The sequence below is a fragment of the Stenella coeruleoalba genome, assembly GCF_951394435.1.
Source record: "Stenella coeruleoalba genome assembly, chromosome: 17".
NCBI classification, from domain to species: Eukaryota; Metazoa; Chordata; class Mammalia; order Artiodactyla; family Delphinidae; genus Stenella; species Stenella coeruleoalba.
Genome location: NC_137163.1, coordinates 43,327,568 through 43,399,656, shown reverse-complemented (window position 1 = coordinate 43,399,656; position 72,089 = coordinate 43,327,568). Strand labels below are relative to the sequence as shown.

The window sequence follows — 72,089 nt, the reverse complement described above, 5'->3', positions numbered from 1 at the left end:
AGCCCTTAGGCAAAGATTTTGCTCACTCACTGTGTTCTGGTACTATGGAGATGAATAAGACACAAGCCCCTCTCTGGAGCTGCTACCAGCATCATGGAAAAGAAAGATGATTTCCCTCCTCTCTTCCTTTCCTGGGCTGAGAATTGTTTCAATAGTCATTAAATAATAGCAATTATAGTAAGACAATAAGATCTTATTATTTCAAGAGTTCCCATTGTCATACCCTTACTACTTATCTCTTTTTTTCCCTTTAAATGATAGTATAAGGTGCTAGAATTGGCAAAATCAGAAGCTTAGTAAGATGCAAATAACTGCTAAATCAAACCTGTGAATAAATAATGGTTTTTGAGAGCATTTATCAGCTTCATTTCATCTGAAAAAAAATCAGTTTTTATTAACATTCTCTGAAGGATAAGACAAGAATAAGACAAATAAAACTTTTACAGTGGTTTCACAGGAAGAATTTCTTTGAGTTTATAGACAGTCTATGTATTCAAAGTGAAGATTTTTAAATGTCTAAATCTTCACCTCCAAAACACTTTTCGTCTGAAATGAATAGGTATTCAGTATGACTTATACCCAGATAACTGTCTAAATTACTGAAGGGAAAAAAAGTTACCCATGTCTTAACTATCTCACATAAAATAGTAAATATTTTAAAATCTTTTCCTGCACATGTTCTTTGTTTTCCATCAAGAGGATCAAGGCACATACAAAATTTTTTCCTCCTTTGTTTACCTAACATACTCTCAAAAGGGTGTTTTAGAAAAAACACGAACAGATCCAGTTCAAATCCAGCCTCTACTACCTACAAGCTGTGTCATCTTGGGCATGTTATATAAATAAGCAGTGTCATCTTCAGTTTATAAACCCATTAATAGAGATACTAGGACTTATCACATAGGGATATTGTGAGAATTAACTACTTAATTTAATTAATTGTGTATCATAACATTTATTTAATTGTATAATTAATTTAATTGCATATCATGTGAAAACATTTGAAGCAATACAGATGTTCCATAAATATAGATGTTCCCTTCAAGAATATTTTTCTTCCATTCTTACCCACAAAACAAACTTTGCAATGTCAGATGATCTTCCCACATTAATGTCCCTTCCTGAGAGCAGTGTTCTTGGAAGTGAAGGGATCCAAAATATACCACTATAGAGTTTTTTGTTTTGTTTTTGTTTTTTCTGAGCTCCCCTTATCTGCCTAAAATCAAAGCCATGAAAATAATTCATCTGGGGACTTCCCTGGTGGCTCAGTGGTTAAGAATCCACCTGTCAATGCAGGGGACACAGGTTCGAGCCCTGGTCCAGGAAGATCCCATGTGCCGCGGAACAACTAAGCCCGTGGCCACAACTACTGAGCCTGCGCTCTGGAGCCCGCAAGCCACAACTACTGAGCCTGCATGCCACAACTACTGAAACCCACGTGCCTAGAGCCTGTGCTCCACGATGAGAGAAGCCACCGCAATGAGAAGCTCACCCACCACAAAGAAGAGTAACCCCCGCTCGCCGCAACTACAGAAAGCCCATGAATAACAACAAAGACCCAACGCAGCCAAATTAATTAAAACTAATTCATCTGTCATAAATCTCCTCCCTGGGAACTCCAAAACCAGGGAAGATTGACTCCTAGCACTGGGGACAAGAAATTGGCACCAGGATAAGAAACTGCCTAACAAACCTTATTACAAAACTCTCCTACCTCCCTTCTATTCCTCGAAGGGGCCATTTATCATTCCTAAAAGTTATTGGTTTTCCCGTAAGGGCTCTTCTCTCCTCCCTTTCTGTTAAGATGATATATGAGCCCCAAATTCTAACTGGCTCCTTGAGTCACATTTTTCTGTGAACACCCATAGACACATATGAATAAAAAGTCTCTTTTCTCTTGCTAAAAAAAAAAAAAAAATAGAACAACCTCCTTAAGCACACTTCTTACTATGTCAACCACTGATTAAGAAAAAATAAAAATAAAAAATAACATGGCTTGCTAACCCATTACCTACATAATGAATTCCACACTGGTTAGTAGGTAGACCTTCCCACATCTGGTCCCAAATCACAAGCTTTCTCAGCCATAACTGCAACAGCCTTCTCCTCCTCAGATACCTGCCCTCTGCACCAGGAGTACTGGATATCTGCACCATTCCCCAAACACAGCCCCACTTTCCCCCATCTGTGTTTATGCTCACTCTTTTCCCCTCACCTTCCACAACAATTTTTTTTACTTCTTATATAAAGCTAAAATGATTCTACCTAATACCAAAAATTTTCTGTATAAATATCTATCTTCCTAAGAGTAGTATAGGTTTACTGAAGGCAAAGATGGTGTCTTACTTCTCTTTGTATTCTTCCTAGGTCTTAGCAGATGACCTCACTCATAATGAATGCATTCTAGGAGCTTGCAGAATTGAAATTACTTACTTGACATTAAGTAGACACAGCATAAGTGAAATACGGGTTTCCATTTTTCAACTGGTTATGATGAGAGATATTAACATGGGCTCCCAAGTGATTACACTCAAAGTTAACAGAACTCAAATGGTTTGCCCATTTGCAAAGCAGCTAAGGTAATAGAGCCAGATGTCAAAAGAAAGATAAAGAGTGTCCTGAAAGAATTTGCACAAACTGAGCTCTTTGAGCTGCCTTGTTTTCTAAGGAGGCATGAAGACATCAGGGATGGGAGGCTACGTAGACTAGTAGTTGGCTGCAAGAATTCTGGAACCACACTGCATGTGTCTGATTATGATTCTACTAATTACTGCCTCAGGGCCCTTGGGAAAGTAACTGGACCTCTTTATACATCATGTGCAAGTTAAGGATGGGCTTTGTGTGAAGACTAAATGAGTTGATATATGTAAAGCCCATAGGATAGTGCCAGGCACAATGTAAATGCTATATATAAGTGATTATAAACAAATAAGGAACATGTGTCTTACAGAAAATCCTTAGGAAAAGGAAAAGTCAAAATACAGACAAAAGAGATGATAAGTGATAAAGCAACGATCTAGAACAGTGTCTTTTTATAGTGTGATTTCCAAACAATCTGTAACAGAATCCCTACAGGCTTAGTAAATTTCTCAGCCCTGTACCAAAACCATTGATTAGACTTTAAAAGAGGGACTGAGGAATCCAGAGTTGCATTTTAAACATTCCCAGCTGGTTCTGATGTAGTTTAAGAACTACTTGTCTAGAACCCTGATGCTCAAAGTGCAGCCCAAGGTGTGGCACCAGAGTCCCCTGGAAGCCTGTTAGAAATGCAGAATCTCAGACACCACCCCAGACCCACCGAATTTGAATCTGCATTTTCACAAACCCCAAGTGATTCATAGGCATGTTAAAGTTTGAGAAGCCTTGGTTTTAGAAGATAGATACTTGAGGAATATAATCTGTCCATTAAGGGGGGATTTATTTTATACAGGAGAAGGGGACCTCTTCCTTTAATACTAGAGAGAAATAAGTGAGAGAAATTGTACATATATATTCATTTATTGATGCAACAAGTGTGTGTTTGGTGTCTCCCACATGCAGACACTGCTCTGGTACTGAAGAACAAGATACACATGGTCTCTACCCTATGGAGTGTGTCATCTAAGGCTATGATGTGACATAAACTCTGAAGTCCCACAGGCTTAATCCCATTGAAGTTTATTTCTCAATAAAAATCAACAAGGATATCCTTATTTAGCAAGTGGAGCTCCATAGGATCATTCAGGAACCCAGGCTCCATCTGTGACTCTGTCCTCCTGGGGTGCAAGAGTCCTCTCTTTATCCTCTGCATATGGCTGATTGTGGAAGAACAGAGTTCAGAGGATCTCATAGGAGGTGTCCACAGGCCCTGCCTGGAAGCAGGATGCATCCCTTCTGTCCACATATTGTTGGCTGCAGCTTAGAAACCGCCCACCCTAGCAATAAGTCTAAAATGAGCTAGATATGTGGCCAGCAGGAAGACGACAATGGGGTTTTGGTGAACACATGGCAGCCTCTAGCATGATCATCTAAAAGCTGAGGGTGCAGACTACAAGGGAGAGAAATAAAGAGCTAGAAAGTATAAAGATAGTATTGAGAGTCAAGCAAGAAACCTCAGTTAGAAGAGATGTTTGGTGTACAATTCATGATCAGGCAGACTCCTTCTAGAATAAGAGTAAGATTTTACTAAATTTTTAAAAAGTAAGTTATATGTTAATTCATCTAATCTTGACAATGAACTTCCTCCACTTTACAGATGGGAAAAATGAGGCATAGAGATATTAAGTAACTTGCCCAAGTTTGTAAGTAGCAGAGTCAGGATTCAAATTTAGGAGCCCATGTGCTTAACCATTAGGCAGCATTGCCTTGTCCTGTCTGACCTCACAGGCACTGGGTTCTAAGAGTCTGAGAAGCCATGTGGAATCTGACAAGAGCATTATTTTTACACAGAACTTACAATGAAGTATGGTGTTTAAATCAATAATCAGAGAATTACAAATTATTACCTTGGAAAAATATATATTTGCTTTGGTTAGTCCTGTCCAGGAGATTTCTTTAGTTTGTAAGCAACAAAAAGTAATTCCAATTAATTGAGACAGATAATAGATTTTTAAAATTATGTCAGCTCATGGAATAACAGGAAGGCTAGAGATAATAGAAACTTCTTCTTAGTACTATTGTGAATCTTGTTTTATGTCATTCCTGTGTCTTAGCCTAGATTCTCTGGAAGACAGAGCCTGAACAAAGACGAATGAACAAGTAGAATATTCTGGAAGTGATCTCAGGGAAACAGGGAAATAGGGAGAGCCAACACTAGAATGAGTTATTGAGTTGGCCACCACCATGGACAAATCTGAAGAATCTTATAAAGTGCTCTCAAAGGTATCTTACCAATAGATACAAAGGTAACACATCATCTTTCACCTTCTGTTGGTCAAGAGTGGCCCCACAGGTATTAACTTCTCTTTCACCTTGTAGTGAAAATCCCACATCAGAGAAACCCCAGGTCAGGCCCTGCAGGCCTGAGGGGAGGTGATATCTTGTTGCATCTGGTAAGGAAGGTCGATGCCACAAAACTGTCACTGAGGTAGTGACAGGAGAAAGAAATGAGGCTGAGAGGATCCAAAGTGGCTTATACTGTACACAGCATGCTCAACATCTTATTGCTTGACCTGTAGTGAGTACTGAGTAAGCAACATCACACCATAAGACTGGATCTGGCTATGCAGAGGGAAGAAAAGAAGACACCCAGGTTATTCTTCCATGGCTGGGGGCAGGGAGCATTTTCAGTGGCACTGAAGAGCAAGCTAAGTGGTCTGGTCCTTGGAGTTGAACCATGATTCCTCATTACTAAATGTCCTCTCTTTCCAATTTCAACTTGTGTGAATGTTATTTACTAAAAATTTAGTCTTAAAATTATGTAATCAAATAGGCAGTCCCCTGTTCTGAGTAGATAAAATGAATTGCCCTTCTTTCAAAATCACTTATATCCAATCTCTACATTTTTCCCTTGATTGGAAGACTCACACGGACAAGTGCAAATCATAACACAAAGCCATACACGTGCATAATGCATCTACCGTAGTCTCTTTAAATGAAGGGTGCTTGATTAAAGGAGGATATTGAGAAAGATGAAAATGGGGCAAGATAATATCTGGAGCATCTTTTTAATGTCTGCTGGTCAGAGATAATCACCCTGCAACTTTGCATTTCAGAGTAGCAAGACCTTACAAACTGAAATCATGTTGAAAATATATGCTCTTCTTGTTAAACCAACATTGAGTACATCTGGAAATCAAAACTTAGGAGGGAGACCAGGCATTCTCTCTTCATAGGGACCATTAAAAAGATTCTTCAAACAAACTAGAGAGGAAAAGCAGGGAGTAAAAGATTTTGATCAGTTTTTGTTGTCTTTCCTCTGGATAGTTTGAAACAGGTCACATTACAGAGCTTTCTTGCTCTCCTCATCTTTCCCAACTTGGTATGTATGACTATAAGAAACACTGTTTCTGGACCTGGGAGTCCACATTTCAAAAGATTTGTTTTTCAGTCTGAGATAAAACTGAGAAATAACCATTTCAATGTTTGATATGGATTTATTTTTGCCATGAAAAATCTTGGTAAGGAAAAACAGTTATGAAATGCAAATGGTTTCAACAAATTTGAATTAGGATGCCTTACTTTTGAAAACTAGACACTACCTGTTTTCTGTAAAGAGTCAATTGGGTGGGAAACAGATGTGTGCTTCAACTCTCACTGGGCTGCCAAAGAAAGAACTGTTTCAATAGATGCTTGCTTTATTAACTACAGAAACATAAAGCCTATAACAATTTCAAACTATTTTACTCAGGGATTAAAATAGCTTAAAGATGTAATTATATTAGATTTTTGAATGGAAAGGCAACCTCCTCACAAAGAATATATGTTCCCTGCCATTGGGAAGAGTATAAGGAGGTACAAAGGATAAAACTGTCTACTGCTCTGTAAGTCTTCTTCAACTGGATAATTTAGACACTGGCTGTTCCTAATTTTAGGATTTTACCCCAGCATTTGGTCTAGCATGAAATACGAATAAAGTAATAGATCTAAAAAATGACTAAATTGATAGAAACCACTATATAGATATAGGCAATGGTCACTTACCATATTTTTGTGCCCCAACCCCAAATAGAAATGATAAATCTTAGCCTTAGAAAGATTAACAGTCAACTAGAAATAGTTGTTCCTATTTCCCTGAACTAATGTGGGTGGGATCCCCTGGTGATATACCACAAACAGCCTGCTTGGTCTTTTGCAGCAGCCTTGGAATATGAGATGAGGTCAGAGAGGCAGAGAGAAGCCAGATGTAGGAAAAGAAAAGCATCCCGGAGCCAGACCTGTAGGCCTTGTAGGGCTTCCGTGATTTTTTTTCTAATTGCTATAGAAAAACCACTCAAATTTTAAGTAGAGGAGTAACTTAACCTAGCTAATATTCTTTAAAACATTGTTCTGTTTACTGTGTGGAGAATGGATTTTATGGAGCAAATATTGGAAGCTGAGAGTAGCTAGACTGATCATGACGGTGGACTACATTGAAACCTGTCTGTTACTTTGCTTAACATTTTGCTTAAAGGAATTTCATTTGTCTGGAATTAGTGAATCAAGTTACAAATGCACTTATATCTGTTGCTTTTGAGAGATATGTATACAGTATATATATAATACAATTGTTGAGTAGCTTAAAGAAAAGGAAGTTTATTTGCCTTATATTGCAAAAAGTCCATGTGTACTTCATGATTGCTCGATGTATGCTGTACTTCCAGTTCTCTCGATCACATTCCAGTCAGGAGTAAGGACAGAGAGGAAAGAGGAGAAGGACTTTCTCCTAACAAGGGTTTTACCTTTAATGAAGAAAGGTCAGGAAAGCATTTCTCAAAATAATCATTTGCCAGAACTGTCACATGACCAACCCTAACTATAAGGAAGGCTGCGAGATCAAATATTTTTATTCAGACACTTTGCCATCCTGAGCAAAAGCAGAAATCTCTTAGTGCAAAAAGAAGGAGCAGTGGGGAGATTGGTTCAAGATAGTGGACTAGAAGGTGGTGCTCTCACTCTCTCTTGCGAGAGCACCGAATCACATCTAACTGCTGAAAAATCATTTACAGGAAGACACTGGAACTTACCAAAAAATATACCCCACATCCAAATACAAAGGAGAAGTCACAATGAGATGGTAGGAGGGGCACAATCATAAGAAAATCAAATCCCATAACTGCTGGGTGAGTGACTCACAAACTGGAGAACACTTATACCACAGAAGTCCACACACTGGACTGAAGGTTCTAAGCCCCACGTCAGGCTTCCCAACCTGGGGGTCCGGCAAAAGAAGGAGGAAATCCTACAGAATCAGACTTTGAAGGCTAGTGGGATTTGATTACACGACTTTGACAGGACTTGGGGAAAGAGAGACTCCACTCTTGGAGGACACACAGAAAGTAGTGTGCGCATTGGGACCCAGGTGAAGGAGCAGTGACCCCATAGGAAACTAAAGCAGACCTACCTGCTAGTGTTGGAGGGTCTCCTGCAGGGGTGGGGTGTGGCTGTGTCTCACTGTGAGGACAAGGACAGTGGCAGCAGAAGTTCTGGGAAGTACTCCTTGGCATGAGCTCTCCCAGAGTCCACCATTAGCCCCACCAAAGAGCCCACGAGGCTCCAGTGTTGGGTCACCTCAGGCCAAACAACCAACAGGGAGGGAACACAGCTCCACCCATCAGCGGACCAGGGATTAAAGTTTTAATGAGCTCTGTGCACCAGAGCAACAGTCACCTCTACCCACCACCAGTCCCTCCCATCAGGAAACTTACACAAGCCTCTCAGATAGCCTCATCCACAAGAGGGCAGACAGCAAAAGCAAGAAGAACTACAATCCTGCAGCCTGCAGGGAAAAACATCACATTCACAGAAAGATAGATAAGATGAAAAGGCAGAGGGCTATGTACTAGATGAAAGAATAAGGTAAAACCCCAGAAAAACAACTAAATGAAGTGGAGATAGGTGACCTCCAGAAAAGAAATTCAGAATAATGATAGTGAAGATGATCTAGGACCTCAGAAAAAGAATGGAGGCAAAGATCAAGAAGATGCAAAAAAATGTTTAACAAAGACCTAGAAGGATTAAAGAACAAACAAACAAACACAGATGAACAGTACAATAACTGAAATGAAAAATACACTAGAAGGAATCAATACTAGAATAACCGAGGCAGAAGAACGGATAAGTGACCTGTAAGACAGAATGGTGGAATTCATGGCTGGGGACCAGAATAAAGAAAAAAAGAAAAAAAGAAAAAAAATGAAGACAGCCTCTGGGACAACATTAAAAGCAACAACGTTCACATTATAGGGGTCCCAGAAGGAGAAGAGAGAGAGAAAGAACCCAAGAAAAAATTTGAACAGATTATAGTCAAAAACTTCCCTAACAGGGGTAAAGAAATAACTACCCAAGTCCAGGAAGCGCAAAGAGTCCCATACAGGATAAACCCAAGGAGAAACACGATGACACACATAGTAATCAGATTGGCAAAAATTAAAGACAAAGAAAAATTATTGAAAGCAGCAAGAGAAAAACGACAAATAACATAAAAGGGAACTCCAATAAGGTTAACAGCTGATTTCTCAGCAGAAACTCTACAAGCCAGAAGGGAGTGGCATGACATATTTAAAGTGATGAAAGGGAAGAAATTACAACCAAGATTACTCTACCTGGCAAGAATCTCATTCAGATTCGAAGGAGAAATCGAAAACTAAGAAAATTCACTACCACTAAACCAGCTCTACAACAAATGTTTAAGGAATTTCTCTAAGTGGGAAACACAAGAGAAGAAAAGGACCTACAAAAACAAACCCTCAAAAATTAAGAAAACGGTAATAGGAACATACATAGCAATAATGACCTTAAATGTGAATAGATTAAAATCTCCAACCAAAAGACACAGGCTCACTGAATGGATACAAAAACAAGACCCATATTTATGCTGTCTACTAGAGACTCACATCAGACCTAGGGACACATACAGACTGAAGGTGAGGGGATGGAAAAAGATATTCCATGCAAATGGAAATCAAAAGAAAGCTGGAGTAGTAATACTCATATCAGGTAAAATAGACTTTAAAATAAAGAATTTTACAAGAGATAAGGAAGGACACTGCATAATGATCAAGGGATCAATCCAAGAAGACATATAACAATTATAAATATATATGCACTCAATATAGGAGCACCTCAATACATGAGGCAACTGCTAACAGCTCTAAAAGAGGAAATCGACAGTAACACAATAATAGTGGGGGACTTTAACACCTCACTTACACCAATGGACAGATCATCCAAAATGAAAATAAATAAGGAAACAGAAGCTTTAAATGACACAATAGACTACATAGATTTAATTGATATTTATAGGACATTCCATCCAAAAACAGCAGATTACAATTTCTTCTCAAGTGCACATGGAACATTCTCCAGGACAGATCACATCTTGGGTCACAAATCAAGCCTCAGTAAATTGAAGAAAATTGTAATCATACCAAGCATCTTTTCTGACCACAATGCTATGAGAGTAGAAATCAATTACAGGGAAAGAAACGTAAAAAACACAAACACATGGAGGCTAAACAATACATTACTAAATAACCAAGAGATCACTAAAGAAATCAAAGAGGAAATCAAAAAATACCTAGAGACAAATGACAATGAAAACATGACGATCCAAAACCTATGGGATGCAGCAAAAGCAGTTCTAAGAGGGAAGTTTATAGCAATACTATCCTATCTCAAGAAACAAGAAAAATCTCAAATAAACAATCTAACAATACATCTAAAAGAACTAAAGAAAGAAGAACAAACAAAACACAAATTTAGCAGAAGAAAAGAAATCCTAATGATCAGAGCAGAAATAAATGAAATAGAAACAAAGAAACCATAGCAAATATCAACAAAACTAAAGCTGGTTCTTTAAGAAGAAAAACAAAATTGATAAACCATTAGCTGGACTCATGAAGGAAAAGAGGGAGAGGACTCAAATCAAAATTAGAAATGAAAAAGGAGAAGTTATAAAAGACACTGCAGATATGCAAAGAATCCTAAAAGATGACTAAAAGCAACTCTATGCCAATAAAATGGACAACCTGGAAGAAATGGACAAATTCTTAGAAAGGTATAACCTTCCAAGACTGAACTAGGAAGGAATAGAAAATGTGAACAGACCAATCACAAGTAATGAAATTGAAACTGTGATTAAAAATCTTCCAACAAACAAAAGTCCAGGACCAGATGGCTTCACAGGTGAATTCTATCAAACATTTAGAGAAGAGCTAACACCCATACTTCTCAAACTCTTCCAAAAAATTGCAGAGGAAGGAACACTCACAAACTCATTTTATGAGGCCACCATCAACCTGATACAAAAAGCAGACGAAGATGTTAAAAAAAAAAAAAGAAAATTAGAGACCAATATCACTGATGAATATAGATGCAAAATCCTCAACAAAATACTAGCAAACAGATACAACAACACATTAAAAGGATCATACACCATGATCAAGTGGGATTTATCCCAGGGGTGCAAGGATTCTTCAATATACGCAAAGCAATGTGATACACCATATTAACAAACTGAAGAATAAAAACCATATGATCATCTCAATAGATGCAGAAAAAGCTTTCGACCAACTTCAACACACATTTATGATAAAAACTCTCCAGAAAATGGGCATAGGGGGAACCTACCTCAACATAATAAAGGCCATATATGAGAAACTCACAGCAAACATCATTCTCAATGGTGAAAAACTGAAAGTATTTCCCCTATGATCAGGAACAAGGCAAGGATATCCACTCTCATCACTATCATTCAACCCAGTTTTGGAAGTCCTAGCCACAGCAATTGGAGAAGAAAAAGAAATAAAAGGGATAAAAATTGGAAAAGGAGAAGTGAAAATGTCACTGTGCAAATAACATGATACTATACATGGAGAATCCTAAAGATGCAACCAGAAAACTCTAGAGCTAATCAATGAATTTGGTAAAGTTGCAGGACACAAAATTAATGCACAGAAATTTCTTACATTCCTATACACTAATGATGAAAAATCTGAAAGAGAAATTCAGAAAACACTCCCATTTACCATTGCAACAAGAAGGATAAAATATTTAGGAATATACCTATCTAGGGAGAAAAAAGACCTGTATACTGAAAACTATAAGACACTGATGAAAGAAATCAAAGATGATACAAACAGATGGAGAGATATACCATGTTCTTAGATTGGAAGAATCAATATTGTGAAATGATTATACTACCTAAATCAATCTACAGATTCAGTGTAATCCCTATGAAATTACCAGTGGAATCTTTTACAGAACTAGAACAAAAAATCTTAAAATTTGTAGAGAGACAAAAAAAGATCCCAAATGGCCAAAGAGGTCTTGAGGGACAAAAATGGAGCTGGAGGAATCAGACTCTCTGACTTCAGACTATACTACAAAGCTACAGTAATCAAGACAATATGGTACTGGCACAAAAACAGAAATATAGGTCAGTGGAATAGCAGAGGAAGCCCAGAGATAAACCCATGCACCTATGGTCAACTAATCTATGATAAAGGAGGCAAGGATAAACAAAAGAGAAATGTCAGTCTCTTCAATAAGTGGTGCTGAGAAAACTGGACAGCTACATGTAAAAGAATGAAATTAGAACACTCCCTAATACCATATACAAAAATAAACTCAAAACAGATTAGAGACCTAAATGTAAGACCAGGCACTATAAAACTCTTAGAAGAAAACATAGGAAGAACACTCTTTGACATATATCACAGCAAGATCTTTTTTGATCCACTTCCTAGAGTAATGGAAATAAAAACAAAAATAAACAAATGGGACCTAATGCAACTTAAAAGCTTTTGCAAAGCAAAGGAAACTACAAACAAGATGAAAAGACAACCCTCAGAATGGGAGAAAATATTTGCAAATGAATCAATGGACAAAGGATTAACCTCCAAAATATATAAATAGCTCATGAAGCTCAATATTAAAAAAACAAACAACCCAATCCAAAAGTGGGCAGAAGACCTAAATAGACATTTCTCCAAAGAAGACATACAGATGGCCAAGAATCACATGAAAACTGCTCAACATCACTAATTATTAGAGAACTGCAAATCAAAACTACAATGAGGTATCACCTCACACCAGTTAGAATGGGTTTCATCAGAAAATCTACAAACAACCAATGCTGGAAAATGTGTGGAGAAAAGGGAATACTCTTGCATTGTTGGTGGGAATGTAAGTTCTCCCTCTGGAGAACAGTATGGAGGTTCTTTAAAAAACTAAAAACAAAATTACTATATTACCCAGCCATCTCACTACTGGGCATATACCTAGAAAAAACCATAATTCAAAAAGACACATGCACACCAATGTTCATTGCAGCACTATTTACAATAGCCAGGACATGGAAGCAACCTAAATGCCCATCGACAGATGAATCAAAAAAGAAGATGTGGTATATATATACAATGGAATATTACTCAGCCATAAAAAGGAACGAAATTGGATCTTTTGTAGGGACGTGGATGGATCTAGAGACTGTCATACAGAGTGAAGTAAGTCAGAAAGAGAAAAACAAATATCGTATATTAACGCATATATGTGGAACCTTGAAAAATGGTACAGATGAACTGGTTTGCAGGGCAGAAATTGAGACACAGATGTAGAGAACAAACATATGGACACCAAGGGGAAAAAGTGGTGGGGGATGGAGGTGGTGTGATGAATTGGAAGATTGGGACTGACATGTATATACTAATATGTATAAAATGGATAACTAGTAAGAACCTGCTGTATGAAAAAATAAAATTCAAAAGAAAAAAAAGGAGTAGTCACTAAAGATAGGGACAAGCAGGGTCTGTTGATCTACTAGTGGTACTCTCTACCCTATATGCTTACCTAAAACATAGCAATCAGCTACAAGATGAAAACCATTAACACCTTGGCCGATAGCACTTTAAAATCCTGACAGTGAAGACATGTCATCATCTGTAAAATGATGTACTTAGTGAAACATTACAGTAATAATTTGTAATATATATATTTAATTTGAGAAAAGAATCTTCAAAATAATAAACTACTGATTTTGTATTTGAGGTGTACTTTACTCTTCCCACGCAGTGTAGTATCTCAGCATCCATTATGTTGTGCTCTTTAGTCAACTGGCAAATGGGATCACCATCACTAACCCAGATGTAGACATTTTGGATCCTCACTTTTGGTAGTAATATTTCTTTCTATCCTAGAATTCTATTATTAATAACAAGGTTATACTAAGTAAAGCCATCCAGAAAGATACTAGTAGGCTCAAATTATAAGAAAGTTTTACAAAAGTTAAAATGACAAACTAAAATGTAAAGTTAGGTTTAAGTTTGTTTAGAATTGTTGAAAAACAGTCACTTTTCTAAGTCTAAAAGATTGCTACAATAAGCAAAATGAGTGAGGTTTATTTGGAGGTCTAGATTAGTTCTTAAGTGTTACAATTTGATGTTATTGTTAAGTGTTCTGTAAGAAGTTATTATATATATATATATATAATATGATATGTATATATATGTATATGTGTTTTATGATTCCATATTCTCTATTATGATTTCTTCACTTTTATGGCAAGTATTTTCCAATTAAATGACTCTCCAGTTTTACAATAAAGTCAGTAGGAAAAAGCACTCAATTTACTGCAATGTCATTATTCCATAAAAGGTTTCTTCTTTTTTTTTTTAGTCTTTGTTAGAGTGTAGTTGATTTACAATGTTGTGTTACTTTCAGGTGTACAGCAAAGTGAATCAGTTACACATATACATATATACACTCTTTTTTAGATTCTTTTCCCATATAGGTCATTGCAGAGTATTGAGTTGAATGCCCTGTGCTATACAGCAGGTGCTTATTAGTTATCCATTTCATATATAGTAGTGTGTATGTGTCAATCCCAATCTCCCAATTTATCCTTCCTCTCTTCTCCCCTTTGTAGCCATGTTTGTTTTCTACATCTGTGACTCTATTTCTGTTTTGTAAATAAGTTCATTTGTACGATTTTTTTTTTAGATTACATATATAAGCAATATGGTATTTGTCTTTCTCTATCTGACTTACTTCACTCAGTATGACAATCTCTAGGTCCATCCATGTTGCTGAAAATGACATTATTTTATTCTTTTTGATACTTGAGAAATATTCCATTGTACATATGTACCACATCTTCTTTATCCATTTATCTGTTGATAGACATTTAGGTTGCTTCTGTGTCCTAGCTATTGTAAATAGTGCTGCAATGACTATTGAGGTGCATTTGTCTGTTCAAATTATGGTTTTCTCTGGATATGTGTCCAGGAGTGGGATTGCTGGATCATATGGTAGCTCTATGTTTAGCTTTATAAGGAACCTCCATACTGTTATCCACAGTAGCAGTACCAATTTACATTCCCACCAACTGTGTAGGAGGGTTCCCTTATCTCCACACCTTCCATGAAAGGTTTCTTCTAAATAGCCTAAAAGGTATAGGATTGATCTATGTGAGTTCTAGGATTCTAGTTCTATAGGCTTTTAAGATTCTAGCTCTAGGATTCCACATTTTCATTATCTAGAGGTATTCCTAGATTTATGAAAGCACAAGAACTTAATCATATCTAATCTGAAATATGTATGTATTTTACTTGGATAAAACTGAGGAGGAAACAAGAGAAGTTGACTGTTTCAGTAACTCTTAGTGAGAATACCACTGTGATAGCTAGTCTCTGATGATGGTCACACTGATGAACCACACCTCCTGGTATGCAGATCTATGCATGATCCCCTCCCCTTGAATCTAGGCTGATCCTATGACCCATCAGGCTCACCCTATGACTGACCAATAGAACACAGTAAAAGTGACGCTGCATGACATCGGAGGCCAGTACCTAAAAAGTCTTGCAGCTTCTACTAGGGTCTCTTTGGAACATTTGTTTTAATGGAAGACACTTGCCTTGTGAGAAGAGTGACTACCCTAAGACTTCCATGTTCTGAGGAAGCTAAGATGGCCATGTGAGAGGCCACATGGTGGGAGAGAGGCTGAACAGCCTGAGCTGTTCCAGCCATCCCAGACCAAATGCCAAATGTGCAAGTGAAGAAGCCATCTGGGATATCCAGCCCAGTCGAGCTTTCATATGACTCCAGCCCAGCCACCATCTGACTGCAAATAGATGGTGAAATTCCAAATGAGCACTGATCATCAGAACAAAAAAAGAAATTAAAACCACAGAAATTTATTGCCCCACAGTTCTGGAAGCTAGAAGTCCAAAATCAATGTGTCAGCAGGGTCAGGCTCTCTCTGAAAGCTCTAAGAGAGGATCCTTCCATACCTCTTCCTAGTTTCTGGTGGTTGCTGGCAATCCTTGGCATTCCTTGACTTGTTGATACATTGCTCCAATCTCTGCTCCTATCTTCACATGTTGTTTCCCTCTCTATGTATTTGTGTCCAAATTCCCCTCTTCTTACAAGGACATCAGTCATTGAATTAGGGCACACCTTAATCCAGTGTGACCTCATTTTAGCTTGATTACATCTGCAAGGACCCTATTTTCAAATAAGATCATATTCACATTCCTACTGGTGGATAGGACTTCAACTTATCTTTTGGGGGACACAATTCAACCCATAGCACCGTCCAATGCCTTCCTTGCTCAAAGTCACTATAATGGCCTCACACACTTTTCTTCCACACTCTATGTGAATTCATCTCACACTGCTCACTATGCTTCCCTGTCTTACAGGGCATGCTCTCTCCTCAGGGCCCTTTAATCTTCTATGATCCTTTTGCCTGGTACCCTCTTTCCTGAGACACCTCCTCTCCACCCTCCATCCCCTTTCAGATCTTAATCACTTCCTCGGTAAGGCCTTCCTTGACCACATTATTTAAAATTCTCTTACTACCCCTCACCATCTGACACTCTCATCCCTCTTCTTGGCACCATTCTTCTTCTCTGATAAGACTATAGCTCTTACCATCCCCATTTCACAGTAAGATGAAATATCTTGCTCAACATCATGGAACTAACTAAGAGAAGGAAATAGAGAAGCTGACTCCTTACAAACTTACTCCAGAACTTGTTCTCTTAGTGTTCTATGAAGTCTCTTAATGACTATTTTCTATATTTAATTCATTACCCACCTGGCTAGGATGTAAAAGGCCCAGGCTTAGTGGCAATCAATATATTTCCAATGAAGGATAAATTGTACCTTGCCTCATTTAAACAAATTTTTTTCAACATTCATAAAAGTCTGGTTTTCCATTTAAGACACAGGGTGGAAATTCTGAGCATGAAGGTATAAACTAATATTTTTATTTTCTTGACTAGTGATCCAGAGGCTGACTGAGCAATAAATCAAGGAGAGTTTATATTTTATTGAGTTCCCATCATGTCTATAATACTGGGGGTCCTGGTGCCTAAAGAATAGCATGGACCCATAGTTAAATGATTTATTTCAGTGAACAATTTTGTTTATACAAATCAATCAAGAATAATTGTCAATGGTGCCATTTCTAAACAAAGGCTTATTTATTGGTATGATGTCACATAGACACAATTGTTTATTTGCATTATGTCACATGAACACATATACATTTGTTTATGTGCCTGATGTCAGACCAAGAAAAGGGTCACCCATGGCTGAAGACATTTCTGGGAATTACCCAAATGCCAGTCACTGCAGAAAGTGCTTTTGATGTATTGCTAATTAACTTTCCATAACTACACTGAGGAAGGTATTTTATCTCTGCTTTCCAGATGAAGAAACTGAGTATCTGGGAGATTCAATAATCCGGTCCAAAGTTACCCAGAAAGTCAGGATATGAAAATAGATCTATAAAACCTCAAAGCAATACTATACAAAGACTGCAGTATATTTTTAAATTTGCAGTGAAAAATATGCACAGGAGCAAGCAAGAATATATTCACATTAGCTAGCTGTACACTCTACTTCCCATTTAATAATGCCTACAATAGTAACCATGTTACTATCACACACAATGTTTATTAGCCTCAGGATGCTTCTATCTTGGGCAGTTCTCAAAAGGCACACAAAATCTTCTGTTTATTATTTTCTGTATTTCATGAAAACTATATTTCAGTTATTTTGCAATTTGCCTCAGATTGTGAAGACAATCTTTCTATCAGTTGCAATACAGTAATATTTTTCAGGAAGACACTAGCCATCTTGCTTGATTTGAGAGCACCAGGTCTTTTGCTAAGCCACTTGTGAAATGTCCTTCCCTGACTCAGGTTTACAAGTTGATGTGGCCACAACTGACTGGTGCAGGTGGTTAACTCATCAGATTTGTATTGATTCTGATTAGCAGCAATGAAGATCATTTAATTTATAATACCTGTGTCCCAAATACCTGAGGGTGCATTTCTTTAGAAACTAGAGGTTTTATGTACTCATCATATGTCTCAAAAAAGTCATAACTTTGATATATGAATAAACTAATCAAGATACATTAACAGGTTTGAATTTTGCTGGGCACTTTTTCATATAAATATTTTAAAATAGCTTTTCTTTTGCTGAAGGAAGAGAAAATAAACCTCTTCAAAGACCAGAGAGAGCGAGGATTTGAACCTTGGCTCCAAAATCCATATTCTTGAATGTTACATTACAGTGTTTTTGCATTCCTAGTAGTTAGCTACTACTCTTAACTAGATCTTCATATTCTGTTCTTATTTGCAATCTTTGCCTTTTCCCCAGAGAAAGACATACATGAGTGCTTTGAGAGCATTTATCTCATCATGTTCTCAGACTCTTAATAAGTTCTTCATTTATTTGTTCAATAAACACTTCTGAGAATGTGGCATACTCCTGGGTAGATTCTGAGGATATAAAACGGATTGGACATTGACCTTTGCCTAAAAAAAATCACATAATCCACAGGCAGATAAGACAGACAAATACTGTTGACACAGGGTGAAATTGTGCTTTGGTGCTAAGGAAGCACACAGGAGATTTATGAACTGCAGAGTAAGTGAAGAAGAAGTCAGGATTCAGGATAAGGGATCATCTGAGCTGAGTATGAAATACCATAGTTTTATGGATGAAAATACTTTATAAAGGCTACCCAAGCACAGGAGAAATTTATGAAAAAGCAGCTCCAGAATTTAAAAATTTGGCATATGTATGGACTGATCCATAATTGAGAGTTTGCAGGGCATCTGAGGTAAAAATGTAAGAGATCTAGTGTGCTGGTCATGAAATGAGAAAAGTGGTAGAATGACTGAACCATCAAGGCCACTAGAGAATGAAGTGGGCAGAAAGGGAGAAAGGAGAGGGCCTGAGGGACCGGATGTCTCTAGAAACAGAACAAAACAAAAAAAAAAACATGTGTACTTGTACTTGTGAGTAAAGCACTGAGAAGTCTTGAAAAGACTGTAGATTGGTACTTTGTGATTTTAGATTTCTAGAACTGTAGAAGTGATGGCAACTTTTCTAGTGGAGAAAGATTATGACATTACCAAATATACTTCTCTTGGTTCATTCTGTTAGTTGGCAAAAGGCTGAGTGCTTTTCAGAGAAAGGTACATGAAATCCATGTTTCCTACAAGGATATCCTAAAAAGTGGCATCTGTGATCAATTGACAAGTGCAATTTCTGCTGATTCCAGCTTTTTGATACAGAACTGTATATTAGTAACCTTCTCTAGAAGTACTGAACAGATAAAAATCCATCTATGAAATATGTTAATCAATAATGTAATTTGTTCTTTCACTCACCAGATGGAAAGTACAGTAGAGTATATCATTTTCAGATGTATTAGATATTTTTATTTGTTTTATTTTTCTTTTCTTGAAGGGTATTCTGACACATACTTTAAAGACATCATCTCTCAGGTTTTGGCCTGTTGAGTCAGGCCCTAACATCCGTAAGGACAAAGCTTGTGCAAGACATAGTCCCCTCTTGAGACTGCTCTGAGGAGAATCAGAATGTGAGAGCTTTGTCAAACAGTTGCTGAAAGGCAAACAGTTGATCTACAACAACATTTTTCTTTTGTTGTTGTTGTTAATTTTCCTTCTTTCTTTCTTTCTTTCTTTCTTTCTTTCTTTCTTTCTTTCTTTCTTTCTCTCCCTCCAGCTGCATTGAGTCTTCGTTGCTGCACGCAGGCTTTCTCTAGTTGCAGTGAGTGGGGACTACTCTCTGTTGTAGTGCACAGACCTCTCATTGTGGTGGCTTCTCTTGTTGCAGAGCACAGGCTCTAGGCACGTGGGCTTCAGTAGTTGTGGCTTGTGGGCTCTAGAGCGTAGGCTCACTAGTTGTGGCACACAGGCTTAGTTGCTCCATGGCATGTTGGATCTTCCTGGCCCAGGGCTCGAACCTGTGTCCCCTGCATTGGCAGGCAGACTCTTAATCACTGTGTCACCAGGTAAGTCCTACACCAACATTTTTAATACAAAGCAATTTTCTCTGAGACACCAGATTTGGGTGAAAATCAACTCATTGGAAACTCATGTAATAATTGCATTGGGAGTAAGTTCAAGTAAAATACTGATTATGAAATAAGAGACCAAGCTGTATCATAGGAAATATGAAACCAGTTCTTAGTTGCAACAAAAAGAATAAAATACCTAGGAATAAAACCTACCTAAGGAGGCAAAAGACCTGTGTGTAGAAAACTATAAGATACTGATGAAAGAAATCAAAGACAACACAGACAGATGGAGAGATATACTGCATTCTTGGATTGGAAGAATCAATATTTTGAAATGACTATACTACGTAAAGCAATCTACAATCTACTACTTAATGCAATCCCTATCAAATTACCAATGGCATTTTTTACAGAACTAGAACAAAAAAATCTTAAAATTTGTATGGAGACAAAAAAGACACCGAATAGCCAAAGAGGTCTTGAGGGAAAAAACGGAGCTGGAGGAATCAGACTCCCTGACTTCAGACTGTACTACAAAGCTACAGTAATCAAGACAATATGGTACTGGCACAAAAACAGAAATATAGATCAATGGAACAGGATAGGAAGCCCAGAGATAAACCCATGCACCTGTGGTCAACTAATCTATGACAAAGGAGGCAAGGATATACAATGGAGAAAAGACAGGCTCTTCAATAAGTGGTGCTGGGAAAACTGGACAGCTACATGTAAAAGAATGAAATTAGAATACTCCCTAATACCATACACAAAAATAAATTCAAAATGATTAAAGACCTAAATGTAAGGTCAGACACTATAAAATTCTTAGAGGAAAACATAGGCAGAACACCCTTTGACATATATCACAGCAACATCTTTTTTGACCCACCTTCTAGAGTAATGGAAATAAAAATAAAAATAAATAAAGAAATGGGACCTAATGAAACTTCAAAGCTTTTGCACAACAAAGGAAACCATAAACAAGACGAAAAGCAATCCTCAGAATGGGAGAAAATATTTGCAAATGAAGCAACTGACAAAGGCTTAATCTCCAAAATATACAAACAGCTCATGCAACTCAATATCAAAAAAACAAACAACACAGTCAAAAACTGGGCAGAAGACCTAAACAGACATTTCTCCAAAGAAGACATACAGATTGCCAACAAACACATTAAAAGATTCTCAACATCACTAATTACTAGAGAAATGCTAATCAAAACTACAATGAGGTATCACCACACACTGGTCAGAATGGCCATCATCAAAAAAAAAAAATCTACAAATAATAAATGATGGAGAGGGTGTGGAGAAAAGGGACCCCTCTTGCACTGTTGGTGGGAATGTAAATTGATACAGCCACTATGGAAAACTGTATGGAATTTCCTTAAAAAACTAAAAATACAACTACCATATGACCCAACAATCCTGCTACTGGGCATATACCCAGAGAAAAACATAATTCAAAAAAACAGTTGCATTTGGAAGTATATAGCAGCACTATTTACAATAGCCAGGACATGGAAGCAACCTTAATGTCCATTGACAGATGAATGGATAAAGAAGATATGATACATATATACAGTGGAATATACTCAGCCATAAAAAGGAACAAAATTGGGTCATGTGGATGGACCTAGAGAGTGTCGTACAGGGTGAAGTAAGTCAGAAAGAGAAAACAAATATCGTATATTAACGCATATATGTGGAATCTAGAAAAATTGTATAGATGACCTTTTTGCAAAGCAGAAGTAGAGACACAGATGTAGAGATCACACATATGGATACCAAGGCGGAAAAGGGGGTGAGTGGGATGAATTAGGAAATTGCGATTGACATATATACACTACAGATACCATGTATGAAATAGATAACAAATGAGAACATATGTATAGCTCAGGGAAATCTACTGAATGCTCTGTGGTGATGTAAATGGGAAGGAAATCCAAAAACAGGGGATATATGTGTACATATAGCTGATTCACTTTGCTGTACAGTAGAAAGTAACACAACATTGTAAAGGAACTATATTCCAATAAAAGTTAATTAACAAAAAGAAACTAGTTCTTGGTACATTGTAAGAGTAACCCCAAAGCCTGTGTTACACAGGCCCTTTTCCAGGGATGGTTTTTCCACCACTTTATCCTGGAGGTAGAGAAATATTGCTTGGAGGAGGAAGTCCCATTCAACATTCTTTTGCTGCTCAACAGTGCTCTGGGTCACCCTCCATTCATGGACAACTTTCATTCCAATATCAAAATAGTGCATCTGCCACCAAATACTATGTTGCTCATCCAACCTATGGGCCAGGGAGTTATTATAGCTACTTTCAAGAAGTATTATTTATGTCACACTTTTTGTCAAGCAGTAAAGGTGAGTGACAAATGAGGAGCAACACTGCAAACATTTTGTAAGGACTGTAACATCTATGAGGCCATAGAAAACATTGACTTTGCTTGGTATGAGGTTACGGCTGTCACCATGAATTCGGCTTGGAAGAACCTTTGCCTGCAGTTTGTTCATGATTTTTGTGGATTTGAGAAGGTGGATGAGGAGTCCAAAGAGGTCTTCTGCAACGTAGTGATCCTCAGCGAGAAGATGGAGCAAGATCTGCAAGAGGACGACTTCATTGAACTCCCTGCCGCGTAACACGAGGAGCTTACTAATGAAGACCTGATGGAATTGGAGGCCCAGAGAAAGGACAAAGAGAGACAAGAGGAAGAAGTAACAGAAGAACTGAAGAGATTCATGATGCAGGAAATGGCAAGGGGATTTTCTTTATTTGAGGAGGCACTGTTAGTTTTTGAGGCACAGGACCCAAATGTAGAACAGTATACGAAGCTTACAGAGCTACTACCCAGATATCACTGGATCATTTTTTCAAGAGGGTAGATAGAATCGAATCCAGTAAGGAACTAGAATCTGTGCCTTCAATGTCAGGCATGGTGAAATTGCACCTTGCCCTCCATCTCCTATTGTTAATAATCCTTCAGCTCTACCATTTCCCACCTCCTCTCTCTCCTCCAGTCAGTAGCTCTTCTTTCTTGTTCACTTGATGCCAGCCCCTGTATGTCAGCTGTTGTACTGTACTACCGTACTTCTCAAGATATTGTACTGTAAGATTAAAAATGTTTTCTTTATTTTTTGGTATTTGTTTTTTATGTATTATTTATGAGAAAAGTATTATAAACCTATTACAGTACAGTACTATACAGCCGATTGTGTTGGTTGGGTACCTACACTAACTTTGTTGGACTTACGAACAAATTGGACTTACGAACATGCTCTCGGAACTCATTCATATGTAGGGGACTTACTGTATGTATATATATGTATAAGTATATATATGGATATGGATATATGGATAATATAAGAAAAGAAGGAAATCCTGCCATTTGCAGGAATTCCTAAGAAAAGAAGGAAATCCTGTCATTTGCAACAACATGGATGGATCTTGAGCACCCTATGCTAAATGAAATAAGCCAGACAGATAGACAAATACTGTTTCACCTCACTTATACATAAAATCTAAAAAAAAAAAACAAAAAAACTCATAGAAAAAGAGATATATTTGTTCTTACCAAAGGCTGGGGTAATTGAATGAAGGTAGTTGAGAGGTACAAACTTCCAGTTGTAAGATAAATTAAAATTAGGGATGTAAAGTACAACATGATGACTATAGTTAACGCTGCTGTATGGTATATTTGAAAGTTGCTAAGAGTAAACCCTAAAAGTTCTTAACACAAGGGGAAAAAATTTGTAACTATATAAGGAGATGGATGTTTACTAAACGTACTGTGGTAATCATTTTGCAATATTTGTAATTCAGGTCATTATGTTGTACACCTTAAACTTTTACTGTGCTATATGTAATAATATCTCAATAAAACTAAAGAAAAAGAAAAGAAAACCCTATAGCCTCAGCAAATTATGAACACATTGGTTAGTTAAACACTTTTTTCTAACTTCATGCCAGTTTTTTTTTTTTTCACAAATTGTTAAGTTTTGGCCAATATTCCACACAAGGAGCAGGTGGGCTCTTCCAACAATTGGTGATTGTGACACACTCCATCATATTTTGAGAAATTCAGAGGTGTAGCAGAAGATTGACAATTCTTCAGCTGGTATCTACTTAGCCTTTGACTGTGGACAGAAACTGATCATGTATGAATTTACCTAGATTCATTGTTATTAATGTACAGACAGAATATCAAAATTTTTAAATTTAATTTTTATTTTATATTGAATTATAGTTTATTTACAATGTCATTTAGTTTGTAAAGTGATTCAGTTATACATATACATATAACCATTCTTTTTTAGATTCTTTTCCCATATAGGTTATTACAAAATATTGAGTAGATTTCCCAGTGCTATACAGTAGGTCCTTGTTGATTATTTTATATATAGTAGTGTGTATATGTTAACCCCAAACTCCTAATTTATCCCTCCCCCAACCTTTCCCCTTTGGTAACCATAAGTTTGTTTTCAAAGTCTGTGAGTCTATTTCTGTTTTGTAAATAAGTTCATTTGTATCATTTTTTTAGATTGAGATATGTAAAATGGTGATGGGTTTTGGCCTCCTTCTCTTTGCCTTGTACTTTAATGATTTGAAGGCAATACTTAAGAAGTAGGAACTACGGCCATGTAGTATCAAATATAAAGAGCTAAACATTCTTCTCTATTTCACTGTTTTCAGATGGATAATCAAGTGATCTTGTACCACAATCTGTCATTTCAATTCTCATCAGGTTTGTTCTGATCAACTAGACAAATGTCTCCTTCATTGTACCTGTAGTTATATGCTGGCTCAAAGACAATGACCATCCTAGGTAGCTAAGAATAGTGATAAAAAGAGTAGTTGTTGGAGGAGGTCATCGACAGGACATGATCATCAGGTTGACCAGCAAACTGGATCCAGGCAATGAGTCTCCTCCCTCCCTTTCCGCCCTTGGGATGTGTGTTCCACTTGCCTTCCCCACACTAGAAGCTGCCCCAAGGACACAGTTCAGAGAGTAAAGTGTTGTTGAGGCTATCTGAACAGTATAGGTGACTGAACCTAGCTAAGGCTTCTATACAAACTTTAAGATTCTGGTGCACATGTGCGGGAATCTACTCAGCCGCCCAAGACACCCTCCTAAGTAAGTTCCCTTGGTTGTTAAACCTGCTACCTACCAACCTGGAGTGGACTGCATCTTTCTTTAAAGTCTCCTTGCCCTCTGTGTACAAGTACAAAGGCCAATTTACAAACAGTAGTTGGGTTTCCACGTGATTTTCATAAAAAAAGAGTGAGACAAAATCAATTATTCTAAGACCAAAATAATCATTTTTGACAGGTGGACTCTAATATTTAATTAGCAAGTATCTGTCAATTCTCCACATGGAATCAAATCATTCCATATTCCTGGGTTACGTTTTTCTCACTAATCTTTATCTGATTTTTATAAGAAGCTAAATTGTTTTAAATTAGCTAACCTGTATTTCACTGAAACTTTTTAGCTACCACAGACAGTTGGCAATGGTTCATTTGAAAATAGTTCAAAATAAAAGGGTATAGTTGTGCTCTATAGAATTGGACTTTGGGAACTCAGTCACCCATGGGCATAAAAGTTCAAGTGGACCAAGAACTTTTTCTGCATAAAACCTGTAGCCAGTACTTCAGACCACCTTAATATCAATATTAGGGGCATGGCACTAATCTTTATTTTAACTATTCTACCCTTCCTTTGACCCATTTATCTACTTATTGTATGTAGTTGCAAGTTGTCAGTTTTTTCAAGCCATGACCTCAAACACTTTTTGTACAAAGTGGGTAATAATAAAAATGATAATAATAATAAGAGCTACTAACAACAACAATAAATTTATAGCTTAGACTTTTGGAAGAGGCCCCCAGAGCTTACCCAGTTTAATAGCTGAGATCCAGGATAGGCAACTTAACTTTGTGGCAGGCTCAGGTGAAAATCTATGATTTTGATTCTCTGATTCTCTGTTTAATATTCTCTCCACTAACCCAGGTGTCTCTGATTTTTCAGGGCAATGGTTCCTGCTATCATCTCAAAAGCTAGAACCCTTCTATCCTCTGCCAGAATATCACTGGAAACCATGAAAGTAGGGATTCCCTTTCTCTCTCCCTGAAACTTTCACAAACCTGAAAATTTTCTAAACAAAAATTCCTGTTTGACATTATTCAGATAAACGCCAAAGTCCACATTTGGATTTTCAAGACAATATTGGTAAAAATATTTTATAATGCAGTGAAATGTTCACACCTTATTCAGTGTTTGCAGCTGCACTTACATAGACATTAGGAATCTCGGAGTTGTTTTAAGTATTCGTAGCTGGCAAGAGACAACAGGGGGAATCCAAAATTGAAGGATTAACTCTATCTAAGAGGCCATTATCAAAAGGAAACTCCTCTTATTCTTTGATAAAGACTTCCAAAGTGTACAACAGCCAAGAAAGCTTTTTTTTCCCCCCACCTCCTATCAAAGATTGCATCCCTCATTTTAAAAGTCTAATGACGCTGGCCTTTTTCTGGATCCATCTGTGCTATATCTGGACTCTCTGCCAAAGAGACTCAGGGTCTGGTTTTGTTCAATTGTACTTTGCTCTGTGCTCTCTTTTTATATATCCTTTAAATGGTTATTTTGACCATAGTTCTCATCGAACAAAAGATGTCTATCTTTTATCATTTGGAGATATTGAAAGGAATGTTTCTTCTCTCCCTGCCTCTCAAAGCATTTACAGTCATTATACAACGAGAAGAGAAATTCCACAGAGACCAACTACCATAAACATGTGCAGGTTAAGGATATGTGAACATATTTTATATTTGATATATTTAGTTTCAATATCTGAAAGGGCTCAAGTAAATTTATGATGTTCTATTGCAAGCTATGTGATTTTTATAGACTCCAGGGGAAATATATTCTAACTCTTGCTTCTTCATATCAAATGTATATTGAACAAAAGATAGTTTGCCTTCTAAAGGCACCTAGTCAGACTGAAAGTCTAAGTATTTAAGCTCTTTTTGAAGTATATTTTGATGTTTGAAAATGCATTCTTTTTGCATAGGTCATTTCTGTCACAAGGGCAAACATAGATAGAAATACCATCCACAGTTTTAATATCAGTCCTAAAGTATAATTATTATGCGATTTGAAAATGCAGCCTGTCATGACCTGGAGCTTAGGAATGGTGAAATGAGTGACCCTGGAGCTGGTGTAGTCAATTGTGCTCACATGACCTCATCCTAGGACAGGGGTGGAGATGGCAATGCTGAAGGCAAGGGGAGGAGGTAAGCAGAAGACCACACAGATGCAGTCCCTGCTGACGGTGGTTGATCAGAAGCATTGAGCATATTGCAAGGATGTTAAGAGAGCTGTCTCTGGTCAACCTGTGTGGGTTTGGACCCCAGCTCCAGAAGTGTACAGATGTGTTTTCTTAAGCAAGTTCTTTAACCTCTCCAGGCGTCAGTAGCTTAATCTGTAAAGTAGGAAAACAACAGTTGTCACTTCATAGCATTGTTGAGATTTAATAAGATGATGTACATAAAGTGCTTATTCAAAGACATCCCTATAAAATAATGGTTAATAATGCAGACTCTAACCTCAGTGTAAGGTTTAAACATAAACACATCACATACTTTCTGTTTCTCTTTTAGTCTCAGTTTCCTCTTTGGGAATATGGAGGTAATAAATACTAGGAGCATTGTTGTGAGGATTACATTAGTTAATTCATATGCTTATAGAAGTGCCTAATGCATGATAAATGCTCAAATATATTAGCTGTTATTATTAGAGTTCCTAAAAATGTTACTTGGAAAGCATCCAGGGCCAAATAAACAGTGTTTACTTTCAATTGTTTGCTTATCTAGTTCCCACAGCAAAAGGAGAGAGAAATATTCCCCCCTTATTTCTCTTCTATTCTAAACCCATTTGTTTTTCTCCCAGAAGAAAGGAGGTGTACTTGTTTGGCTGTGGAAAATGGGGAGGGGTGCACATTAGGTTTGCATCCTGACTCATCCTGCCCCATATGTCTATCAATACCTCCAGGATGGGGTGTGCATTGCCCTGCAAGCTGTGAAATCAGATGGCTTCAGGCACATGCTTTTTCCTGAGTGGAATCATGAAGGACTCTCCTTTGCCTGGTCTGAATTTAAGAGGTCTTAAGAGTTTCATCTTTATTCATGGACTCAACAGGTGTGGCCTCCACTGCTAGTGAGCAGTCATCTGTGGTTCGGCACTTGACAAAGGTGATTTTACTGTATGATGAATCTTATTGAATGTTACAGCTAAGAACTCTATTGTCTGTCAGTGGATAGGGTTTGAGGTACAGCCATGTGTACCAGTCCTGAGATGAAACAATGCTGGATTGTATGTTATCAGTTTCATAAAGCATACGCTTGCTGTCAATAATGTTTATTCTTGGGCTTCCCTGGTGGCGCAGTGGTTGAGAGTCCGCCTGCCGATGCAGGGGACATGGGTTTCTGCCCCGGTCCAGGAAGATCCGACATGCCGCGGAGAGGCTGGGCCCGTGAGCCATGGCCGCTCAGCCTGCGCATCCGGAGCCTGTGCTCCGCAGCGGGAGAGGCCACAACAGTGAGAGGCCCACGTACCGCAAAAAAAAAAAAAAAAAAAAAAGTTCATTCTTTAAAAAATACATATGTTTGACAATACGGTTCTTTGAGTTGTGGCATATTAAGCCCTTGAACTCACAGATTCAGTTTTATCAACATGATGATCATCTTACACGAATGTTAGCCTTTCTCACTCATCACCCAAGGACATCCTGAAACAGCAAGTCTGAATATGTGTAAGGAGGGACTGAGGTGGATCAAATCAGGAGAGAGGGAGGGGTGCAGAAAGTGGCGTGGAGCTAGATTTAGGTAGAAAATAATTTCCTAAAAAACTTTTACTCTTATTGAGGTTCGTAATCCATAAAATTTGACCTTATTTCCAGAGAAAAAGGATCCGTGATCTTGTGAATTTGAGTGTCTGTAAATTTTTTCCCAAGCTTCTCAGCAGCAAAACTTGTTCTTTGGCCAATTGTAACTGCTATTTTGCCACGGTAAGAGAACTTTCCATGTATCTACTTTACTGCATGTCTTTCCAGGGTAGGAATGCAGCACAAGACTCTACATTAACTGAGAAATCAGATGGTAAAAGAATCACTTTGGCCATTCTCTGTGTGAACATTTTTTGATGATAAAATAAGTAATTCCATATGTAAATGAATTGTTAGTATTCAATTCCTATTTCTCTTGTAATGTCCTTGGTCTTTTGTCTTTTGAATCAATTAGGTCAGTTGCAAGAGAATAAAAAAAGAAAAAGAAAGAAAGAGAAACAGACCACAGTTTAAGTCAAAACACGATAATACTGTCCGCTCAACATATGGTGTTTACAGATCTTAAAAACAGAATCAGGAGGAATGTTTCAGATTAGAAGGGATTTTTCCACATCAGGAGTGGTTTTAATTTGTAAGCTTTTTAAATTTTTGGTCTTGGAGTAGTTCTTACTACAGCCAATAAACTGGTTAGTGAAATGAAGGTAAAATATTATAATTATTTCATTAAATAAGATTTGTATGTCCCCATTAGAGACAAATAATTGTTTACATGTAATAATTGCATAAAACAATTGTTTGGCTATGGAAAATAATTAAAATAATTGCATATAATTGTTTTTTATTTCATAAGTACATAAATATCCTCCATATATATATTCTCCATATATATATTCCACACCTCTTTTAAGACACAGTGTGATGTGAGAAGTTGTGAAATAGAGCCAGCTAGAAAATATTTGCTCTGAGCCACAGCAACATGGCTTTTTTTTTTTTAACATCTTTATTGGAGTATAATTGCTTTACACTGGTGTGTTAGTTTCTGCTTTTTAAAAAGAGAAACAGTTATACATATATATATGTCCCCATATCTCTTCCCTCTTGCACCTCCCTCCCTCCACCATCCCTATCCCATCCTTCTAGGTGGTCACAAAGAACCAAGCTGATCTCCCTGTGCTATGTGGCTGCTTCCCACTAGTTATCTATTTTGCATTGGGTAGTGTATATATGTCCATGCCACTCTCTCACTTTGTCCCAGTTTACTCTTCCCCCTCCCCATATCCTCAAGTCCATTCTCTAGTAGGTTTGTGTCTTTATTCCTGTCTTGCACCTAGGTTCTTCATGAACTTTTTTTTTTTAGATTCCATATATATGTGTTAGCATATGGAATTCGTTTCTCTCTTTCTGACTTACTTCACTCTGTATGACAGACTCTAGGTCTATCCACCTCACTACAAATAACTCAATTTTGTTTCTTTTTATGGCTGAGTAATATTCCATTGTATATATGTGCCACATCTTCTTTATCCATTCATCTGTTGATGGACCCTTAGGTGGCTTCCATGTTATGGCTACTGTAAATAGAGCTGCAATGAACATATTGGTACATGGCATTTTTGAATTATGATTTTCTCAGAGTATATGCCCAGTAGTGGGATCACTGGATTGTATTGTAGTTCTATTTTTCATTTTTTGGAACGACCATACTGTTCTCCATAGTGGCTTTATCAATTTACATTCCCACCAGCAGTGCAAGAGAGTTTCCTTTTCTCCACACCCTCTCCAGCATTTATTGTTTGTAGATTTTTTGATGATGGCCATTCTGACTGGTGTGAGATGATATCTCATTGTAGTTTGGATTTGCATTTCTCTAATGATTAATGATGTTGAGCATGCTTTCATGTTTTTGTTGGCGATCTGTATATCTTCTTTGGAGAAATGTCTATTTAGGTCCTCTGCCCATTTTTGGATTGGGTTGTTGTTTTTTTGATATTGAACTGCATGAGCTGCTTATAAATTTTGGAGATTATTCCTTTGTCAGTTGCTTCATTTGCAAATATTTTCTCCCATTCTGAGGGTTCTCTTTTTGTCTTATTTATGGTTTCCTTTGCTGTGCAAAAGCTTTTAAGTTTCATTAGGTCCCACTTGGTTATTTTTGTTTTTATTTCCATTACTCTAGGAGGCGGGTCAAAAAGGATCTTGCTGTGATTTATGTCATAGAGTGTTCTGCCTATGTTTTCCTCTAAGAGTTTGATAGTGTCTGGCCTTACATTTAGGTCTTTAATCCATTTTGAGTTTATTTTTGTGTATGGTGTTAGGGAGTGTTCTAACTTCATTCTTTTACATGTAGCTGTCCAGTTTCCCCAGCATCACTTATTGAAGAGGCTGTCTTTTCTCCACTGTATGTTCTTGACTCCTTTATCAAAGATAAGGTGACCATATGTGCATGGGTTTATCTCTGGGCTTTCTAACCTCTTCCATTGATCTATATTTCTGTTTTTGTGCCAGTACTATACTGTCTTGATTACTGTAGCTTTGTAATATAGTCTGAAGTCACAGAGTCTGATTCCTCCAGCTCCATTTTTCATTCTTAACATGGCTTTGGCTATTCGGGGTCTTTTTTGTTTCCATACAAATTGTGAAATTTTTTGTTCTAGTTCTGTGAAAAATGCCAGTGGTAGTTTGATACGGATTGCATTGAATCTGTAGATTGCTTTGGGTAGTAGAGTCATTTTCACAATGTTGATTCTTCCAATCAAAGAACATGGTATATCTCTCCATCTATTTGTAGCATCATTAGTTTCTTTCAACAGTGTCTTATACATTTCTGCATACAGGTCTTTTGTCTCTTTAGGTAGGTATATTCCTAGATATTTTACTCTTTTTGTGGCAGTGGTAAATGGGACTGTTTCCTTAATTTCTCTTTCAGATTTTTCATCATTAGTGAATAAGAATGCCAGAGATTTCTGTGCATTAATTTTGTATCCTGCTACTTTACCAAATTCATTGATTAGCTCTAGTATTTTTCTGGTAGCATCTTTAGGATTCTCTATGTACAGTGTCACATCATCTGCAAAAAGTGACAGCTTTACTTCTTCTTTTCCTATTTGGATTCCTTTTATTTACTTTTCTTCTGTGATTGCTGTGGCTCAAACATCCAAAACTATGTTTAATAATAGTGGTGAGAGTGGGCAACCTTGCCTTCTTCCTGATCATAGTGGAAATGGTTTCAGTTTTTCACCATTGAGTATGATGTTGGCTGTGGGTTTGTCATATATGGCCTTTATTATGTTGAGAAAAGTTCCCTCTATGCCTACTTTCTGCAGGGTTTTTATCATAAATTGGTGTTGAATTTTGTTGAAAGCTTTCTCTGCATCTATTGAGATGATCATTTTTTTTTTTTTTTAGATCTGTGTTTGAATTCTTTTTTTTTTTAACATCTTTATTGGAGTATAATTGCTTTACAATGGTATGTTAGTTTCAGCTTCACAACAAAATGAATCAGTTATATATATACATATGTTCCCATATCTCTTCCCGCTTGCGTCTCCCTCCCTCCCACCCTCCCTATCACACCCCTCCAGGCGGTCACAAAGCACCGAGCTGATCTCCCTGTGCTATGCGGCTGCTTCCCATAGCTATCTACCTTACGTTTGGTAGTGTATATATGTCCATGCCTCTTTATCGCTTTGTCACCATTTACACTTCCCCCTCCCCATAGCCTCAAGTCCATTCTCTAGTAAGTCTGTGTCTTTATTCCTGTTTCACCCCTAGGTTTTTCATGACATTTTTTTTTCTTAAATTCCATATATATGTGTTAGCATACGGTATTTGTCTCTCTCTTTCTGACTTACTTCACTCTGTATGACAGACTCTAGGTCTATCCACCTCATTACAAATAGCTCAATTTCGTCTCTTTTTATGGCTGAGTAATATTCCATTGTATATATGTGCCACATCTTCTTTATCCATTCATCTGATCATATGTTTTTTCTCCTTCAGTTTGTTAATATGATGTATCACGTTGATTGATAGTTTTCTTTCTTTGTGACATCTCTGTGTGGTTTTGGTTTCAGAGTGACGGTAGCCTCGTACGATGAGTTTGGCAGTGTTCTTCCCTCTGCTATATTTTGGAAGAGTTTGAGAAGGATAGGTGTTAGCTCTTCTCTAAATGTTTGATCGAACACACCTTTGAAGCCATCAGGTCCCAGACTTTTGTTTGTTGGAAGATTTTTAATCACAGTTTCAATTTCAGTGCTTGTGTTTGGTCTGTTCATATTTTCTATTTCTTCCTGGTTCAGTCTCGGAATGTTGTGCATTTCTAAGAATTTGTCCATTTCTTCCAGGTTGTCCATTTTATTGGCATATAGTTGCTTGTAGTAATCTCTCATGATCCTTTGTATTTCTGCAGTGTCAGTTGGTACTTCTCCTTTTCCATTTCTAAATCTATTGATTTGAGTCTTCTCCCTTTTTTTCATGATTAATCTGGCTAATGTTTTATCAATTTTGTTTATCTTCTCGAAGAACAGCTTTTAGTTTTATTGATATTTGCTATCATTTCCTTCATTTCTTTTTCATTCATTTCTGCTCTGATCATTATGATTTCTTCCCTTCTGCTAACTTTGGGGTTTTTTGGTTCTTCTTTCTCTAATTGTTTTAGGTGTAATGTTAGGTTGTTTATTTGAGATGTTTCTTGTTTCTTAAGGTAGGATTGTATTGCTATAAACTTCCCTCTCAGAACTGCGTTTTCTGCATCCCATAGGTTTTGGGTCATTGTGTTTTCAATGTCATTTGTTTCTAGGTATTCTTTGATTTCCTCTTTGATTTCTTCAGTGATATCTTAGTTATTAAATAGTATATTGTTTAGCCTCCATGTGTTTGTATTTTTTACAGATTTTTTCCTGTAATTGATATTAAGTCTCATATCACTGTGGTTGGAAAAGATACTTGATATGTTTTCAATTTTCTTAAATTTACCAAAGCTTGATTTGTGACCCAAAGTATGATCTATCCTAGAGAATGATCCATGAGCACCTGAGAAGAATGTGTATTCTGTTGTTTTTTGATGCAATGTCCTATAAATATCAATTAAGTCCATCTTGTTTAATGTATCATTTAAAGCTGTGTTTCCTTATTTATTTTCATTTTGGATGATCTGTCCATTGGTGAAAGTGGGCTGTTAAAATCCAGTACTATGATTTTGTACTGTTGATTTCCCCTTTTATGGCTGTTAGTATTTGCCTTATGTATTCAGGTGCTTCTATGTTGGATGCATAAATATTTACAGTTTTTATGTCTTCCTCTTGGATTGATCCCTTGATCATTATGTAGTGTCCTTCTTTTCTCTTGTAATGGTCTTTGTTTTAAAGTCAATTTTTTCTGATATGAGAATTGCTACTCCAGCTTTCTTTTGATTTCACTTTGCATGGAATATCTTTTTCCATGTCCTCACTTTCAGTCTATATGTGTCCCTAGGTGTGCAGTGGGTCTCTTTAGACAGCATATATAGGCATCTTGCTTTTGTATCCATTCAGGCAGGCTATGTCTTTTGGTTGGAGCATTTAATGCATTTACATTTAAGGTAATTATCGATATGTATGTTCCTATTACCATTTTCTTTAATTGTTTTGGCTTTGTTATTGTAGGCCTTTTCCTTCACTTCTGTTTCCTAACTAGAGAAGTTCCTTTATCATTTGTTATAAAGCTCGTTTGATGGTGTTGAATTCTCTTAGGTTTTGCTTGTCTGTAAAGGTTATAATTTCTCTGTCAAATCTGAATGAAATCCTTGCTGGGTAGAGTAATCTTGGTTGCAGGTTTTTCTCCTTCATCACTTTAAATAAGTCCTGCCACTCCCTTTTGGCTTGCAGGGTTTCTGCTGAAAGATCAGCTGTTTACCTTATTGGGATTCCATTGTGTGTTATTTGTTGTTTTTCCCTTGCTGCTTTTAATATTTTTTCTTTGTATTTAATTTTTGATAGTTTGATTAATATGTGTCTTGACGTTTTTCTCCTCTGATTTATCCTGTATGGGACTCTCTGTGCTTCCTGGACTTGATTAACTATTTCTTTTCCCATATTAGGGAAGTTTTCGACTCTAATCTCTTCAAATATTTTCTCAGTCCCTTTCTTTTTCTCTTCTTCTTCTGGGATCTCTATAATTCGAATGTTGGTGAATTTAGTGTTGTCCCAGAGGTCGCTGAGACTGTCCTCAATTCTTTTCATTCTTTTTTCTTTATTCTGCTCTGCAGTCGTTATTTCCACCATTTTATCTTCCAGGTCACTTATCCGTTCTTCTGCCTCAGTTATTCTGCTATTGATCCTTTCTAGAGAATTTTTAATTGCATTTATTGTGTTGTTCACCACTGTTTGCTTGCTCTTTAGTTCTTCTAGGTCCTTGTTAAATGTTTCTTGTATTTTCTCCATTGTATTTCTAAGATTTTGGATCATCTTTACTATCATTATTCTGAATTCTTTTTCAGGTAGACTGCCTATTTCCTCTTCATTTGTTAGGTCTTGTGGGGTTTTGCCTTGCTCCTTCATCTGCTGTGAGTTTCTCTGTCTTCTCGTTTTGCTTAACTTACTGTGTCTGGGATCTCCTTTTCGTAGGCTGCAGGTTCATAGTTCCCATTGTTTTTGGTGTCTTTCCCCAGTGTCTAAGATTGGTTCAGTGGATTTTGTAGGTTTCCTGGTGGAGGGGACTAGTGTACATGGCTGACTTTTGTCTCCCAGGAAAGTCTGCCCTCTGTTCACACCCTCTTGGTGCAGACAGCCCAGGACAGATGTCATGAGCGGTTCTGCCAAGCCAGCCAGTGAGAACAGGCAGGCAGACATCTGCAGGTGGCGGCCAGAAGGGAATCAATGTTGGATGGTCACTGAAAGTCGATTGCACAGAGAGGCTGTTTCTCCAGCAGCAGAAGTTACCCTCTAAGAGCTCTTCATATCTACATAGGCAGTAGGCCAAGGGTGATATACACCGAACACTTAAGCTGTCCAAACAAGAGCCTGGTGTATATTAAAATCCCAAACACCTGAATCACATCTGATTCTAAGATTATAACAAGTTTCCACCTAAAGCTTCTGAGCACTTAGGAAGGACAATATTACCACAATAAAATCACATGTGGAGTTGTTAAAAGTCCCAATGGCTAGACTATACCCCAGACCAATTAAGTCAGAATCTTTGGTGGTGACTCCAAGCATCAATACCTATCTCTAAACTGCCCTTGCAGAAGGCAGGATGCAGACAGAAAGAACCACTTCTCAAAGTGCAAAGCTGCAGTGTTTTTATATGTGGTGAGTTGAGGGTGTGGAGACTGAGCTCTGGACACCCAAAATTAAAATTTAAATCAATGGCTATGGAGACGTCATCATTTCTTAAGAAATTGTCTTTCAAGGGAAAGAACATGTGGCTAAGAGTCTCAAGATCTAATTATTATACTAAAATTTGCCAGTCACTTCAACTGAGAACCTCAGTATCACAGTCTGTATAATAAGAGAGTTGGATAGAGTGATCTCCAATATCCTCCCATTCCTCCTATTTCTGTTGTCAAATGCTGGTTTAAAACTTTGTACAATCTATTCTTTTCTCTTTAAAACTGTTAATTGATTTTTTTTCTGATGAGTACAAAATAAGATTATCATAATTTTATATCTTAAAGCCTTTCTCCCACATTTCCACATAACATGTAATGGTAGATAAAACATTTTGAAATGCTTTATGCTCTGATCACTCCTATTTAATATTATATGGGAAATCATAACCAGTGCAACAAGGGAAGAAAAATAATTTTAAAAATTGGAAAAGAGAAATAAAACTTTTAAAAAAAATTTTAAGATGAATGATTGTCTATGTAGAAAATACTGAAGATTTAGAAAAAAAAAAGAAAGAAAGAAAGACTACTGGATCTAGTAAGTAAGTTTAGCAAGCTCTCAAGATATAAGATCAATGTTCAAATATCAGTTGTATTTTTATATTCAAGCACTGAAAAATTGCATGTTAAAATGTTTAAAGTACTATTTAAAAAAGCATCCAAAAATAAACTAGAAATAAATCTAACAAATTTGTATGTTAAATCTAACAAGATTTGTATGTTAAGACTACAAAACATTGGTGAGAGTAATTAAAAAAATATATGGTGTCCATGGTTTAGAAGGATCAATGTTTATAAAGATGCCAATTCTCCCCAAACTGATTGATAGAGTCAATAAAATTCCAATTAAAAACCCAGAAGGCTTTTGTAGAAACGAAAAAGTGATCCTACTATTTATATGAAAAAAGCAGAGGGCATAGAATAACCAAAATAATTTTTAAAACCCCAAAGTTTAATGATTCACACTACCGGATTCCAAGACTTAACTATAAAGCTTCAGTAATCAGTGCAGTGTGACAAGACACATTTAACTTTCAGGGTTAGGTGGGAGCAGGAAGAGATGGATTAAAGAAGGCCACACCACATGTGCTCATTAATATGGGCAGGGACTCCACCCATGCACTGTACATATTTTTGTAAACAAAGTTTTATTGGAATACGACAATGTATGTCCATTTGCTTACATACTGTCTATGGCTGTTTTCACACCATAGTGTCAAAGTTGAGTAGTTGCAACAGAGTCAGAGACCAAATGGATAAGGTTGCCAGATTTGTATTTTAGTAAATAAAAATACAAGAAGCTCAACCAAATTTGAATTTCAGATAAACCACAGAAAAATTTTATTATAAGTATGATCTGTGCAGTAATGTGGATATATTTATACTAAAAATTTATTTGTGGTTCATTTGAAATTCAAATTTAACTGGGTGCCATGTATTTTATCTCTATGTATAAATTTAAAGACTAAAATATTTACTATTTGGACCTTTATAGAAAATGTTTACCAACCCCTGATTTCAGGTAAGAAGGAAAACGTTTCTCAAAAATTAATTAAATTGTCAACAAAATTATTTGAAATAGTTTTTCATTAAAAGAAGTTACAAAATTAACAAGGTGTAAATACATTTGGCTTTTTTTCAGTTACCAAGATTAAAATATGATACCTAAAGCTATAACAAGTTCACTATTTTTTTTCACCAGCTTCAGAACTTCCAGGAAACCCCTCTAAATATGAGGGTATACCATTATTTGAAGCAGTGGATCACAAACATGCACATCAGATTTACTTAGGGTGCATTTTAAAAATACAGATTCTTAGGCCCCAGCCCCCAAAATTATGATTCATTATATCTGAAATGGAAACAAGGAATTTTTTTTAAGTTTTACAGATGATTTTTATGTACAGACTAGAGAACGGGTGACTTGTGCAGTGGTTTGCAAACTTTAATATGCATCAGGGCCTGCTGAAACACAGATTGCTGGGCCCTAACTCCAGAGATTTTGATTCAGTAAGTCTGAATGGGACTCAAGAGTGTCTAACAATTTTCCAAGTGATGCTAGTACATTCTGCTGGTCTGGAGACTTCATTTTGACAAAGAATGATTTAAAATTTTTCATGCAGCTAACTTATGATTTTCTTAAGTTCAGATCTAGATTTTAAACCTAGTATACAAAATAATGGAAGTCTAATGCCACAAAATGAATTGTATTGCTTGCTATTCCACCATAGTATTAATTTACCTAAAAAAGAAATGATAAAGTTTTTGTGTTTCAGACCATGCTTTGCTGTAACTCAGAAAGTCTCTAATCTTGTCAAAAAGTATTGAGAATGTGATCCAACCTTAAGTCTTAAATATGCCATTGAAAGCTTATTGTAAAAATAGAACTAACTACTAATAAACCAATTCAGCAAACTAATGAAATACTTAGGAATAAATTCAACCAAAGAAGTGAAGAAGTTATACACTGAAAACTACAAATATGGAAAGAAATTAAAGATTTAAATCAATAGAAAGACATACCATGTTCATGGATTAGAAAGCTTAATATTGTTAAGATGGCAATACTCCACAAATTGATAAACTAGCAAATTTATCCTAAAATTTATGTGTAAATGCAAAGGAACCAGAATAGACAAAAAATCTTGAAAAGGAAGAACTGTGTTAGAGGGTTTACGTTTCCCAATTTCAAAACTTACTAGAAAGCTATGGTAAGCAAAAAAAAAAAACAAAAAAATGTACTAGCTTAAGAATAGACATATAGAACAATGGAATATAATTGAGAGTCCAGAAGTACACCTTCACATTTACAGCCAATTGCTTTCTGACAAATATGACAATAGTTTTTTCAACAAATGGTGCTAGGACTGCTAGATATTCACATGAAGAACAATGAAGTTGAACGCTTACCTTATACCATATATAAAAAATAACTCAATCTGGATTGAAGAACTAAGCCTAAGAGGTAAAAGTTATAAAAATATTAGAATGAAACTTAGGTATAAATCTTTGTAAACTTGGATTAAGCAATGGTTTCTTAGATGTCACGCCAAGAGCACAAACAACAAGAAAAAAATAAACTGGAAATCATCATAATTAAAAACTTCTGTGCTTCAAAGGACACTATTAAGAAAGTGAAAAAAAGAGGCAGAGTCAAGATGGTGGACTAGGAGGAGGCAGAGTTCCCTTCTCCGCACAACTAGGGCACCTACCAGGCACTAGTGGGGGACCACGGACACCTGAGGGGATGGAAGGAACCCCTAAACAACTGGGTAGGATGTGGCTGGAGATAGGGGATGAGAAGTAGAGGCAGGACAGGACCAGCACCGCTGAGGGGTTGCTGGGGGAAGAGAGGGGTTCCCACACCTGGAGGGGCCCACCCATGGTTAGGGGATCAACATGTCAATGGGAATGGAGGGTCCCTTGGGAGGGTGGAGGATCAGAAGGGAATGAGGCCAGGGTGCCCCTGCCCACTTGGGCCCAAGGGAGCCTGCTGAGGTCCTGGACCTGATTCTCTGCCCAGTGAGGTCCCCTCCAGCCACGTGAGTCCTGAAGGAGTAGTGGGGGAGGAAAAGTAAAGGCTGGCAAGATGGGACTGGTGCCTCTGAGGGGCAGCTGAGGGAGGTGAGGGGTTCCCATGCCCGGAGGGGCCCACCCACAGTTAGGGGATCAACAGGGATGGGGTAGGCCCTTGGGAGAGGGGAGAATTGGAAGGGAATGAAGCCATCTTTTCCCCTACCCACTTGGGCCCCAGAGAGCCTACTGAGATCCCAGACCTAATCCTCTGCCCTCCAATGCTCCCTCCTGATGCGCTGAGCTGAAGCCCTGCCTCTGCAGCCCAACCCAGGTGCTTACCTCCAAACTCCACACTCCAGGCCCCCCTCCAGCCTTACTGCCTTTCTCAGCAGCACCATGTTTAATGTTGCCCCTGCTTAGGCCCTGCTCCCAAGGCCTTTTCTGGCCACGTGGGTCCTGAGCCTAGGCCCTGCCTCCACCTTAAACCCCATCCCACCTAAGCCCTGCCACCGCCTAAGTCCTGGCCCCACAGCCAAAGCATTTCTGACCTTTCTGGGTTTTTTTAGGTTTTTTTTAACATCTTTATTGGAGTATAATTGCTTTACAATGGTGTGTTAGTTTCTGTTTTACAACAAAATGAATCAGTTATATATATACATATGTTCCCATATCTCTTCCCTCTTGCGTCTCCCTCCCTCCCACCCTCCCTATTTGGTTCTGTTTTACTTTGTTGTTGTTGACTCATTTACATCTTTATTTTTTCTAATAAATTTATATTTTTCTAATTTTATTTTTTTTATATTTTATTATTGTTCTCCTCCTTTTGGCTTGTTCTCCCCCTTTTTTTTTTCTTTTTTTTCTTTTTCTGTTGTGGTTCTGTTTTACCTTGTTGTAGTTGTTTCACCTATATTTTTATTTTTCCTAAGATATTTTCTATTTTTATTTCATGTTTTATTCTTTGTTATTGTACTCTCCTTTTTTTTTTCTTTTGTCACACTGCATGGCTTGTGGAATCTTATTTCCCAGGCCAGGGGTCAGGCCTGAGCTCCTGTGGTGGGAGTGCCAAGTCTAAACCACTGCACTAACAGAGAAACTCAGACCCCAGGGAATATTAAACAGAGTGAGGTCTCCTGGAGTTTCTCAACTCAGCACCAAGGCCCAGCTCTTCCCAACTGCCTGCAAACTCCAGTGTTGGACAACTCAGGCCAAACAACCAGTAAGACAGGAACACAGCACCACCCAAGTAAAAAAAAAAATATGTTACAAACAACGGAGCAAAGTAAAACCTACAAGACCAAATAAACAAAGAGAAAATAGGCAACCTAGCAGAAAAAGAATTCAGAGTAAAGATAGTAAACGTGATCCAAAATCTTGGAAATAAAATGGAGGCACAGATTGAGAAAATACAAGAGAAGTTTAACAAACACCTACAAGAACTAAAGAACAAATGGTGATGAACAACACAATAACTGAAATGAAAAATACACTAGAAGGAATCAATAGTAGAATAACTGAGGCAGAACAGCAAATAAGTGAGCTGGAAGATAGAATGGTGGAAATAATTGCTGAGGAGGAGAATCAAATAAAAAAAGAATGCAAAGAATTGAGGACAGTCTTGGAGACCTCTGAGACATTAAATGCACCAACATTTGAATTATAGGGGTCCCAGAAGAAGAAGAGAAAGAAAAACGGCCTGAGAAAATATTTGAAAAAAATTTTAAAATATCTGAAAATATTATATTCAAAAACTTCCCTAACATGGGAAAAGAAATAACCACCCAAGTCCAGGAAGTGCAGAGAGTCTCATACAGGATAAACCTAGGAAAAATACACCAAGACACATATTAATCAAACTAACAAAATTTAGTTCAATGAAAAAATATTAAAAGCAGCAAGGGAAAAGCAACAAATAACATACAATGGAATCCCCATAAGGTTATCAGCTGATTTTTCAGCAGAAATTCTGCAGGCCAGAAGGGAGTGGCAGGATATATTTAAAGTGATGAAAGGGAAAAACCTACAACCAAGCTTACTCTACCCAGTGAGGATCTCATTCAGATTCAATGGAAAAATCAAAAGCTTTACAGTCAAGCAAAAGCTAAGAGAATTCAGCACAACAAAACCAGCTTTACAACAAATGTTACAGGAAATTCTCAAGGCAGGAAACACAAGAGAAGAAAAGGACCCACAAAAACAAACACAAATCAATTAAGAAAATGGTAATAGGAACATACATCTCAATAATTATCTTGAATGTAAATGGATTAAATGCTCCAACAAAAATACACAGACTGGCTCAATGGATACAAAAACAAGACCCATACATATGTTGTCTACAAGAGACCCACATCAGACCTAAGGACACATACAGGCTGAAAGTGAAGGGCTGGAAAAAGATATTCCATGCAAATGGAAATCAAAAGAAAGCTGGAGTAGCAATATTCATATCAGATAAAATACACTTTAAAATAAAGACTGTTACAAGAGATAAGGAAAGGGACTTCCTTGGTGGTGCAGTGGTTAGGAATCCGCCTGCTAATGCAGGGAACACGTGTTCAATCCCTGGTCTGGGAAGATCTCACATGCCATGGAGCAACTAAGCCTGTGTGACACAACTACTGAGTCTGTGCTCTAGAGCACGTGCCTACAGCCCATGCTCCACAGCAAAAGAAGCCCCCGCACAGCAACGAAGAGTAACCCCCACTCGCCGCAACTAGAGAAAGCCTGCACACAGCAACAAAGACCAACTTAGACAAAAATTAAAATAAATAAAATAAAATAAATTTATTTAAAAAGGAGAGATATAAGGAATGACTCTACATAATGATCATGGGAATAATCCAAGAAGAAAGCATAACAGTTATAAATAATTATGCACCCAACATAGGAACACCTCAATACATAAGGCAAATGCTAACAGCCATAAAAGGGGAAATCAACAGTAACACAATAATAGTGGGGGACTTTAACACCCAACTTACACCAATGGATAGATCATCCAGCTAGAAAATAAATAAGGAAACACAAGCTTTAAATGACACAGTAGACCAGATTGACTTAACTGATATTTGTAGGATATTCCACTGGAAGGAAAAAGAATACACTTTATTCTCAAGTGCACATGGAACATTCTCCACAATAGATCTCATTTTGGGTCACAAAACAAGACTTGGAAAATTTAAGAAAATTGAAATCATATCAAGCATCTTTTCCAACCACAAGGCTATGAGATTAGAAATAAATTACAGGGGAAAAATGTGAAAAACACAAACACATGAAAGCTAAACAGTGTGCTGCTAAATAACCAAGAGATCACTGAAGAAATCAAAGAAATAAAAAAAACACCTAGAAACAAATGACAACAAAAACAAAACAATCCAAAGTCTATGGGATGCAGCAAAAGCAGTTCTAAGAGGGAAGTTCATAACAATTCAATCTCACCTCAAAAAACAAGAAAAATCTCAAATAAACAACCTAACTTTACACCTAACTCACCTACAAAAAGAAGAACAAAGAAATGCCAAAGTTAGTGTATGGAAATAAATCATAAAGATCAGAGCAGAAATAAATGAATTAGAAATGTAGAAAACAATAGGAAAGATCAATAAAACTAAAAGTTGGGGTTTCCCTGGTGGCACAGTGGTTGAGAGTCCACCTGCTGATGCAGGGGACACGGGTTCATGCCCCGGTTCGGGAAGATCCCACATGCCGTGGACCAGCTAGGCCCGTGAGCCATGACCGCTGAGGAAGTACAAAGGCTCATAAGAGACTACTACAAGCAACTATATGCCAAAAAAATGGACAGTCTGAAAGAAATGGACAAATTCTTAGAAAGGAACAACTTTCCAAGACTGAACCAGGAAGAATTAGAAAATATAAACAGAACAATCACAAGTAATGAAATTTATAGTGTATTTAAATTCTTCAAACAAACAAAAGTCCAGGACCAGTTGGCTTCACCGGCAAATTCTGACAAACATTTAAAGAACAGCTAACACCTCTCCTTCTCAAAATCTTCCAAAAAATTGCAGATGGAGGAATACTCTCAAACTCATTCTGTGAGGCCACCATCACCCTAATACCAAAACCTGACAAAGATATCACAAGAAAAGAAAATTATGGACCAATATCACTGATGAACATAGACATAAAATTCTCAACAAAATACTAGCAAACAGAATCCAACAACACATTAAAAAGATCATACACCATAATCAAGTTTGATTTATCCCAGTTATGCAAGGATTCTTCAATATATGGAAATCAATCAATGTGCTACACCATATTAACAAATTAAAGAATAAAAACCATATGATCATCTCAATAGAGGCAAAAAAAGCTTTTGACAAAATTCAACACCCATTTATGATAAAAACTTTCCAGAAGTGGGCATAGAGGGAACCTACCTCAACATAATAAAGGCCAGTAATGACAAACCCACAGCCAACATCATTCTCAATGGTGAAAAACTGAAAGCATTTCCTCTAGATCAGGAACAAAACAAGGATGTCCATTCTCACCACTATTATTCAACATAGTATTGGAAGTCCTAGCCATGGCAATCAGAAAATAAAAAGAAATAAAAGGAATCCAATTGGAAAAGAAGAATTAAAACTGTCACTGTTTGCAGATGACATGATACCATACATAGAAAACCCTAAAGATGCTACCAGAAAACTACTAGAATTAATCAATGAATTTGGTAAGGTTGCAGGTTGCAAAATTAATGCACAGAAATCTCTTACATTCCTATACACTAACAACAACAAATCAGAAAGAGAAATTAAGGAAACAATCCCATTTACCACTGCAACAAAAAGAATAAAATATCTAGGAATAAACCTACCTTAGGAGGCAAAAGAACTGTACTCAGAAAACTATAAAACACTGATGAAAGAAACCAAAGATGACACAAACAGTTGGAAAGATATACAATGCTGCTGGATTGGAAGAATCAATATTGTGAAAATGACTATACTACCCAAAGCAATCTACAGATTCAGTGCAATCCCTATCAAATTACCAATGGCATTTTTTGCAGAATTAGAACAAAAAATTTTACCATTTTTATGGAAACACAAAAGACCCCGAATAGCCAAAGCCATCTTGAGAAAGAAGAATGCAGCTGGAGGAATCAGGACTCCCCAACTTCAAACAATAATATAAAGCTACAGAAATCAAGACAGTATGGTACTGGCACAAAAACAGAAATATAGATCAATGGTACAGGATAGAAAGCCCAGAGATAAACCCATGCACATGTGGTTACCTTATTTTTGATAAAGAGGCAAGAATATACAATGGAGATAAGACAGACTCTTTATTAAATGGTGCTGGGGAAACTGGACAACTACATGTAAAAGAATGAAAGTAGAACACTCCCTCACACCATACACAAAAATAAACACAAAATGGATTAAAGACCTAAATGTAAGACTGGATGCCATAAAACTCTTACAGGAAAACATAGGAAAAACACTTTGACATAAATCACAGCAAGATCTTCTATAATTCACCTTCTAAAGTAATGAAAATAAAAGTAAACAAATGGGGCCTAATGAAACTTAAAGCATTTGCACAGCCTAGGAAACCATAAACAGGATGAAAAGACAACCCTCAGAATGGGAGAAAATATTTACAAATGAAGCAACTGACAAAGGATTAATCTCCAAAATATACAAGCAGCTCATGCAGCTCAATAACAAAAAAAACAAACAACCCAATACAAAAATGTGCAGAAGAGCTAAACAGACATTCTCCATAGAAGACATACAGAAAGGATGCTCAACATCACTAATCATTAGAGAAATGCAAATCAAAAGTACAATGAGGTACCACCTCACACCAGTCAGAATGGCCTTCATCAAAAAATCTACAAACAATAAATTCTGGAGAAGGTGTGGAAAAAAGGGAACCCTCCTGCACTGTTGGTGGGAATGTAAATTTATACAGCCACTATGGTGAACAGTAGGAAGGTTCCTTAAAATACTAAAAATAGAACTACCATATGACCCAGCAATACCACTACTGGGCATATACCCTGAGAAAAGCATAATTCAAAAAAAGTCACGTATCACAATGTTCATTGCAGCACTACTTACAATAGCCAGGACATGGAAGCAACCTAAGTGTCCATCGACAGATGAATGGATAAAGAAGATGTGGCACATATATACAATGGAATATTACTCAGCCATAAAAAGAAATGAAATTGAGTTATTTGTAGTGAGGAGGAGGGACCTAGAGTCTGTCATACAGAGTGAAGTAAGTCACAAAGAGAAAATCAAATACTGTATGCAAACCAATATATTTGGAATCTAAAAAAAAAATTTTTCTGATGAACCTAGGGGCAGGACAGGAATAAAGAAACAGATGTGGAGAATGGACTTGAGGACACAGGGAGAGGGAAGGGTAAGCTGGGACGAAGTGAAAGAATAACACTGACATATATACACTACTAAATGTAAAATAGATAGCTAGTGGGAAGCAGTTGTGTAACACAGGGAGATCATAAAAGGAAATGAAATTGGGTCATTTGTAGAGATGGACCTAGAGTCTAAATATCATATATTAACGCATATATGTGGAATCTAGAAAAATGGTACAGATGAAACTATTTGTAGGGCAGGAATAGAAATGCAGACATAGAAAATGGACGTGTGGACACAGTGGGGAAAGGGGAGCATGGGATGAATTGAGAGATTAGGTTTGACAAAAATACAATACCATGTGTAAAATAGATAGCTAATGGGAACCTGCTGTATAGCTCAGGGAGCTCAGTTCAGTGCTCTCTGATGACCTAGATGGGTGGGATGATGGGAGAGGGAGGTCTAAGAGGAAGGAGATATATGTATACATATAGCTGATTCACTTCATTGTATAGCAGAAACTAACACAAATTGTAAAGCAATTATACTGCAATAAAATAAAAAACAGTGAACAGAAAACTCACAGGAGAAACTTTTTGCAAATCATAAATCTGATAAGGGATTTGTATCTAGACTACATAAAGAGCTATAAAACTCAATAATAAAGAGTAAACCCAATTAAAAATAAACAAAGGATCTGAATAGATAGCTCTCCGAAGAAGATATACAAATGTCTAAGATAGTGTAATTAACCAACATGGAAATAAAGATGAAAACCACAAGGAGATACCACCTCACAGCCACTAGGACGGCTATCATTACACACACACACGTAGACACACACAACAAACAGAGAGAAAATAATAAGTACCAGAGAGGATATAGAGAAATTGGAACACTTATGCATTGCTGATGGGAATGTAAAATGTTGCAGCCACTTTGGGAAACAGTCTGGTTGTTCCTTAAAAAGATTAAACATAAAGTTACTATATGATCCAGCAATTCCACTCCTATATATACACCCAAGATAAATTAAAATATATGTGCACACAAAAACTTGTACTCGAGTGTTCTTAGCAGCATTCTTCGTAATAGTGAAAAGGTGGAAACAACCCAAATGTCTATCAACTAATGAATGCAGTATACCTCTACAATAGAACATTATTCATCAATAAAAATAAATTATTTATATATGCTACAACATGGTTGAACTTTGAAAACATTATACTAAGTTAAATAATCAGTGTTAAAGAACCACATATTGTACAATTCCATTTATATATAATGTACAGAATTAGAAAATCTATAGAAGCAGAAAATCAATCAGAGGTTGCCTACGGTTCTTAGGAGTATGGGAGGAGTAAAGAGTGGTAGCTAAGGGGTCCAGGGTTTCTTTTTAGGCAATGAATATGTTCTAAAATTGATTGTGGTGATGGATGCACAACTGTGAATATACTGAAAGGTGCTGAATTTTACACTCAAAGAATGAATTGTATAGTATACTAATTATATTTCAATGAAGCTTTTAAAAGAAAATAGAACTAACTATGTTAAGGACACTGTTCTGAAATAAAATCTATTAGGCATTTTGAGATTTAGTTCCCAAATTCTATTTCTAATTCTCTTTGAAAACATGTTTTTACATTTATATTGAGCTGAGTATTTCTTGCTTAATTTTGCAGTCTTCATAGCAAAACTACAGCACCACATATTTCCTCTGTTTGTGCAAATAACCAGCCTTTGCTTCAAATGAATGTTTCTATTAACACTATGCCTAATTATTGAAATTAAACATGTGCAATTATGAGCTTCTTCTCACCGCCTCTCAACCTATCTTTTCCTCCTGCTGGTTCACTCTGAGGGACCTTGGCTCACTGAAGCTTGCCAGGGACACTTATTTGTATGAACATGGCCTTAACTGGAAGTACTGTATCTAGTCTATCCTAAGAATTAAAATTTAAATACTTCTTTTCATCATCTTGATAAAAATCATAAACATATACATGTAATAAAACAAATAAGGAAAATTCCATTTAAAATAAAAAGCTCAGCTCCTGAAAGACTGCATTTTTAAGATAATCCTTTTTTATTTGATAAATACAAGCAAAATCCCAGAATCCCAAATCAATGTCCCAACACCAAAGTCATGGACTAAGGTGAGATTGTGTTTCCATGACAGAACATTTAAATTTAAAAAAAAGCTAGATAACTAATAATTTCAACTAACAAAATTGACACTTTCTGAAGTGTTGTGAGAGCATGTTTTCTCCTTTTTGTTTTCCTTTTTCTTTTTTTTTTAAATCAAGGGTGGTGTTATTATTATGATATTATTATTATTAATTATTATTATTATTATTTACTTATGGCTGTGTTGGGTCTTCGTTTCTGTGCGAGGGCTTTCTCTAGTTGTGGCAAGCGGGGGCCACTCTTCATTGCGGTGCGCGGGCCTCTCACTATCGCGGCCTCTCTTGTTGCGGAGCACAGGCTCCAGACGCGCAGGCTCAGTAATTGTAGCTCACGGCCCCAGTTGCTCCGCGGCATGTGGGATCCTCCCAGACCAGGGCGCGAACTCGCGTCCCCTGCATTGGCAGGCAGACTCCCAACCACTGCGCCACCAGGGAAGCCCCCTTGTTTTCCTTTTAATCGTTCAATGCATTAATCTACTTCCTTTTCAATACTTTATACTTCACACCATTTTTCAGTGTGCCACAAATCCCCAACCCTTACTCTCAAACATTGTATCAAGGCTATAGTAATACTAGGGAGATTACCCATCATGACTAACTGGAAAATTGTTCTGATAGACACACTGCATAATCTTTGGAGATTTCTACCAAGTAAAGCACACACCTCCCTTTGTAATAGGAAATATTGAGGTGAGTATATGGAAACCAGTACACGAGACAAAATATGATATTTTACATATTGAATTCTATAGGTATTCTACAATAAACATGTAAGAATTTAGTGAGATAATACATGTGAAGTGATACTATAAATTACAAAGTATTAGACGAAGTTTAGGTAGTACTGGTAGTAGTAACAGTAATCATTTCTAAGAACATGTTCATTGTTACTTATTTGCAAAACTGCATGGTTTGAGAAACTCAAAACTAAAATGGCAATCTGTAAAGTTCCAGGGATAAAAATCAAATCAAATTTACTCATATTGACATTTTCCTAGAAAAGAAAATATATTGTATTTTTTCAGCATAATTTGGTGTAAAAAGGTTCTGTTATTATTGAATCTATTGAGACCTAGAAGATCATCAATAAACAGTGCTAAGTAGGTTCAATCCCAAGGAAAACAGCCCAGCCTCTGCTAATGAGATTTCCATGCAATACCAGGCCAAATTTGATTTTATTTCATTCAGTGACTTCACAGCCTCTGAATAAGAGCTTCCTGTGAACTTCTGCAGTTTAATAACTGCAGAAGTTCTGCAGTTTAATAAAAGTTGATCAAAATGGGGTTTTTAAGTAAATGCTTCAAGCAAATTGAGAATGGATACCCTTTCTCTGTAATAATTGTTTTGTGGGAAAAGGTTTAGTATCTTAAGATTCAATTCTTTGGAGGAAGGAGAATCATTATTGGTAAGAAATAAGCCCCCCTGGATTTCAACTGATCCCTCTTTCTTCCCTATGAAATCATAGTTATGGATGATAGAGAATATTTTTTAAACTCCTTATTTTATAAAATAAAAGTAGAGCTGATTAGCAGCAATCTTGAGCCCCAAACTAAGAATTAGTTTCAAAATACTTTGAGGCCCATATACCCATATTTGTCTAGTATGTGCTAAAGAAAGAGTAGGTTGAGTAATTACCTGGCCAGAAATCTGTTCCTGTTTCTATTTTTTTAGCCAATTTTATAATTTGTTAAATGAAAATTTAAGTACTTATAATTTTTCTGAATTTTTTAATGAATCTCCAATGCTTTAGCTTTTAGAATTAATGGTTTCATTTTTATATTAAAGATCCTGAAAATGCTTGATCCACTACAGAGCTGTAAGAAAAACTCAAAATATAAAACTTTCTCTTGGGGACCTTCAAGATGGTGGAGGAGTAAGACATGGAGATCACCTTCCTCCCCACAGATACACCAAAAATACATCTACATGTGGAACAACTCTTATAGAACACCTACTGAATGCAGGCAGAAGACCTCAGACTTCCCAAAAGGCAATAACCACCCCCCCCCCCAAAGTAACTGGGTAGAGCAAAAGAAAAAGGAAAAAAAAGAGACAAAAGAATAGGCATGGGACCTGCACCTCTGGGAGGGAGCTGTGAAGGAGGAAAAGTTTCCACACACTAGGAAGCCCCTTCACTGGTGGAGACAGGCAGTGGGCAGGGTGAAACTTCAGAACCACAGAGGAGAAAGCAGCAACAGGGTTGCAAAGGGTAAAGCAGAGAGATTCCCACACAGAGGATCAGTGCCAACCAGCATTCACCAGCCTGAGATGCTTGTCTGCTCACCCACCAGGGTGGGTGGGGGCTGGGAGCTGAGACTTGGGCTTTGGAAGTCAGACCCCAGGGAGAAGACTGGGGTTGGCTGCGTGAACACAGCCTGAAGGGGGTCAGTGCACCACAGCTAGCTGGGAGGGAGTCCAGGAAAAAGTCTGGACCTGCCTAAGAGGCAAGAGACCATTGTTTCGGGGTGCACAAGGAGAGGGGATTCCTTCCCTGTCTGCCCACAGAAGTCAGAGCGCCACCTAAATGAGCTCCAGAGATGGGCATGAGCCACAGCTATCAGCACAGACCTCAGAGATGGGCATGAAATGCTAATGCTGCTGCTGTAGACACCAAGAATCCTGTATGCAAACACAGGTCACTATCCATGCACCCACACACACACACACACACCAGGAGCCTGCACAGAATTACACTGCCAGGGTCCTGTGATCCAGGGACAAGTTCCCTGGGAGAACACACGGTGCTCCTCAGGCTGTTGCAACATCATGTTGGCCTTTGCCACAGCAGGCTCACTCCATATTTCAATTATAACTACTATACCCCTCCCTCACCCTGGCATGAATGAGCAAGAGCCTCCTAATCAGCCCTGCTTTAACCCCATCCTGTCTGGGCAGAAACAGATGCCTGAGGGTGACCTACATGCAGAGGCGAGGCCAAAACCAAAGCTGAACCCCAGGAGCTGTGCGAACAAAGAAGAGAAAGGGAAATTTCTCCCAGCAGCCTCAGAAGCAGCGTATTAAAGCTCCACAATCAACTTGATGTACCCTGCATCTGTGGAATACCTGAATAGACAACAAATCATCCCAAAACAGAGGTGGTGGGCTTTACGAGCAACTGTACACTTGGGATTTGCTGTCTGTGACTGATTTGTTTCAGATTTTTATATTTCTCTTAGTATACTTTTTAGCGCTTGTTATCTTAGGTGGATTTGTTTATTCATTTTGTTGTTCTCTTTTTTTATTATTATTACTGGGTTTTTTTTAATGTTTTTATTTTAGTTTTTTTTTCTTTCATTTTTCCCTTTTATTCTGAGCCATGTGGCTGACAGGGTCTTGGTGTTCCAGCCTGGTGTCAGGCCTGAGCCTCTGAGGTGGCAGAGCTGAGTTCAGAGCATTGAACCACCAGAGACCTCCTGGCCCAAAGTAATGTCAGTTAGTGAGAATTCTGCCAGACATCTCCATCTCAATGCTAAGATCCAGCTCCAATGGCCCACAAGCTCCAGTGTTGGACATCCCATGCCAAGCAACTAGCAAGACAGGAATACAACCCTACCCATTAGCAGAGAGGCTGCCTAAAATTATAACAAGTTCACAGACACCTCAAAACACACCACCGGACACAGTCATGCACACTAGAAAGAAAATATCCAGTTCCACCCACCAGAATACAGGCAGGAGCCCCTCCACCAGGAAGCCTACATAAACCACTGAATCAACCTCACCCACTGGGGGCAGAAACAAAAAACAACAGGAAACATGAACCAGCAGATTGTAAAAAGGAGACCCCAAACACAGCAAGTTAAACATGGTGACAAGACAGAAATATGCAGTACATGAAGGAGCAAGGTAAAAACCCACCAGACTAAACAAATGAAGATGAAATAAGCAGTCCACCAGAAAAAGAATTCAGAATAATGATAGTAAAGGTGACCAAAATCATAGAAATAGAATGGAGAAAATACAAAAATTGGTTTAACAAGGACCTAGAAGAGCAAAAGAGCAAACAAACAATGATGAACAACACAATAAATGAAATTAAAAATTCTCTAGAAGGAATCAATAGCAGAATAACTGAGACAGAAGAACGGATAAGTGACCTGAAAGATAAAATAGTGGACACAACGACTGCAGATCAGAGTAAAGAAAAACGAATGAAAAGACTTGAGGACAGTCTCAGAGACTTCTGGGACAACATCAAACACACCAATATTCAAATTAAAGGGGTCCCAGAAGAAAAACAGAAAAAGAGAGGGTCTGAGAAAATATTTGAAGAGATTATAGTTGAAAACTTCCCTAACATGGGAAAGGAAATAGTAAATCAAGTCCAGGAAGCACAGACAGTCCTATACAGGATAAATACAAGGAGGAATATGCAAAGACACATATCAATCAAACAATCAAAAATAAATAACAAACAAAAAATATTAAAAGCAGCAAGGCAAAAGCAACAAATAACATAGAAGGGAATCCCCGTAAGGTTAACAGCTGATCTTTCAGCAGAAACTCTGCAAGCCAGAATGGAGTTGCAGGACATATTTAAAGAGATGAAAGGGAAAAACCTACAACCAAGGTTACTTTACCCAGCAAGGATCTCATTCAGATTCATGGAGAAATGAAAACCTTTACAGACAAGCAAAAGCTAAGAGAATTCAGCACCACCAAACCAGCTTTACAACAAATGCTAAAGGAATTTCTTTAGGCAGGAAACACAAGAGAAGGAAAAGCCCGCCAAAACAATGAAGAAAATTGTAATAGGAACATATATATCGATAATTACCTTAAATGTAAATGGATTAAATGCTCCAACGAAAAGACATTGACTGGCTGGATGGATACAAATACAAGACCTCTGTACAGGCTGTCTACAAGAGACCAATTTCAGACCTAGGGACACATACAGATTGAAAGTGAGGAGATGGAGAAAGATATTCCATGAAAATGGAAATCAAAAGAAAGCTGGAGTAGCAATACTCATATCAGATAAAATAGACTTTAAAATAAAGACTATTACAAGAGACAAAGACACGCACTATTTCATGATCAAGGGATCAATCCAAGAAGAAAATATAACAATTGTAAATATTCATGCACCCAATATAGGAACACCTCAATACATAAGGAAAATACTAACAGCCATAAAAGGGGAAATTGACAGGAACACAATAATAGTAGGGAACTTTAACACTCCACTTTCACCAATAGAAAGATCATCCTAAATGAAAATAAATAAAGAAACACAAGCTTTAAATGACACATTAAACAACATGGACTTAATTGATATTTATAGGACATTTCATCTAAAAACAACAGAATGCACTTTCTTCTCAAGTGCTCATGGAACATTCTCCAGGACAGATCATACCTTGGGTCACAAATCAAGCCTTGGGAAATTTAAGAAAATTGAAATCATATCAAGCATTTTTTCCAACCACAATGCTATGAGACTAGATATCAATTGCAGGAAAAAAAACTGTAAAATATACAAACACATGGAGGCTAATCAGTACACTACTAAATAACCAAGAGAGCACTAAGAAATCAAAGAGGAAATCAAAAAATACCTAGCAACAAATGACAATGAAAACACGATGACCCAAAACCTATTTGATGCATCAAAAGCAATTCTAAGAGGGAAGTTTATAGCAATACAATCCTACCTCAAGAAACAAGAAAAATCTCAAATAAACAACCTAATCTTACACCTAAAGCAACTAGAGAAAGAAGAACAAAAAAACCCCCAAAGTTAGCAGAAGGAAAGATATCATAAAGATCAGATCAGAAATAAGTGAAAGAGAAATGAAGGAAACAATAGTAAATATCAATAAAACTAAAAGCTAGTTCTTTGAGAAGATAAACAAAATTGATAAACCATTACCCAGACTCACCAAGAAAAAAAGGGAGAAGACTGAAATGAACAGAATTAAAAATGAAAACCGAGAAGTAACAACTGACACTGCAGAAATACAATGAATCATGAGAAATTACTACAAGCAACTATATGCCAATAAATTGGACAACCTGTAAAAAATAGACAAATTCTTAGAAAAGCACAACCTTCTTAGACTGAACCAGGAAGAAATAGAAAATATAAGCAGAGGAACCACAAGCACTGAAGTTGAAACTGTGATTAAAAATCTTCCAGCAAACAAAAGCCCAGGACCACATGGCTTCACAGGCGAATTCTATCAAACATTTAGAGAAGAGCTAACACCTATCCTTTGCAAACTCTTCCAAAATATAGCAGAGGGAGGAACACTCCAAAACTCATTCTACAAGGCCACCATCCCCCTGATACAAAGCCAGACAAAGAGGTCACAAAAAAAGAAAACTATAGGCCAATATCACTGATGAACATAGATGCAAAAATCCTCAACAAAATACTAGCAAACAGAATCCAACAGCACATTAAAAGGATAAAACACCATGATAAAGTGGGGTTTAACCCAGGAATGCAAGGATTCTTTGATATATGCAAATCAATCAATGTGTTACACCATATTAACAAATTGAAGAATAAAAACAATGTGATAATGTCAATAGATGCAGAAAAGGCTTTTAACAAAATTCAACACTGATTTATGATAAAAACTCTCCAGAACGTAGTCATAGAGGGAACCTACCTCAACATAATAAAGGCCATATATGACCAACCCACAGCCAACATCATCCTCAATGGTGAAAAACTGAAACCATTTCCTCTAAGATCAGGAACAAGACAAGGTTGCCCACTCTCACCACTCTTATTCAACATAGTTTTGGAAGTTTAGCCACAACAATCAGAGAAGAAAAATAAATAAAAGGAATCCAAATAGGAAAAGAAGAAGTAAAACTGTCAGTGTTTGCAGATGACATGATACTATACATAGAGAATCCTAAAGATGCTACCAGAAAACTACTAGAGCTAATCAATGAATCTGGTAAAGTAGCAGGATACAAAATTAATGCACAGAAATCTCTTACATTCCAATACACTAATGATGAAAACTCTGTAAGAGAACTTAAGGAAACACTCCCATTTACCATTGCAATAAAAAGAATAAAATACCTAGGAATAAACCTACCTAAGGAGACAAAAGACCTGTATGCAGAAAAGTATAAGACACTGTTGAAAGAAATCAAAGATGATACTAATAGATGGAGAGATATACCATGTTCTTGGATAGCATGAATCAACACTGTGAAAATGACTATACTACCCAAAGCAATTTACAGATTCATTGTAATCACTATCAAATTACCAATGGCATTTTCACAGAAGTAGAACAAAAAATGTCACAATTTGTATGGAAACACAAAAGACCCTGAAAAGTCAAAGCAATCTTGAGAAAGGAAATTGGAGCTGGAAGAATCAGGCTCCCTAACTTCAGACTATACTATAAAGCTGCAGTATTCAAGACAGTATACTACTGGCACAAAAATAGAAGTAGAGTGAATGGAACAGGATAGAAAGCCCATAGATAAACCCACACGTATATTAAATGGTGCTGGGGAAACTGGACAGCTACATGTAAAGGAATGAAATTAGAACACTCCCAAACACAGTATACAAAAATAAACACAAAATGGATTAAAGACCTACTTGTAAGGCCAGACACTATAAAACTCTTAGAGGAAAACATAGGCAGAACACTCTATGACATACATCACAGCAAGATCCCTTTTTTTTTTTGTTTTGCAGTACGCAGGCCTCTCAGTGTTGTGGCCTCTCCCATTGCGGAGCACAGGCTCCAGACGTGCAGGCTCAGCGGCCATGGCTCACGGGACCAGCTGCTCCATGGCATGTGGGATCCTCCCGGACTGGCGCATGAACTCACGTCCCCTGCATCGGCAGGAAGACGCTCAACCACTGCACCACCAGGGAAGCCACACCAAGATCCCTTTTGATCCACCTCCTAGAGGAATGGAAATAAAAACAAAAATAAACAAATGGAACCTAATGAAACTTAAAAGCTTTTGCACAGCAAAGGAAACCATAAATAAGACCAAAAGACAACCCTCAGAATGTGAGAAAATATTTGCAAATGAAGCAACTGACAAAGGATTAATCTCCAAAATACACAAGCAGTTCATACAGCTCAATAACAAGAAAACAAACAACCCAATACAAAAATGGACAGAAGACCTAAACAGACATTTCTCCAAAGAAGATATACAGATTGCCAACAAACACATGAAAGGATGCTCAACATCACTACTCATTAGAGAAATGCAAATCAGAACTACAGTGAAGTATCACCTCAGACCAGTCAGAATGGCCATAATCAAAAAATCTACAAACAGTAAATGCTGGAGAGGGTGTGGAGACAAGGGAACACTCTTGCACTGTTGCTGGGAATGTAAATTGATATAGCCGCTATGGAGAACAGTATGGAGGTTCCTTAAAAAACTAATAATAGAACTACATATAACCCAGCAATACCATTACTGGGCATATACCCTGAGAGAACCATAATTCAGAAAGAGACATGTAACACAATGTTCATTGCAGCACTATTTACAATAGCCAGGACATGGAAGCAACCTAAGTGTCCATCGACAGATGAATGGATAAAGAAGATGTGGCACATATATACAATGGAATATTACTCAGCCATAAAAAGAAATGAAATTGAGTTATTTGTAGTGAGGTGGATGGACCTAGAGTCTCTGATACAGAGTGAAGTAAGTCACAAAGAGAAAAACAAATACCGTATGTTAACATATATGTATGGAATCTAAAAAAAAAGGATTCTTATGAACCTAGGGGCAGAGCAGGAATAAAGATGTAGATGTAGAGAATGGACTTGAGGACACAGGGAGGGAGAAGGGTAAGCTGGGACGAAGTGAGAGAGTAGCATTGACATATATATACTACCAAATGTAAAATAGATAGCTAGTGGGAAGCAGCTGCATAGCACAGGGAGATCAGCTCGGTGCTTTGTGACCACTTAGTTGGATGGGATAAGGAGGTTGGGAGGGAGGCTCAAACGGGAGGGCATATGGGGATATATGTATACGTATAGCTGATTCACTTTTTTATACAGCAGAAACTAACACAACATTGTAAAACAATTATACTCCAATAAAGATGTTTTAAAAAAAAAACCTTTCTCTTATTTCTACAATACAATAATGTCATATTTTATAGAATTTAAGACTCCATAAACTGTAAGAAACACAAATGTTTTATACACAATAAAATGGAAGACCAATGCCAATTAAACTATGGCACAAAGCTTCTTGTCACTTAATATTGTGTTCTATATTTTAAAAAAGAGATTTTTGTGACTTACTTGGACATAGATATTTATCACCATACTCCTACATAGAAAGCAAAATAAATTCATTATTGCTTTGGTAAATGTCATTTGACAGGCAGTCCTTTAACACATATATCAGGAGAAAACATAAGGTAGCTTCTACTTTTGGGGATCTTCCTTTCTAAGATCCCATAAAGCATGTGGTCATTGCTTTATAAGAAAGTGTGAAACTGGCTATTCCTCTGGCGATGGATATTACTTCACTGTATCACATTTATGCTTCATTACTCTGTTTCTGTGTCTTTCTATTAAATAAATTTCTATTTCAATGCCAAATGATAATGTAATATTTTAATATTTGTATAGCATTTAAACTCAACACATGTAGCCGACTCAACTGAAATAACAATAAGACTAGCGGTAACCAATTTACACATAAGCAGACAACAACTACTACATCATGATTGTCCTCTTACCATCAGTTGTAAGGCACATACTGGTTTTTTAAAATGCTGAAATGTGAAAACATGTGACTCTTAGAATTGAAGAATCCAATGACAGTCCCCTATATCTGTATCATGGTGGCTATTAGAATGAACTTGGTAGCCAGATAGACATGAGTACTGACTCAGTCATTTAACTGCTGTGTGATTGATACTGGGCAAGTTACTTAACCTCTGTAAGCCTTAGGTCATTTAAAAATAAGTATTATAGTAGTATCTACTGTACAGAATGATTATAGGGATGTAACAATGTAATTTCTAGACAAACTGCTCATTAAATATTAGATATTATGATTTTTATTAGAAGCATTATCTGTTTAGGTCTTCACAACCACCTGTGAGGTAGTAGAAAGACAATATTATCCCCATTTGCCGCTGAGGAGAACAAGGATCAAAGATATTTTGATCTGCGCAAGATCATAAAGTCAGTAAGTGACTGGCACCTTCCATATATATTCTCCCTAGATTGAAACTGATAAATATACATATATTTCCCATTCTTATTTTAAAAAGATTGAATTAGCTTAAAGAAAATAAAAATGATCTGAGAATTGTGAATATTTTTTGTTCTCCAGCAGCCCACTCCTCTTTATTCTAAAAACAATACCCCTTCCCAACTTTCAATCCATGTGCTTTGAATCCAACCTCAATTCCTGGGTCCAGGGATGGAACATAAGGCCCAAGTTCAGCTAATCAGAACTTCGAATTCCCCTGGCTACAAAGATTGATCCAAGAATAGGCACTTAACTCTAGCCAAGTTAGTCAGAATAAATCAGAGCTAATCTCAGGACTTTTACTTGAATAACCAGAAAGAGATATTTCAACAGAAAGGACATTTCCCCCTTCGGTTTGGCTTTGACTTGAGGAGATGTGAGGCTGGCGTAGCTGCTACCATCTTGTGACCACACTGATCCTGAAAATGGAGCCAAAACATGGCCAATCTGGGCAACAGATAGAAACCAGCTACTAAATCCAATAAGTGGGTTTCTGAATCCAGCCATGCTTGAATTTACCCTATTTTTTACTTCTCAGTTATTTGAGACAACAAATTCCCTTTCTCTGCACAAATTATAGCTTTCACCTCCTGAGCAAGGGACTCGAGGTGGGCAGTATAAGCCTAAAAGAGCTATGTGTTTAACAAGCACCAAGACTGCCATATCCAATACATAATTATCTTTCTTCTGAAAAAAGCAAAATTGGCCAAATGGTAATGATTAAACACAACTGATCTGCAGTGTACACAATTCCCAGAACATGAAACAAATATTTACTGTGTCAATTTCCATATCACTGGCCAAGCATCCTAAGGGCTTTCTATATTAATTTATAGTAGGCAACACTATGGAAAGAGTTGGTTTAGATAAATTTAAATATCTTATGGTGTCAGTGACACACACATAGAATTGTTTATTTCACTATACCTAAGTCCACTCTGCTTGGTATCATCATGCATTTGGAAATGGTTGACACTATGAAATTAAATTTTCTGTGTTTTAATCCTCTAAAATCTGACTAGTTAGAAACGCAAATGTAATTAACACAACTAGCTGGTTACAATAATTTATTCAGACTTATAAAATTTAAATATGGTACAGAGTAAAATCTAGGCTCTTCAAAACAGCACTAGCACTAATATTTGAATATAAAAAGGGAAAAGAGGAAAATGGCAAATTTAAAACCTTGTTTACTAGGTAAGTAGTTAAGTTTCTTTGCTAAAATGTAAAGTAATATTTATTGAGAAATTTAGTGTATCTAAGGTTCTTCCAGGAGAAATTAACAACTGCTGGGACATTTGTAAACTTACAGAGATATCTATATATTCCCCGCATCCTAGGATTCCCCTCTTATTTCCACCAGTAAGGGAACTACAGTACTATTTTGATTTTCTCATTCTTTCAACATGCTGACTTAAGGTGTTGCTTTAACATAATGTTTTTAAACCATCTACTCCTACTACTAATCCACATGTTTTGTAAAAATGTTTGTACACAGAATGGGATTCCAAAGAGAAACAGATTATAACTTAACACCACACACGGAGTTTAGTTGGATTTTATCTATAATTCTATACAGTATAAATAATAAATCTTCAAAAGCACATGTGTTCAATAAGTATCAATATTAGCATACACATACACTTCAATTTCAAATGTTATTCCTCTTTCTCTTTCATTACAGGTCAAAAATCCAGAGGGAGGTGGGAAGGAGGAGGTGGGGAACCTCCCTCAATTTATCACCTCAATAAATGACCCACACATACATTTTCCTTGAAACAGTAATTACTACTATCTTCCCTTGATGTGGCAGGTGAAGGTTTAAACTAAAGAAGTCTTGTAGTTTGCCATGACTGAAATGAAGGTCCGCTGTCCTCCTTCAGCCCTCATGAAGTTTTCTGCTTCTCTTTCCTATTCTACCCTTGCTGTGAGGTGTGGTGTCCTGTCGGTTACCCACGAACATTCAACTTCATAGGATGAAATAAGAAATGAGTTAACGTAGTAGCTGTGATCTGATCTTTATTTCACTAGATGAGTTTTTCAAACTTTTGAAAACTCAGTAAGAGTATATTTCCCATCACAACTCAGGACACACCAATATTTATGTTTATACATGTGTATGTCTGACTGAAGCAAGAATTTCAACCAGTGTTGACCCTTACTATGTGTAGTGCACTCTGATACCCTTTTTTTTATTTTATTCTAATCTTTGTATTTCTTTCAAATGCTATTTAAGAACCACTAAGTTGATTCCATGATCCTTCAAGTCTTGACCTAAAGGGTTGGAAAACACTGTCTCAAGAGATGAAAGCAGCTTAAGCTAGAAAGAGCTTGAGTCTTGAAATAGGTTTAAAATCTGACTTTGCTATTGACGGCCATGTGACCTTTGGCAAGATCCTTAGCTCATATGCTCAGTTTCCTCAACCACAGAATGGAAGTAATATTCCTACTTTGCAGGATGATTGTGAGGATCATTGAGCTGACATGTGAAAATCCAAGTCCATTCTCTGATATATGGTAGAATGAAAATAAATATTAGTTCATGGATCATCCCTTAAATCTCAAAAAGTCTAACAGGGAGCAAGTTCTCTGTAGAAACACTGCTTTTCAAACCCTTTTAAACCTTCTCCCTCTCCTTCCTTCTCAGTCTTTTTCACAAACTCATAGACAAAACACTTGTTTAAATTCTCTAGTCTGTTAGGGGCCAAGTGAGCCACGGCCACGGCCACGGCCACATCGGCAAACACCGGAAGCAACCAGAAGTCCAGGGTAATGCTGGTGGCATGCGTTGCCACAGGATCACCTGCTACCAGGCTACCTTGAGAAAGTTGGTATGAGGCATTACCACTTAAAGAGGAACCAGAACTTCTGCCCAACTGTCAACCTTGATAAATTATGGACCTTGGTCAGTGAGCAGACTTGGGTAAATGCTGCGAAGAACAAGACTGGAGCTTCTCCTATCATTTATATGGTGCTATTGGGCTACTACAAAGTTCTGGGGAAGGGGAAGCTCCCAAAGCAGCCTGTCATCGTGAAGGCCAAATTCTTCAGCAGAAGAGCTGAGGAGAAGATTAAGGATGTGGGTGGGGCTTGTGTCCTGGTAGCTTGAAGCTACATGGTGGAAGATTCATTAAATGTTAACAAGTGCTTTTCAAAAAATATAAATCAATAAATCAATAAATTCACTAGTCTAAAGAATAAGAAATTACTAAATAAGGAACGTTTAATATCTCAAACTTTTCCACCAATTTCTGTGCAGACCTGATAAACAATTCTTCGGAATATTGCATCAAAACCAGTATAAACTTCAAAATTCTTGGAGTGATCCTTGTCCATTATGATCTGGCTCTGTTTTCATCTGCAACATTATATCAAATTATTGTTACTTCCCTCAGCTTCCAAAGAATACCTGATTCAGTCCCGTTAGTTCCTGCCTTGTCATGTTCTGTTACACCTTTGTATTTTGTAAATGTTTCCTTTGTGCTGGTCTCATCATCTCATCCCAGCTTTCTGTTTTGACACTGAACTGCCTATGTAATCTTGGGCAAATTACTAATTCAGTATTTCTAAACATAATTTCCTCTTCTGTAATATAAGAATAATAATATTTACCACATGAAGATTCTTGAAAGGATATAATGACATCAGGGTTGTAAATTGCCTGACATATAATAAGCACTCAATGAATGATGATTGTTAATATTTTTATTATGTTTATCAGTCAAAGCTGAGTTAAAGTAGCATCTATTCTAGCAAATATTTGCTGACACTCTTGTTCTAGATTACATGCCTTACTTCTGGACTCTCTTCACACTGTGCAAATGTCTTATTGCATCATGTTCTAAGTGTTTGTTTTCTTGCTGCCTCCTCTACAAGACTAGAAAAACTCTTAAAGGACAAGGACATGTCCTTTACCTTCAAATCTAGAGCATCTAGTAGGGTGCCTGGAATATTATAAGGCTTTTAATATGTTTGTTTGCTTAACTTGTTTTATGGATGACTAAAATACAAAAGTACATAATTACCACCTCTACCATACCTTTTAGAACTGGAGAACTATAAGAAAAGAGCGGGTAGTCACTGGAAGAAATACTACTCAAAATAAAAATGCTGTTCTGTAATTTTAAAGAAAAAGTAATGCTAAGGAATTATTTCTTCATTTTTAGCTTCCTTGGATTGCTTTAGAAGCCTGAAAAGTAAGACTTCCTTTTTACAGTGACTCCAGTAGTTATTTTCATTCATTTAACAACAGTTTATTGTGTAACAGCAGGGTACACTACTCTATGTGTTGGGGATATAGCAATGAAAAAAATAAAAGTCCACACCGTAGAGGAATTTACATCCCAATGGAAAAAAGAGCCAAATAACTTAAATAAATATATTATATAAAGTATAATATATAATAGGTAGTAATAGATGCTATAGAAAAAATAAAGCACAATAAGGAAATGGATGGGATTTCCTGTTTTAGGAAACCTAAATCTGTTATGAGACAATATTTCAGGAAAAACCTGAATGAAGCAAAGAAATAAACAATGTGTTTAGGTCTCTGTAACACTTCTACACTTAATTCTAAAATTTTCCAGGATTGAAGTTGATAATAAACTAGGAAAGCAACTTTGTCACCCTAAGCAGTTGAAGGGGAGACCACCTCAGATGCTTAAAGTGGCATAACGAGCAGACATTTCAACTCAAGCACTAATTGAATTTCAGCCATGACCTTGCAGGAACACACCGAACTCTATTTAAAATTGCTATGGCAGTGACTCCGTGACTTAAAAGAAGTGTTCATGTGACCTGCAACCCTTTTATGTCACCAACTTCTTTTATCTGTTCAAAAAAGCCTGAACACTGACCCATATCTGCTAGGTTACTTGACTTAGTATTTCATTTATTTGGTCACTAAAATTAGTAAGAGTTCACTCCATCTAACTTTAAATAACTTAAACTTGACCAACTCCTGCATCTTTTTCAATACTGCCTATATCATAAGCCTGTATGGCTTCAATGTTAGTAAAATGATATCATAGACTAACATTTCTCACTCTTTCGACCAATTGGTTACAACATCCAAGGTTTTTCTATTGACATAAATTTGTTTTTGAAAACAAATCTCAAGCTCATATTAACATAGTCATTTCAAAGTATCTAAATTAACTCTCTTGTTTTTTAAAATGTCTATACTGAAACACCATAAGCTGTAAAAACAGTATAATTTCTCTAAGGGATATTTCTAGCCATGTTCAAGTTATATAAACATACTTGCAGTACTATAGGAAATCGAACTTGAATAAGAGAAAGGGACTCTCTAACTTCTTTCTGACAATAGTTGAAATAAACCTGTGTTACCCAGATAGTTAAGTAGCATTGCATACAACTTAGTAAATAAGGAGGGGGAAAAAACTACATTGGTTGAATTTATGGCTTATTTTGCATATTAGTGAAAATGTCTGACATATAGGTAAAACAATAATACCCCACCTGCAATGGATACTGCAACTTACATTTCTAAAATTTTGGGGAAGCATGTCTATCAGTACTATAACAGACTTTATAATAGACTCACATCTTAAAATAGATGTAATTTATTAGTTATTACTGTAGCTAAAAGTTGGATGTATATTAGTTATTTCATAGAACTTTAGAAATACATGCAAACTCATTTAATTTAACATGCAACAATATTGACTGCAAATATCTCAAATGTATATATGTTCAACCAGAGAGACCCAAAACTCCATGTGCACATAGATGACATAAAATTATTCAGTTAAATTATTTAAAGAAGTTCTCTTCATTATTCACCAGTCATCTTTCTACTATCTTTTCATCTTCCAAAACCAACAAATCATTTAAGGATATATTTATGTGTTAATGGATTGGGGGGGGTGGGCAGGGAGTGATGGTGATCTAAATTATAAAAATAATTGCCCTAATTCTTCAATTGGATATGTATGTGCAACACAGCTTCATTCGAGCTGAAAATTTGTCTAATATTTAAATAATATGCAAGGTCAGTATCATTTTTCTACTATATTTAGTGATTTGTAAGGCTGTTCTAATTGTTAATTGGCTCTCCTGTGATGTAGTAATAACCAGATCACTATTTCCCAAACTTGTCTTGTCAGAAGAATCACTAGACCACAGTCCAGACCTACTAATTCAGGCTTTCCAGAAGTGAGGTCTGAATTTCTAACAAGAAACTGAGAGGCTGCTTCTTACCTTTAGGCAAATCTGGGAAAAGCTGAACTAAGTAATTGATGAATTGTAAATAAAGGCTGAGAATCATCATCTTTTACATGTGCAAATAACTTCTTATAGGTCTTTCCTCTGACTCAAAGCCAGGATCAAGAGTAAATATTATGGTTACCAGGTGGGAGAGGGAGGGAGGGATAAACTGTGGGATTGGGGTTGACATACACACAGCATTATATATAAAATAGGTAACTAATAAGGACCTACTATAACCTATAACTAATAACTACTCAGTACTCTGTAATGATCCATATGGGAAAAGAATCTAGAAAAGAGTGGATATATGTATATGTATAACTGATTATCTTTGCTGTCCAGCAGAAAGTAACACAACGTTGTAAATCAACTATACTCCAATAAAAAGTTATTATAAAAAGAGTAAATGTGATAACAAAATGGATTCAAGACTTGAATGTAAGAACTAAGACAATAAAACTAGAAGAAAACATAGGCAGTACACTCTTCGACATCAGTCTTAGAAGTATCTTTCTAGATATGTCTCCTCAGGTGAGGGAAACAAAAACAAAAATAAACAAATGGGATTACATCAAACTAAAAAACTGTGCAGCAAAGGAAACAATCAATAATACGAAAAGACAACCTATCAAATGGGAGAAGATATTTGCAAATTATATATCTGATAAGGGGTTAACATCCAAAATATATAAAGAACTTATACTATTCAACAACAAACCTAATTTTTTTTTTTTTGTGGTATGCTGTCCTCTCACTGTTGTGGCCTCTTCTGTTGCAGAGCACAGGCTCTGGACGCGCAGGTTCAGCGGCCATGGCTCAGGGGCCTAGCCACTCCGTGGCATGTGGGATCTTCCTGGACCAGGGCACGAACCCGTGTCCCCTGCATCGGCAGGCGGACTCTCAACCACTGCACCACCAGGGAAGCCCCAACAAACCTAATTTAAAAATGGACAAAGGAGCTGATATTTTTCCAAAGTAGATGTACATATTGTACATGAAAAGATGTTCAACATCACCAGTTATAAAACCACGATGAGATATCACCTCACACCTGTCAGAATGGCTGTTATCAAAAAGACAAGGAATAACAAGTGTTGGCAAGGATGTGGATAAAAGGGAAGCCTCACAGTATGTTGGTGGGAATGTAAATTGGTGCACCCCCTGTGGAAGACAGTACGGACATTCTTCATAAAATTAAGAATAGAACTACTATATGATCCAACTATCACGCTTCTTGGTATTTATCCAAAGAATACAAAACCTAATCTGCATCCCGTGTTCATTGCACCCACATGTTCATTGCAGCATTATTTACAATAGCCAAGAAATGGAAACAAACGTAAGTGCTCATCAACAGATAAGAGGATAAAGAAGATGTGGTGGAGTACTACTCAGCCATAAAGAAGAATGAAATTTTGCCATTTGCAGCAACATGGATGAACTTGGAGGGTATTATGCAAATTGCAATAACTCAGAAGGAGAAAAACAAATACCATATTATTTCACTCATATGTGGAATATAAAAAAAATAAACAAACAAAAACAAAATAAATGAACAAACCAAACCAAATAAAAACAAACACGTAGATACAGAGACTAGACCAGTGGTTACCAGAGGGGAAAGGGCAGGGGAGAGGGCAAAAACTGGTAAAGGGGGTCAACTGTACGGTGACGAATGGAAACTAAATTTTTGGTGGTGAACACATCATAGGGTATACAGAAGTAGATATAGAATGTCATCCTCATGAGACATATAATGTTATTTTAAAACCTCAAGAAATTAAATTTTTAAAACAGTAAATGTAATTATCATTGACTTTACAGTGGGGGCAAGAAAAAAAATATTATTCCAACAAATGACATCACAGTTCCTAAAAAATTTATCTTTGTTTGGAAGTAATAATATGTTGAGGATTCACTTTGAGTGGTAAAGTTGAGATTAGGAGAGCATGGTAAGAAGACAAAAGAAGCCTTTCCTTTCTGTGAGTCATGAGTCTATCAGAATAAGGCAAGAAAGAGAAATGACATTTTCTTTTAGTAAAGTAATATTGCAATGTTTTATTTACTCTTTGTTCAAAGAGAGAATATCTTTGACCTGGTTAGTATGATGGGGATCTTTTGAACAGGTTAAAAAAAAAACACACAATTACTAAATAGAGTAAGAATGTTCCTAAAGCTAGATAAAATGTATATATTTTTCAAAAATATGCATAAAGGCATAGGAGAGCTAACAAGGCAGTGACAACTTGACATCTCAGAGGGGAGAAAAGAACAGAGAAGGGAGTCCAATAATCAGCACCCCTCAAGGGATCTGCTGATTCTCAAGTAGAAAATGAGAAGCTGAAAATAATTTCTGGATGTCTTATAAGGCTAAGGCATAAAAATGGAGTTCAGGGCGCATTAAGGAAGAGGGTCACCAATGTAAATACCCTAGCTTTTAGCTGAGACCCCTGAAGGTCATACCCTAGAAATAGAGACAAACTAAAAGAAGCTGGGCCCCAGAAATATTGAAAACTGTCTTCAAGTCAGCTCAGTTCCTTGTTTGATTGAGATGATCTTCTTGACTCTTAATTGCCTGACACAAGTAGCATAAATCTTCTGGAGGATGCTAATACATCCAAAGACTCAAATTGCCTTTACAAATATTCATATACAAGGTTCATCATTAAGTTACAAGGGATACCAGGAGACAAGACCTAATGATCAAACACAAACAAGCAATAAAAATCATACAAGCAAAATAGATAGTAGAAATAGACTAACAGGTGATTTAGATATTGAGATATTAGAAGTACCAGACACAAACTCTTAAGATGTATGATTTTATACACAATATATTGACGACAAAATGAAAATTTTCATCAGAAAAGTAAAAATTCTTAAAAAAAAAAACAAATGCTAATTTCAGAATTGAAAAATACAACTGAAAATAAGAACACAATAAGTGGAAGTAACAGGACCCAAGAGAGAAAACCACTATCAGTAATTTGAACAGAGGAGTTTAATATAGAGAATGGTTAGCTAGGCATAAATTTATTAACTAAGTAACTAAAAGAGTAGGATAATAACTCTAATATATCATGAAAGTAGCAACTTCAAGGAGTTAACACCGCACCTACAACAGAAATAGGGAAACGAAGGGAAGACACTGACATTATTAAAACTTAGAAACTTAGAGGAAGAGTCCTGTGAAGCTGAAACTTGGGCTTCTGAGGAGGAGGTCCTGGCCAGCTGGTGTTGGTGTTTCTGAGTCTGGGACTTAAATCTCAGATTCTGTGGCCTCAGAGGGAAGAACAATGAAGCTATCTCTGCTAGCTTCATATGGAAAAATTGCAAACAGTATTCAGCTGATGCAACAGAAAGGCATTTCAAGAAGCATGGAGATAATGCTCAAAGGATCTGGTAGGAGAAAGAAATCTCATAGGAAACTCACAGGATACAGAGTAAGAAACATGTTCCTTTTTCCTCCTCCAATCTTGCACTCTCCCTCTAGTGTTTCCTCTTGTCAGATCCTAATGTAGAACCAGACGACCTAATGTAGATCTTAGTGACAAAGCAGAAATGTGGTTTGCAGAGTCCCAGTTCAGCATCCCAAAGCAGAGTACAGAAGGGTGGGTTTGGAGCTGAGAGGCAATAATGTAATTACTGACACAGTAGATTTAACAGCAGATTAAACTCAGTGAAGAGAGCATTTGTTATTCGGAAAGGGACAGAAAAAAATATCTAGACTGAAGCTGTAGAGAAAAAGGAGAGAATACAGAAAAGAGAATAAATTAAGAGTTCTACCATATATATAATTGGAGTCCCAGAAAGGGAAGAGAGAGAAGAGAAACTGAAGCAATATTTGAAGGATAATGACAAATGACTTTCCAAAAATTTGACAAAAGATATCAAGGCACAGATTTAAGAAGCCTGATAAACACTGAGAAAAACTCACCTAAGGCTAGTATAGTGAAACTGAAAATCAAAGACAAGAAAAAATGTTTTTTAGCATTCTTAAAGAGGGGAAAAATCAGATTATTTTCTGTGTTCTTTTTCTTTCTAGAACTAATAAGTGATTCTCACTTTAGTGATTGTCACCACTAGTCACTCTGTTACATGTGCCTAAAATGTGCTTTATATTTCCTTTTCACTTATTTCTATACCCAACTTATCAAAAGTCCATTTCTTTATGGCTCCACTGTATATTTCAAATATATTCTTCTTTCTATGTTCATCACTATTACCCTACTCTCAGCTACCATTATCTCTAACTCGTAGTACAAGCAGACCTTGGAGATATTGCAGGTTCAGTTCCAGAACACCACAATAAAGTAAGTCACATGAATTTTTCTTGTTTCCCAGTGCATATTAAAGTTATGTTTATACTATACTATAGTCTGTTAAGTGTGAAATAGCATTATGTCTAGAAAAACAATGTACATAACTTAATCAAAAATACTTTATTGCTAAAAAATGTTAACCATCATCTGACAGCACAGGATTGCCACAAACCCTCAATCTGTAAAAAAAAAAAACATGCAATATCTGAGAAGCACAATAAAGTGAATACAATAAAATGAGGTGTGCCTGTACTGAAATAGTTTCCAAACTGTTTTCTCTGCCCTCATTTCACCTCTTTCAATCTATTCTTCACACCATAGCCACAGAAATTTTTTTTAAGTGCTAATATGATCTTGTCATTTTCCTGATGAATACCTATCAGTGGGCTCTAAGTTCTTTTAAGACAAAAGCCAATGTCTCACCATGGTCTATAAATTCAACCTGACACTTACCTGACCCAACAGTCTCAGGTAACTCCACTATTCCCAGCTCTCCATACTCTGGACCTTCTTTTAGATATGCAAACATGAAATGCTTCTTCCCCCTTCAAAGCCTGCATAGAAGGAACAGATAGCATAGGAGTTAAGACTATGAGCTGTGGAGTCACACTAGATTTGTACACATTACCTGCAAGCTGTAAGTTGCTTAAGGTCTCTATGCCTCAGTTTCTCCATGAGTTAACTGGAGATTGTTAGGGTTAAAATATATATATAGTATATGTGGAGCTTAGCACAGTTCACAGTTTTTGGTACATAATAAGTAATAAGTAATCAGTGTAAGCTCTTAGTTATTCTTTTCCTTATATCTGGAATTCTTGTTGTCCCATCCTTAAACCTTTGTCACCAAATTAACACATAGTCATCCTCCAAAACTCAGGTTTTTGTCCTTCTAAAAGGAAGTCTTCTTAGACACCCCAGACTTAAATCAAGTGTCTCTGTTATGTTTTCTCATGACACCTGCGAATCTTTATTCTATTAGTTATTACTTTTGAAATTTAGTTTTTCAATTAGTCCCTTAAAATCTATCTCTCACACTAGGATATAAACTCCGCAAAGGCTAAGTTCTGTGTTGGACTTGTTTGCTGATATATATTCGTGCTTAGTGCACGGCCTGTCAAACGGTCGGAACTCAGTGAGTAGCTGATGATGTAATGAGTGAAAGAACGATTACTGCATGTACTTCAAAAAAGACTATAAAGCATTGCCTATATTCTTTAAAAGTGATTAATTTAGGGGGCTTCCCTGGTGGCACAGTGGTTGAGGGTCCACCTGCCAATGCAGGGGACACGGGTTCGTGCCCCGGTCCGAGAAGATCCCACATGCCGCGGAGCGGCTGGGCCCGTGAGCCATGGCCGCTGTGCCTGAGCATCTGGAGCCTGTGCTCCACAGCAGGAGAGGCCACAACGGGAGAGGTCACAACAGTGAGAGGCCCAAGTACTGCAAAAAAAAAAAGTGATTAATTTTGTTAAGGAATAACAGATTAAGCCACGTGAAATAATCAGAAAAAAATAAATGAGGATGTAACCATGAGTTAAGTAAGTAGAAGATGGAGAATACCAGTGGCCAAAATTACAGAAATTTTTAAGGTGTTTGAAGAGTAAGAAGTGCTTTTACTAGATATTAAAGAATGAACTGTTTATCATTTTTAGAACTAGGACTTTATAGAGACCCATATGAAGAAAGCTGCTAAACTCCACCAAGGGACATATAAAAAATTATGTGTAAAAGGAAAAACACGTAATTATCCTGAGTGAGATGACCAAATACCTTAATAGGTTTAACATTATTTCAATCAAAATCTAAAATGACTTTATGTTTGATAATGTTATTCTAAAATTCATCAAAAATATACAATAAAAAGGAGTTTAATCAAAGAGATTTGTTTTAATAGATACTAAAACATATTTATAAAGCTCTGAAGATTCTTCCAAAAAGTTGCAGAGGAAGGAACACTCCCAAACTCATTTTATGAGGCCATCATCACCCTGATACCAAAATCAGACAAAGATACTACAAAAAAAGAAAATTACAGACCAATATCACTGAATATAGATGCAAAAAATCCTCAACAAAATACTAGCAAACAGAATCCAATGACACATTTAAAGGATCATACACCATGATGAAGTGGGATTTATCCCAGGGATGCAAGGATTCTTCAACATACACAAATCAATCAATGTGATACACCATATTAACAAATTGAAGAATAAAAACCATATGATCATCTCAACAGATGCAGAAAAAGCTTTTGACAAAATTCAACACCATTTATGATAAAAAACTCTCCAGAAAGTGGGCATAGAGGGAACCTACCTCAACATAATAAAGGCCATGTATGACAAACCCACAGAAAACATCATTCTCAATGGTGGAAAACTGAAAGCATTTCCTCTAAGATCAGGAACAAGACAAGGATGTCCACTCTCACCACTATTATTCAACATAAGACACTGATGAAAGAAATTAAAGATGATACCAACAGATGGAGAGATATACCATATTCTTGGATCGGAAGAATTGATATTGTGAAAATGACTATATTACCCAAAGCAATCTACAGATTCAATGCAATCCCTATTAAATTACCAATGACATTTTTTACAGAACTAGAACAAAATATCTTAAAATTTGTAGAGAGAAACAAAAGACCCCGAATAGCCAAAGCAGTCTTGAGGGAAAAAAACAGAGCTGGAGGAATCAGACTCCTTGACTTCAGACTAAACTACAAAGCTACAGTAATCAAGACAATAAGGTACTGGCACAAAAACAGAGATATAGATCAATGGAAGAGGATAGAAAGCCCAGAGATAAACCCACACACCTATGGTCAACTAATCTATGATAAAGGAGGCAAGGATATACAATGGAGAAAAGACAGTCTCTTCAATAAGTGGTGCTGGGAAAACTGGACAGCTACATGTAAAAGAATGAAATTAGAACACTCCCTAACACCATATACAAAAATAAACTCAAAATGGATTAGAGACCTAAATGTAAGACCAAGCACTATAAAACTCTTAGAGGAAAACATAGGAAGAACACTCTTTG

General features: G+C 36.9%; 1 pseudogene across 1 annotated transcript; it reads left to right on the top strand.

Moving 5' to 3' along the window:
* The first annotated feature begins 22,444 nt into the window (after nucleotides 1-22,444).
* On the top strand, nucleotides 22,445-61,621 carry LOC307176356 (large ribosomal subunit protein uL15-like; annotated as a pseudogene). The gene is made up of 4 exons: nucleotides 22,445-22,608; nucleotides 27,630-27,657; nucleotides 28,982-29,035; nucleotides 61,179-61,621. The product of its transcript is annotated as a large ribosomal subunit protein uL15-like (transcript).
* The last annotated feature ends 10,468 nt before the right edge of the window (nucleotides 61,622-72,089 follow it).